General features: G+C 39.9%; 7 protein-coding genes and 2 non-coding genes across 11 annotated transcripts in view; 2 read left to right on the top strand and 7 right to left on the bottom strand.

Annotated features, from left to right (window-relative positions):
- Positions 1-7,176: 7,176 nt before the first annotated feature.
- Positions 7,177-10,457, bottom strand: rpl13a (ribosomal protein L13a; the record flags this gene model as incomplete). Its single annotated transcript, XM_005925700.3, has 7 exons — positions 7,177-7,430; positions 7,614-7,673; positions 7,871-7,956; positions 8,161-8,262; positions 8,481-8,546; positions 9,529-9,601; positions 10,311-10,457. Coding segments are annotated over 7 exons (744 nt in total), but the record flags the coding sequence as incomplete, so codon positions are not given.
- On the bottom strand, positions 8,363-8,438 carry LOC121814813. The gene has a single exon (XR_006054586.1). It is a non-coding gene; the product is annotated as a small nucleolar RNA Z195/SNORD33/SNORD32 family (small nucleolar RNA).
- On the bottom strand, positions 8,621-8,703 carry LOC121814812. Its single transcript, XR_006054585.1, has one exon. It is a non-coding gene; the product is annotated as a small nucleolar RNA Z195/SNORD33/SNORD32 family (small nucleolar RNA).
- Positions 10,458-11,256: 799 nt separating the features above from the next.
- On the bottom strand, positions 11,257-12,591 carry atp5if1b (ATP synthase inhibitory factor subunit 1b). Its single transcript, XM_005925701.3, has 3 exons — positions 12,436-12,591; positions 11,666-11,778; positions 11,257-11,567 (listed from the first exon to the last, which is right to left on the bottom strand). Exons 1-3 carry the CDS (start codon positions 12,577-12,579, stop codon positions 11,426-11,428), a joined length of 399 nt encoding a protein of 132 aa, XP_005925763.1. The 5' UTR covers positions 12,580-12,591; the 3' UTR covers positions 11,257-11,425.
- Positions 12,592-13,948: 1,357 nt separating this feature from the next.
- zmpste24 (zinc metallopeptidase, STE24 homolog) lies at positions 13,949-19,180 on the bottom strand. The gene is made up of 9 exons (XM_005925702.2): positions 18,785-19,180; positions 17,564-17,710; positions 17,264-17,467; positions 16,788-16,940; positions 16,489-16,630; positions 16,074-16,249; positions 15,700-15,804; positions 15,444-15,587; positions 13,949-15,357 (listed from the first exon to the last, which is right to left on the bottom strand). The coding sequence occupies exons 1-9, from the start codon at positions 18,890-18,892 to the stop codon at positions 15,133-15,135; spliced, it is 1,404 nt and encodes a 467-aa protein (XP_005925764.1). The 5' UTR covers positions 18,893-19,180; the 3' UTR covers positions 13,949-15,132.
- Positions 19,181-20,153: 973 nt separating this feature from the next.
- On the bottom strand, positions 20,154-36,103 carry rlf (RLF zinc finger). The gene is made up of 8 exons (XM_005925703.2): positions 35,875-36,103; positions 33,840-33,994; positions 29,467-29,548; positions 28,261-28,396; positions 27,948-28,150; positions 26,156-26,292; positions 25,830-25,971; positions 20,154-25,298 (listed from the first exon to the last, which is right to left on the bottom strand). Exons 1-8 carry the CDS (start codon positions 36,052-36,054, stop codon positions 20,682-20,684), a joined length of 5,652 nt encoding a protein of 1,883 aa, XP_005925765.2. The 5' UTR covers positions 36,055-36,103; the 3' UTR covers positions 20,154-20,681.
- A 657-nt stretch (positions 36,104-36,760) lies between these two features.
- On the top strand, positions 36,761-39,263 carry znf593 (zinc finger protein 593). Its single transcript, XM_005925704.3, has 4 exons — positions 36,761-36,875; positions 37,105-37,319; positions 37,754-37,816; positions 37,912-39,263. Exons 2-4 carry the CDS (start codon positions 37,120-37,122, stop codon positions 38,036-38,038), a joined length of 390 nt encoding a protein of 129 aa, XP_005925766.1. The 5' UTR covers positions 36,761-36,875; positions 37,105-37,119; the 3' UTR covers positions 38,039-39,263.
- Positions 39,264-42,554: 3,291 nt separating this feature from the next.
- On the top strand, positions 42,555-49,628 carry selenon (selenoprotein N). Its single transcript, XM_005925709.3, has 12 exons — positions 42,555-42,980; positions 43,678-43,795; positions 45,237-45,367; positions 45,690-45,902; positions 46,001-46,125; positions 46,604-46,741; positions 46,825-46,906; positions 47,206-47,394; positions 47,472-47,577; positions 47,899-48,011; positions 48,135-48,236; positions 48,653-49,628. The coding sequence occupies exons 1-12, from the start codon at positions 42,792-42,794 to the stop codon at positions 48,818-48,820; spliced, it is 1,674 nt and encodes a 557-aa protein (XP_005925771.2). The 5' UTR covers positions 42,555-42,791; the 3' UTR covers positions 48,821-49,628.
- Positions 49,629-49,928: 300 nt separating this feature from the next.
- si:ch211-15d5.11 (oxidation resistance protein 1) overlaps positions 49,929-60,078 on the bottom strand; it is a 16,272-nt gene continuing 6,122 nt past the window's right edge. For 2 of the 3 annotated variants that reach the window (XM_005925705.3, XM_042222448.1), the window contains 12 exons: positions 59,505-59,648; positions 58,852-59,025; positions 56,624-56,755; positions 56,344-56,528; positions 55,894-56,261; positions 55,643-55,802; positions 53,813-53,999; positions 53,479-53,595; positions 52,394-52,546; positions 51,335-51,430; positions 51,058-51,131; positions 49,929-50,912 (listed from right to left, as the gene is read on the bottom strand). In XM_005925705.3, coding sequence (XP_005925767.1) covers positions 50,777-50,912; positions 51,058-51,131; positions 51,335-51,430; positions 52,394-52,546; positions 53,479-53,595; positions 53,813-53,999; positions 55,643-55,802; positions 55,894-56,261; positions 56,344-56,528; positions 56,624-56,755; positions 58,852-59,025; positions 59,505-59,648 — 1,926 coding nt within the window. In that variant the 3' untranslated portion in view covers positions 49,929-50,776. The remainder of the gene's footprint in view (positions 50,913-51,057; positions 51,132-51,334; positions 51,431-52,393; positions 52,547-53,478; positions 53,596-53,812; positions 54,000-55,642; positions 55,803-55,893; positions 56,262-56,343; positions 56,529-56,623; positions 56,756-58,851; positions 59,026-59,504; positions 59,649-60,078) is intronic. The other variant, XM_005925706.3, reaches the window with a different exon arrangement.

Below are 60,078 nucleotides of genomic sequence, written 5' to 3'. Positions count from 1 at the left end.
GATAGATAGATAGATAGATAGATAGATAGATAGATAGATAGATAGATAGATAGATAGATAGATAGATAGATAGATAGATAGATAGATAGATAGATGGACTTAATTGATAATTTTCACTTTTTTATGAGAATTCTGACATCATGCTTTTGATATTTGGCTCCAATCTTAGAACTGATCAGGGGTTTTTTGTATTTGTTTTTTTCATAGTTTTTTCTGTCATAACTTCTTTTGCTTTTAGTCCCGTAGATTAATATATGATTAAAACATTTACTGATGCTGCCTGCAGCGTCCAAAGCCACCCAACCCCAGCGGTGGATACTTTTTACTCTAGTCCATCTACCATTTCCCTTGCAGCCAGAACAGCATAGTTAATTCACATGTAGCATTCGATTTAGCATGTTATTGATCAGTTTTTCCAACACAAATTCAATACTGTAGAATCTGGGTTTAGCAATAAAAGAGGAACTGATTTAGTTTGTTGCACCGCCTCACACACTATGTAATTAGGGATTTGTTTTCTTTCTGCTTTCCCATGAGACACTGGTGCATGTGCATTTACAAAAAAAAGAACAAGTACTGGGTCGACCATCTGCAACCACTGAAGGGTTTTATTTTGCTTAAGAACACTGAGCAAAGTGTGCATACGTGTTTGCTGCCACAGTGGATGAAACAAGTCTTCCAAAATACAGCCTTATCACGTCGTGAAACAAGGTAAGCAAGTGCTTCCCATTTTTTAAACAGTCCACATCAGAAGACAGGGAGCACTTGACTTTTGTTCAGGATACTGAAGTCCAAACTTGGGATCATAGTTTAGGTGAAGTTACACACTAGATGTTAAAAAGGTTCACTCTCATTACCATGACAACTCTCTGTTGTCATGGTAATGCCATCAACCTTTAAAGCATAACTTTAGGCCCTAATGACCTATGGGGGAGGACAGTCTCATCAGTCAGGAGTGCTTCATACAGTGAAATAAAGGTTTCTGTGATTAGTCCTTTTCTCATCATGGATTTCAATTTCTGAATCCAACTTGTGACTGCAAACCCAGTAGCAATCTCTGATCACTGCCGTCTCTGAATTTTACAGCTGCTCTTGTCTGCCAATGGATATAATGACTAACTGAATGAACAGAGTTGCCCCTCTGTCACTATAAATCCATTCAATTACACTCAGAGGTCAGTGAATAAAAATAAGGCACTGACATGGCCTACTGCACCTCATGTTTATATCAACGTATTGCTGCTGCACACCTTGAGCATGCATCATCTTGCAAGGGATTTTTTTGAAAGGTGTTTATGACCTTTATGTGGGTTCAGAGCATGTGGTTATGTATATTGCAGTCATAAACACGCTCTATCATTATATGCACTTTTTCTGTAAAATGTATATGCATGCATATATACTGTATGCATACTGACTAAAAACACAGGCTAAAAGCAGAAGCTGTTGAGATAGGATAAAATAATAAAAACATTTTATGAAATGGGAAATACGTTTTTGTAACAATAAGAAGAAGAAGAAGAAGTACCAGATAATCATTTTTTTCAGTGTATTGCTGGACAAATAGAAGGATCTCAGCTTCCTTATAGAAATATTTCTATATACAGTCTCTGTGCTGGTCTTCCAGTTCAGCCTGTTGTCAGTGTGGATGCACAAGTACTTGTACTCATCCACCACATCAACATCCTGTCCCAGGATAGGCCATGTAGCTGTCCTTTTCTCTCTGAAGTCTCTCTGTGATGTTATTCACATTCAGAAGCAGATCACTGTCGATCGAGGACGCTGAAGATATCTACCTATTCGGAACCATGATAACAGGGTTCTCGCTGATCTCTGATTTCATTGCAATGTTGACCCTGTGCTAACTTGCATATGACAAATAAAACTGAAAACTGAAACTGAAGCTGATCAGAGCTGGCTTGACCCTGGCTTATCGGAGAATTAAGAAAGCGGAACCGGCTGTTCAAACACCCCCAAGGCTGCCCGCTGGGATTCCCATTCCCATTCCATGCAAGGCCACCTGGGTTGGCTGGAAGACTGTTTACTTAGCCTGGCAGGGCGAAGGACACTGTCTCAGCTGAACTATGGACACGCACACACATACATATACTGATACTGATAAGCACTCACCGACGCACCTCCAACGCTTACCTCCCCTCTGATGTGGACATCGAGTCAGCTGGAGGCGCAGTCGAAGATTGCAGCGGTCCCAGATCAGATGTACACACTGGAACACTTTCCCATGCTGCTTGTCTGTGTTTATTGTGCTACGGTGTGTTGATATCTGTGCATTCCTGTATTATCCTTTTGTGTAACACATTTCAATGTTTTTTTCCTCACTACCTAGCCTGACCTGTCTCCCCAATGTGATGTTTGTGTATTGTATGTACGGCCGGCAAGGTCTGTCATCTCGGTTTTGGCAAAAGACCTGCAACTGACAAATAAAGGCTATCTCATCTCATCTCAGACCACTCCACAAAATCATCCCCTAGTGCTCTGTACTCCTCCTGCCCATCACTAAGCTGTTCAGCCACTGCAAAATCATCAGAGTATTTCTGTAGGTGGTATGACCCGCAGTTGTACTGAAAGTCTGAGGTGTACAACATGAACAGGAAGAAAGACAGTACAGGCCCCTGTGGACCGCCTGCACTTCACCAAATCAGACAAACCACCACCCAGTCTCACATACTGCATGCAGCCTGTCTGTCAGGTAATCAGTAATCCATGAAATGATGGACGTGTTTGCTGACATTTCTGGTAGCTTCTCTCTCAGTATCAGCAGCTGAAACATGTTAAATACAGTAAAAAATCAGAGAATCTGATCCTCACCATGCAGCTGTTACAGTTTAAATGGGTGTAAGCTATCTGCATAAGAGATAATTGTCCTCTCTTGAATATATTGGTAAATGGCAATTCTTTTATGATCAAATCCCAATTAGTAATTAATGAACATAAATAACTTTTAAAAACTCAGCCATCATCTCTCATTCCAGAAATCCAGTAAATTTCAAGTAAATGAGACAAAGCAGAGGGAGACATTAAATACAGAACCAACCCATCCTAACCACTGCAGGTTATTTTAATGGGGAAATTATTTTTTTATTATTATATCATCATTCATATAATCAGAAGTAAAGGTGTATATAATTTTTTTTTAAAAAGCCTGAAGGCACGAAAGGAAGGCTGATGATTTATCTGTATTATTTGTGAAGAGTTGTGTTTTAATGTGTTGCTAATCAAGAGTAAATGCAAAAATAATACATGTGAGTGTCGTATTTTCCCCACGGCGCAGTGAACTGTGGAGAAAATCCTTGGACTTTTTTTCTGTGGGGAACAGTAGAAGTAGTTATTGAATGCATTTATGCTGTAAATATGGTTTATAGATTTTGAAGAGAACAGTTCTAGTAAAATAGCATGTGTGAAATGTGTGAAAGCTTTTGATTTTTGAATGCTTGCACTCTCAGCGAGGCCCGTGTTTTTCACCATCTCACCAAACAACATCTCCATCTTTTCCTTTTGCTCTTTATCTTTTTCTTAAAGTAACTACTAAGAAGTTGTCCAAGGGTGACCTCAACAGAGACGGCAAAACCTTTCACCGGATGGTTCAAAGAGGACATCTTCCCTCTGGAGCACTTCTGTGTGGATCCACATACAAAAAAAATGGGAAGTTTTCATCAGGAATAAATTAGATATGTTATTCAAACTGTGACCCAGACGTGCTCCTCTTAGCTAATCTGATTTAAAGCTATTTTGGTTGAAAAAGGATTCAGCAGTATAAGCTTGAGACTGACTCTGTAGAAATAAGACATTACTAAAACATCAAATAGAAGCTTAAACTAATCATCTCACGCTGGCATGTGGGAAAAGGTCTTTTATCGCTCTCATTACTCACACACTGTGTGAGTTTAATGCACACCGTAGGCAAACGTTACCAATATACGGTGACCGTGTTGTGATTTCTCAGGTGTATTGCTCCAATAAGACCAGTCAAATAAGTTAGTGCTCACATTCTTTATGAAGTCAAACTAAAGCTTAAATAAGGTTTTGTTTCAAAACCAGAAACATGTTATTCTGAAAACGTGAGGAGAGTTTAAATTTAAGCTGAACTTTGTATGTTTTCCTTATAGTAGCTTCACAGTTGAAGCACCTTCTTTTGGGATGAGGGTAGGGCATTGTCTATAAATGTTGGAACCCATAATAGGCTTGGCTTGCAGGAGCAGTTTCAGACAATCATGGTCTCTTCAATCTGTTTCAGATGGTGTGATTAGAGAGTGATCTGTTGCTGGCAGCATCACAAAATATCTCATTTTTGGAGCCGTCACAGTAATTTCTCCATCTGTTGGTGGAGACATAACGTCCCTCCTTAACGCAGGTAGACAGGCAGCAGATTGGCCTCCTGCCTGATCCTCAGTGGGCGAGCTTTTATAGAAGGCATGTGTGCTTTTAGTATGTGGATATCTATAAGTAGACAGGATAGGCCAACATAGAAAGGATGGTGTTATCAGCTTTTCCTTCATGGACTATATACTTTAATCAGGGGGTTAAGCAGTATTTTCAGCACAGTCACAATCATGTAAAATCAGGAAATACTATAAGACTCGAATGCATTGCCAAAACATGCACAACTAATCATTTTAACATACTACGAAGTACTTGAATAAAAACCCAAGGCAGGTGCATGCAGCGGTTTTTTGCTAAAGGATATTCTTGGGAATCTAACCAGAGGAAGTAAGACGGGAGCTACATGGTACTGTCCTGCTTTAGTATAACAGATTTGTCACCACACATGTTCCGTTGTGCTATAATAAGATAAAAGTGCAAAGAGCACAGACAGAAAAAGAGAAGAGGTGACCTGAGAATCTGGGTTATTAACTTAAAAAGAAGTCAAAGAAAACTCCCACAATGCACTGTGAGTTTAAAGCAGCTAGGGCGACGTAGAAAAACAGGCAACCATACACCATCAAAAAAGCAACTTAAGTTCACCAACATATACCAAGTCACCACAACAGAATGTCACAACACCATATTTTATTAAAAATAACAATATTATTGATATTTTTATGATATCGAGAGAAAACCAGAGAAAGAATCAAATTGGTGAAATTGCCATTGAACTTTTTTATGTGTTTTCTCTATTTTTAGGCAAATGAATTGAATTCTAGATGTGTGTTATCATAGCTGTACAAAGCTGTACAAAAAATTGAGTCTTTGTACAATCTTTGAATTGAGTCAGATCACTTCACGGATAAACACAGCAACGTTAGAAAAGGGCTTACAAGATCTAACATCTACCGTCACTGTAAGGGTGTAAAACCACTAGCTAATACAGCAATCTAATAGTTAAGCAGCAAAAGACCCACAGGGCATGATGCTACCACCATGCTTGACAGTTGGTACAGTGTTAGGTTTGAAAGTCTTACCTTTACACATCTAAAGATACCCTTTCTTAGTTGGCATCGTCTCAGTCTGTGGTAATGTAAAACTTGCTTCACTTTGGATACTGACGCTGCTCTTCCAGCAGTTTCATTTATGGAGCCTTGAGCCTTGTTCCTGGGTTATTCCTGAACATCCTAACCAGTTTTCCCTCATGTGAATGTGACATATATCTATCTGTCTCGCTACATTACTGACTGACTGACTGACTGACAGGCAGGCAGGCAGGCAGGCAGAGAGAGAGAGAGAGAGAGAGAATTAGTACACAATATCATAAAAACTGGGCAAATTCAAACACAGAGCAGATGATAGCCACACTCAGACAGCAGTTGAACATAAAATTATCATTAATAAATGATGATTGAGCTCCTGTAATGAGCCCAATATAAATCTGATGACTGAGCTACCCTGGAAGATGATTAATTGCCTTTATTTCTTATGAAAGATTGGTTCTCTTTTGTGTCTTATTGGGTTTAAAACTCCTTCAGATGAAACCATGTAAGGAAAAAAAAATCTCTAAATTTTCTCTTATTTCAAGCCTCAATAGTGGGAAAATGGGGGTTAATTTATAAATGTGGGTGAACCTGCAGCCAAATCCTTTGCTGATTTAAGTTATTATCAACAGTCAGCACAGAATGCTTAAATAATCTGAACATATGATTGCAGAATCCCACCATGCAAAAGATGGGGTTATTAAGTAATTCACTTAATCAGATGACTGAGAAAACAGGTCGACAGTGTCTGTCAACCATCTCTGAACAGGTGCTTTCATTTCACTGGATTGCTTTTATATATTAAATCTTTAGAGGACAAGGGATTTTTAATGCTTTAAAACACTCACCTGGTTATTTTTAACCTCAGAGCTGGTCCTGTCTTAAGTAGAGCAGACAGCAGAAGCCAGCTATTCAAGGAGATTCAGTTGTTTCAGTTCAAATCTTCAGTGTAATTTTAAGCTGCACACAATAACCTGTAGCCTACTTTAAAAAAATAACAATAATTAAAACCAGTCTCAGTATGATTATGCCCTAAATAAAATGATCCAGCGGTTTCTAGAGAATAATACTTTAATACTTTAACAATATTACATTTATATAAACACTACTTTAACTAAAACGCTAAATGTTTTAGTTAACTGTAACGCTTGGAAGTGTCGCAGTACAACACTGCCCTCTGCTGGTAGTTAAGCTTGGTTCCAATGAGAAGTTCCCACATATATAAATTGTTTTTTTTCTCAGTTTTAAATTTTATTTCTCTACAGCTGCAGCAAATTGTTATACAATTCAAAAACTGGTGGGTCAGATGGCAAATTTTGTGAAAATAAAATGTAATACTCACTCCAAATATCAAATTCATTATCTTTACTAACCCTATTATGTTTTGATTTTACCCATTATGCAAAATCATGTAAGAAAAATAAGCAACTCCAATGTGCTTTTCCTGGCTTAGATTACACGTAGCTCTGCACCATAAACTTTTTTTTGGAGAACATATCTACATTTGTGATGCTTCTTGACAAATTTATTTTTTAAAACCCTTTCAAAAGTCTGAGTGATACTTTTCATATTCCAAGTAAATATAACCATGAATACACAAATGCTACCTTCTTGTGATAGCTACTAATACAACTGCCTACACACAATTTTTAAAGAGAAGCTGCACTCACAGCAGTGTCTTCGTCTTAAACATATTCATGTTGTAGTAAATGCAGTTTACTTTAATGAGAAATAAAATAGTCATGACACATTTTATAAACATGTATTCATCTTTATTGGCCAGATGAGTTTAGCTCAGACAATAACTCCATATTGTTTCAGAACATCTGTGTATTTTGCAATCTTGGACTCGACGTTCTTTTCTGCCTGCTTGGTCAGATTGATCAGTGTCTTTTTCTTGGTGTAGCGGAGCTTAGACTTCTCCTTTCTCTTCTCCTCCAGAGTGGCTGTGATAGCCTGGTACTTCCAGCCAACCTCATGTGCCAGACGCCCAAGGAGGGCGAACTGAGGGAGAAATGAAAAACCATATGAAATCAACAGTTCACAAACTGAAGAGAACAATGTTACACAAACTAAATGGTTGTGCCTGCCAAACTCAAAATTTACAGCCGAATAATCGTAAATGGAGTAACCTTATTGTCACCCTTCATTTTCTTTCCTTAACAAAAAACAACCTTGCAGGCTCACCTTGCGAGAGGGCTTCAGACGCACAACTTTAAGAGCAGCTGGGACAACCATGCGCTTCCTCTGTAAATCAAATAAAGCAAAATCAGATAACGAAGACAACAGCACATCTGAACTGCTATAGGCAGCGTGTCTCAGACATCATTTCTTTTCATGGTTACTATTCAGACAAGGCAGTTAAGATGTATGGCATCACAGACAGCACAGTCAAAGCCACTTGTGGGGGCCGTAAAGATTAAGGAAAGACATTACCAGCATACCTTGTCATAGGGTGGGGGGATACCATCAAACACCTTCAGCCTCTCCAGAGCAGCCTGACCTCTCTTGGTTTTGTGAGGCAGCATACCTGTTTAAAGAAAGATTGTGCTATAAAAAAATAAAACCTCAGTATCCATTTCAAAATATGCTAAACTTAAAAAAAGTCAGATGTCTGAAGTCTGCTTCATCAATAGATAATTAGCTTTGCTATAAACAGCTTTACTGTGCTAAGCAAGTATCATGGATGAATGCAAATAGACCCCTTCATGTGCCAGTGGTGTCACTTCCTCACCTCTAACGGTCCTCCAGAAGATCTTGCTGGGAGCCCTGAAGTGGTATGGACCACGAGAGGGGTTGGTGTTCATCCTCTTGCGCAGGAAAGCCAGGTACTTCACTGCAAACAGGCACATGATCCAGAAGAGATATACATTAGCCACATTACACATAAATCAAGATACATGCAAGGGGCACCCATTGCTTTATTAAGTAATGCTGATGCCTCAGATGGTAGTGCATGTAAAGTTTTGTCATGGTCTGTGAAACTCAAACTAGTAAAACATCACCGACAACGAGCATTTTAAAGGACTGAAAATAAGACATAACCCTACTTACGCTTGTTACGGTAGAAGTTGCCAGAGATGTTGATGCCTTCACATCTCACCACCACCACTTTGTGGCCTAAAAGACAAAATGCCAACAGTTAATCCCAACAGTTAAAGAGAGTAGCAAACAGGTGCAGATACTGTTTGTTTCCCGTCTCAGATGGTAGTGCATGTGAGTTTTCTCATTGTCGTTAAACTCAACCAAGGCAGTTAATACAGTCATCATCGACAGAATGACACAACAGCAGCCAACTATGAACACATTGTTGTTCATCAGTCTTACATGCTGCAAAACACACTGTGCGACATGGATCTGACACAAGTCTGGAAGTTAAAGGTAAAGTTTCATCGTAGCATTGGTCGGTCTTTGTAGCAATCTGTGTGTCTGCATGTTTTGTGTGATTGCATCTGGACCATGTGTAGAAAGAGCATACAATGCTCTCTGCAGGACTTTTGCACAGTCATTTTTCACATACAAGTGTTTTTTTTTAAAGACATTACCCAGCTGGACTACACATGAGGACACAAATATCAAATTTCTTGGAATGGAAATCAAATACTCATCCTTCTAGTGCTCGAATAACCGTATAATTCCTAACTGATGCTATGTAACAAGAGCCAGTAATTGTAGAGAATTCCCAGAGCAAGTGGACATCATGTCATGAGTATTTCCAGAAACAATACTACTGACACTGTCCACAGTTCAGGTGTGTAAAGCTAGACTAGATTATGTGTTACAATCCAAACCACCTTATTTTGCACAGTTTACCTCCAACAGCACCCCACAAGCTATTTCAGGTTAGTTTGCATTGCATTCCTACTGAATGGTCAGCAGGTACAGCAGCAGTCTCATTATGAGATACTGCTACAAAATTTCTGACACTGTCAGGATATTGCTCCAAGGAGTCCATGCATGTAGCGTGATACAACAGCTAAATTTGAACCTCTTGACTAGGACAGTCCAAAAATCGCACAGTGTATACTTAACTTAAGTTGTTTATTATCAAACATTTATATTGTTTATTACCAAAAATTCCTATTAATCTCTGAAAACTTACCCAGAAGAACCTGCTTAGCCACAATGGCAGCAAGTCGGCCGAGCAGATGGCCCCTGCCATCAAGCAGCAGAACCTAAAATAAAAGGTGGGGGAAAAGGATATCAACGCTTTATCCTCACCGTGAAAAAACATCCTAGTAATTCCCCTATAATCTTGTATAGTAATGTTAATCAACTTGCATTTACTATCTACTTGACAATCGTCACATTATCAGCCTTGCACTAACATACAAGTTAAACGGTAATAAAACGCATTTAACCCCATCACTGTTTAATAAAGGGGTTTACTGTGAACTGAACTGTATTTCTGCCTCCACGTCACTGTGATAAATGGCACATGGGACACTATTGACTTGCCGGTTGAGACATAACGTTTGCTTAGCATCTAAACGAAACCGCGCTGACGATTAACCTTGTATTTTTTGAGTTGAAATGTCATGAAAGGTTCCCTACACAGAAGCAACGAAATACCACCCATTAAATTTAGTTAAGTTTGCCGGTACGTTTCCCATACGACCATATATCCAGTACACACGTTAAACCTAGCCTCGCAAGCTAACAGCGTTGACTCAGGGAAGCTGCCATGATGAAGGCACGCTCACTCGGCTATAGCGAGCTGCCTCAGACATTCCCTAAAAATAGGTCTCAGAAAAAACACTGAGCAAAACAACGACTACACAAAGCTGTCCCAAGTTATCGCCAGTCGCTTAACTGCAAAACACAAGGTTTTATTTTGCCTATAGAGCTGAAAAATGATATAATATCTCCAGAGCAGCTTCCCACCTTATTGAACCGGTCCGCCATGATGTGCGAAAAGAAAGACAAACGGGGTTGCTCGTGGTAAAAGGCAGGGGTGGGCGGAAGTGACGACAGCTTCCTTCGTTCTCGTGGCTCACAGGCTATGAAAAAATAGCGCCACTGTTGGGCGAATTAAGTTCAGTATTATAAATTATGTATACTATTATGTATTATATAATTATATATTAATTATATAGCAATCGCAGTTTTGCTTTGCTGCTCCAGGACCTGGACAACTTGTTGTAATTCTGCTCTCTACCAGAAAATGCTGAATGAGAATGTTCCATCATCAGTTTGTGCCCTGAAGCTCAAGCACACTTAGGTTAGGCAACAGGACAATGATCCAAAATGCACCAGTGTCCACTTCTAAAGGGGAAGGGAGAAAAAAATAAGTGGTAAAGTGGCCTAGTTAAAGTCCTTTCAAGCTTGAAAACTCAGTAGATGTACCTATGATATCAATTTGAATATCCTAGGTAGGCTAGGTAGGCAAAAAGCAAACAAACAAAAAAGAAATCATAAAGGTGTTAAATACTTTTAAAGATCTTAATAGTATTAAATTTATATTACCCTACTTCAGATCAAGATGGCTTTAAGGAGCAGTTTGAAACACATATTGACCAGGTCACATATTTGTGGTGCCAGATAACTTTAATTATCTTTTTTTTTTTTACCATTTTTATATCTCACATTAAAGGTGTGCTGGTTGCAGCTTAGTCAATTTTATCACTTGATTTGCTGCCTATTGTTGCTCATTGAAAACAATGTTTCTCACAAGTTCACAAACTGTTCACTGAAATAAAACAGTAGCATGAAGCACAGATTATATTTAGTCTTTTTCACTTTGGCATTGTACCTGTGACATACGGCACACCAATGAACAACATCACACAGGAAAATGTTCTTGGAGAGCATGCCATGGAACCCGTACTCATTTCTTTTAATCAATTTTAATACCTTTCAAGAATTTACATAAGTACCATCACTCAAGCATTCATGACTGGCATAACACAGTGCACGCAGAAACTAGCGTGGTTACTAAATGAGTCTTGGACAGTGAGGAGAAAAAAAACAAAACTTTTGTTTTATTTTAAAGGCTTCACTCAGTCGTCATGCTTCAGCTTTCTGATCTTTCCCTTGTGGCGGTCAATCTCGCGCTGGAGACGTTCAATCTCCTTTTTGTGGTGATCAATTTCGTCCTCATGGTGCTGCTTTAGTGCTGCCAGCTGCTCCTTCTCCTTGCGCCTTATATGAAGAAAGACAGATATCACGCAAGCTTATTTTCATGTAGAAGAGGTGGAAAAAGTGGACAAAAAACTGTCTCTTTAAGTTGAATTTCATACTTGAAGTACATCTCCTCCTCTGCAGCCTGCTTCTTCCCCATGGATCCACCTGCCTCTCTAATAGAGCCTCCACCACCACCACCTTTCCCGGCACCTTTACCCAGCTCACCCAGCTGAGTGGGTGGGGAAGTATTTAAGAGAAAAACAAGTTTAGTGAATTAACTCAGCAACAAGCAAAAAATAAACAAACCCCAAAACCCAATAATAAATGCATAAATAAAAAATAGAGCTCTGAGTATTTTCTATAAAGACATTTCTTTAACAGATGGCAGCTTAAAATTAAACATTTCATAAAGTTACTTTCTTTCTCAACTTTAGTGATCAGGGCTTTCTGTGTGATATTAAGGTGAATCTGCTGGACACTGTGAAAACAAGCCCACGTTGAAGGTCAAGGTTTTATATTTTTTTGAGTGGGTTAAAAGGCTTCTTTGTTTCCAAGGTGATAATGGAGATATCTCGAACAGACCAGAAACGCTTTTTGAGCAAAACCTAAACGTCTGAGAGGACAAAGCAGCTCACAAAACCAAATTCTTTTTCTGAATAGTCTGACAGGTGGCAGTGCATACAAAATTAACCCCCTTGGCATATATAACCTATAATTATTAGGTAATAATGTTCAATTAGAAAGCTAATACCACAGTGCTACAGCAGGTGAACCTGTCATTAAGGTTTTCAGCTAGCAAAAATGATGAGGCTAAACATGTCACACCGCTGTATAACGGTTACACGGTATTTGCAATGAAGTGAGGCGGTTGCAGGACGTTTATTACCTGGTCGGATGACATTCTCAGCTGTGAGGTGACAAAAGTCCTGATATTAGGCCTCAAAAACCTCGCCATGATTATGAAAACACCACTGACAAGTAGTGTCGAGCTTGTCCTTGTCCACAAAAATACACCACAGGACGGCGCCATTATGTCCAAGGCGGGGGTGCCAACAGAAGATACGTTAGTTCAATTAAATGATACATTTAAAAAATCTATTCATACGATGATGTATTATTTCAATTTATCTGCTAAATATATTTCATATACATAACATGGAATAATAACATAGTGCAGAAAAAACACAGTGTTTAATTCCCGCAGTGGTATGGTCTTAAAAATGGACACCGCATTGCCGCTCTTTACGTAGCAGCTGACCTTATAATTTTTGTTATGCTACATACCAATAACGCAACACGATGTGTGATTTTTTAATTCATTTTTTAATTAATTTAAATACTATATACATTCACAGTTAGTGAACAAAAAGGGGTTTAAAATGTTTTTTAAACAAAAAAACAAAATCAACAATAACAATGGTTATTTCTACTTTTTTTACATAGCTTAATTAAATAACTTGTGAATTGGAATTTTTTTAAATTGATATTTTAGTACACAGTAATTTTTTATCTAAAGAAATAAGTTTATAAAACATCAATTTATTTTTAAGCTGAGCATCAGGATGGGGAAGAAAGGGTATTTAATTAACTTTGACCATAGCATGGTTTTTATAAGTACTTCAAAATCTGCTGATCCATTGGGAATTTCCCACACAACCATCTCTAGAGTTTACAGAGATTGTAGGAAGGCAACAGTAATTCTAATACATGAATGTACATGCCAAACCGTGAACCAGATGGGCTACAGCAGCAGAAAACCACATGAGGTGCCACTCCTGTTAGCTAAGGAAACTGAAGCTACAAATCCCAGAAGCTCACCAAAATTGGGGGGAAAAAAAGAAAAAAAATGGAAAAACATTTCCCCAGATCTGATAAGACTTACCTTTTGCTGTCATATTCATATGTTAGGGTCAGAATTTGTAAAACAGCATGAAAGCATGGATCCGTCTTGCCTTGCATTAATGGTTCTGGTGTTGGTGGTGCAGGGGATATTTTCTTGGCATCCTTCTAGCCAAAGATCAGAACATCTCTGTACTCACATGACCTCCAGTCTCCAGGTCTCAATCCAATAAAGCATATTTAGGATGTGGTGGAACAAGCGATTTGCTTCATGGATGTCCAGGAACTGTGTGATGCCATTATATAATTATCAAAATCTCAGGAATGTTTCCAGCATTTTGTTGAATCTATGCATTACAGATATGGTGTAAAATGCCTCAATTCATACAGAGAATATATCTATATGAATTAAGGCAGTTTTGAAGGCATAAAATATATATATATATATATATATATATAAAATTAAAAATATATTCCAAAGTCATCACTGGATGTAAATCTTATCTTTTGTGTGATTTTCGCAACATTTTTTCTAAGTAAAACAAGCACCCCAAATAAGATAAATGCTTAGAAGATTTTATTCAACACTGCAAAGAAAGCATAAACCCCCTCTCTGAGCAAACCAAACTCTGGCTCACGTGGTGAAATCTTGCCATCTCCCTCCCATAAGTCCCCTATAAATACTTTGCTTACCAGGTATCGCTGGCATGAAACAAAGAGGAAAAACCAAACAAAAACTATGAAACTCTACACGAACTTAAAAATTCAAATCACATTCAACATTTTTTTTTCAACAATTCACTCCATATATCATTACTCTAATCACCAAAGTTACATATGTACAGGTATGGTTGGACCCTACATGACAAGCAGGTGCTTAAGAAAATTAAAACAGCAGCCCCTCATTGCATGTAAAAAACAAAACAAAAATAACACGTCTAATGTAATGTTCAAACGAAACATTTCGCACCGCTCTGTTCACTAGGTGTTCATTATGGGTACAAAGAGGAGAATTAGAGGCACTCGTATTTTGTCACTGTGACAAAGAATCTACAGAGTTTCTCTTTAAATTAAAAAAAAAAAAAAAAAAAAGCACTGAATTGATGAGTAGACTCATGAATATTCACTTGAACTTGACAATAAATGTTGCACTTGCTGTACAAATCAATCTGGCCCGTGCATCTGTAAAAAGCATTGTAATGACTAAATATACTGTATGACTAATCATCTTAAATTAATATAAAAAATAAAAAAAAACAACTTAACATTTAACAGCCAAATAACTTGTCAATTTCATTTGAGCTTCATACTTAGAAGGGAAAAAGAATGATGTACTGAATAAATTGTACAAAAATAAAAGGATTTCTAAAAACAAATCTATGAGTGCAATCTGAGAAATCTGATATGTGCTCTGACAATTGCTTTTTTCTTTACACGTTGTCCAGATCTATCACACACAGCAAGTGTGTAAATGGTTTTTCTGAATAAAAGAAAAAGAACAGTACAGGCTTAGATTTTTTTTATGGTTGCCTTGTGCTGATATGTTTTGGTTTTGTTTAAAACTAACTTTCAAAGAAAAAAAACAAACAAAGTATGGCAAGTGAAGAAAAGGATAAAATAAGATAAAATTTGCTAATGGGGGGCAGAAGGGAAGGAAAAAGACCAGGGTGCATCACAGGGCCAGGAGCGGTCTGCGGAGGCCCTTCGGAGGAGGCAGCGGTCGCCGCTCCCCCTTCCTGCCCCGTCAGTCTTGCTTGGTGTTGCCCAGTGCTCTGAGGCGCTCAAGGAGAGGAGGGTGGGAATAGTGCCACATGGAAAACAACCAATCAGCCACAGGGAAGCCCAGGTTGTCTTTGTTCAGCTTGATGAGAGCCGAGTAAAGCTCTGAGGCTTTGCCCATGCCGCGAGCAAAAGCATCTGCCTGGAACTCAAACCTGCGACTCAGGACCGTCAGACAGAAAGACAGAACCTACAAAAGCGAGGAAGAAGAGAAATATTTAAAAATCTCAAAACAACAGGATTTAATTATTCAAACTTTCATGATCTCACACATACCTCGTTGTAAGGAGAAAAGATGAACTGGAAGATAATCATCAAGCCTATTAATGTGGGCTGGCTGTCATCGAAGCCAAAAGCTACAAACAGCTCCTTACGTCCAATCAGAACAGCAAATAAGGAGAAGCACAGGAAGGAATTCATCTGAAGAGATAAAAATAGATTCAGTTCAATCTCTGAATGTCTGTAGTATGATCTAATCAGGCTTTTATATGTTTTGGGATAAAACAAAAGACATCCATCTGGGAGAAATCACCTGACTAATGACGATATTCTTGACGGTATGACCAAGCTTCCAATGGCCAAGCTCATGACCCAAAACAGCAAGGATCTCTGGGTTGTTGCATCCTTGTTTTTTGTTCTGTGACAGAAGATTCAAAATCAGTCACCTAAAATTTCCAACAACATCAAGCCTAAACATTAATACATTTAATACTTTGGGCTTTTCCCAATCCTTTATTAAAGGATTTTAAAAGCAAAACAGAGCTTAATGACAAAAAAAAAGATATATCTTTCAAGCTCTCAGACCAGTTGTTATCAAGCAAAAATCAACCAAAGTGTGTTTCAAGACAAGTAAGAATACTCTGTCTTTAAAAGTGTTTTTATGAATCAAGTGAAATTCTTCGCAACCTTGGGCTTGGCTTTAGACTCGCTGGATGTCTCATCACTCTCTGGCTGCTCAGGCTGTGACTCTCCAGCCTTGTTGAGAGGTGAGTAATCCTCCAGCAGTGTGTCAAACAGCACAATGCGTTTGTTCTTGAAGAACCCGTAGAAGTATGCATTGCTGTGTGAAGAACGTTTAGAACCTGGAAACAAGACAAAAATTCATGGATCTCGAACCAACCATCGCTCCACAATGTAAAAAACAAAACAAAACAAAAAATAAAAAAAACATACTAATGATTGCAATGTAATAATAAGGGGCTTGATAATGTAAGGAAAAGACTCTAGAACAACAGAGAGAAATCCCCAACAAACGACCCACAATGAGCAAGCACTCTGTGACAGTGGGAATGATAACTAAAAAGACACATTCAAGACATACCTTCAACTACGTAAATTTTGGTGAGGGGGAAGCTTATGCTCTTGGCCATGGCTTCGATATCTGTCTTTAACTCTCCATCTGGCAATGGTGTGAATTTGTCAAACAGGGGAGCAATGTAATCAGCATAGATGGTTACAAGTACCTTAGAAGACAGAGATGACAGGATGTATTACAGGTGTAGTATCAACTATGTACTTCTTTTGAGTTTCTCACTAGTTATCTGACAAGAAACCCGTTTTCTTATTACACAGTGATGCATTTTTAACGTTTTCACAGAGCGAGGCGAATGCGCCACTAACCAGAGAAACGACCAGGGTAAAGAGCCAAGCATAAATGAAGAAGTAGTCTCCGCCGATCTTTATGATGTACAGCAGTAGGGAGGTCACAGGAAGCAGGATGCACTGAGTGACAGCAAACTTCTTCACGGCATCTTTGAGGAAAAACCCCAACGTCTGAGAGGAAGAGCAGACATTAAAAGAGAACAGAGTAAACAGGAGATTAATACAGTGTGTTAGAGTTCTGATTTCTTTTTACTTCTTCACAGATTCTCCGGTCTTTGAATTCATTTTGGGTTTCAAATGACAAAATTTCACAGTCAAAAACTTCAGTCCATCAAAGTTCTTATTACATTTTAAATCGTTTGTGTTTTTGACATTAAACAACAAAGACACAGCTTCAATATGAGCTCTGGAGCCCATCAACTGTGGTAACTTCAATCCAATCAAACTCAAGTTAGTCTCGGCAACAAACAGTGAGTGCATTCCAGCCAGTGTACCTGCTGATTAAAGCCGTGCTTCTCCTCAATGACGAAAGTGTTGTACAAACTCCAGGGGAGTCCAGTTATAGCACTGAACAGGGTAGCAAGCGTCAGAAACACGAGGGACTGGGTGATCTCGTATTCTGGACCAAATCCAAAGCGAGCAGTCACAGAACCAGCGACAGCCCACAGAAATGGTATTCCACCCAGTAGCAGAATCAGCTGAAACCAGTTTGAACACAATATTTTAAATGTGTGGCATACAGAATGAGTTAGACTAGGCTAAAACAACGGTGTCTTTTAGTTAAATGATCTTACCGTCCCCTCGGTCTCAGAATAGAGTCCAGACCAAAAGCTGAAGTTGCTTTTATCCAGCTGGTAAAGACGTGACTTCTCAAATGTTTCAGAATCCATGATCTTGCCCAGCTCCTGCGGTACATGGGTTGTTGTTCTATATATCCTCCTCTGCAGTGTAGGAAGACGTGCGCATAAAGTTACATTAACAGTGAAAATCATCAAGGTACTGATGTAGGGATCCAATGCGGTCAGTGTAACTGTCCAAGTTACGTATTTCAGATGTGTATTTTTCAAGTGTTAAACTCAAAACTTGACAAGTATCACATAATATAATCAATACTAATCCAATTTGATGTTTTCCTTTAAATATGTGTTTCAAAGAGCATCTTTTTAACTTGTTGAGTCAATACTATACAATCGTGTGAACGATATTGCAACAATTCGACCTTTGAGCTGGTAGGTGAGGCCAATAATTTGTGTGGGGGTTTTTTATACCAAGGATACCAAAATCTGCTTTGAAGTCTTTTAGCTCTTAATCACTAAATTTGAACTAAAGAAATTTCACAGAACAAGTAAACATTGCCTACTGCCATGAATCTAATGATTTACAGGAAGGCCAATTGTGTTTGATAATCGTGTGAATCCCTGTCCATATTCTCATAAAACTTGCTCTCTGCACTCTTTCCATGTGTGTACTAGCATATCAAGACTACGTGATAATGTTCTCGGTTAAAGACGTTCTCTGTATTATTTGCTACATCAGTTCCTGTTCCTAGAGGAACTACACCCATCCCAACACTGTCGTGAGATACTTTTCAATGTGACTTAACTGAAGTGAATAAAAAAATGTTTTAATAGGATTCAAATAGCTTCATATTTCACATCCACGTGTCTGGGCGTGAAATAGACCAGTAAACATTTCCAGCAAGCTGATTATGGACTCATAGCTTTGTGGTTTCGTATTAAGAAATCTTACACTGTTGTGTTTTGAAACCAAATACCTAGAATACTGAATAGCAATAAAAATCTAACCCTGCTAAACGGACCCCTTGGTCGCATCACATATTCAACTGTCAGATTATCCTATATTAAATGCAGACTTTATGAAAGACACAGCTCATAGTGAGTCCACGGGAGATTAAAATCAAACGTTTTAACCACTGTCAGCGGTTCGTTGATTTACGCTCTGCTTTTATTACGGTATAAAGCAAAGGGATTTAATCTGGTAAACAATTGACTCACCTGTCTGTAAGAAAGATATGCCTCCCAAAGGTATACTGTCCATGAAAACCCTAGGACAGCGTAAAATATCTGCCTTTCCACCGGCAGGTCAAACATAGTTTCAACCATCTTTGCTCTGTGTTACTCTAGCAGTTAGCTAAGCAGGCTAGCAGCTAATTAGCTTCCGCTCTACACACACACTCACAGACAGACAGCTCTTTAACCGTGAATTATGGGAACTATGCCCCTCCGTCAAATAGACAGATACAGACTAAAGTTTAGATCTTTGCATCGAGTTTTCATTCCTAAGAAAAGTCTAAGCTTTTACAACTAACATCATTCCATTCATCTCAACTACCGAGCCCGTTGGTTATGCGTATCAACGAATTCGGCACCCAAAGGAACGTCTTCTATAACTTGGTTCCGCAGTGGATTTTCTTAATTTGACTGACTCACTAAAGAGTTCAAATTTTTGTATTTCGAGAAAACACCTTTATTTCAACCCCCATTAATAAATATTCTACACAAATATTTGTAAAATGCAACTACGAATGCAAATGTATATTCACACTATTTAAACTCCTAATAAAGCATAATTTAAGGTTTTAGAGTATTACTATTTTTTTTTTAAAGCACTAGAACTACACGTTTATTGCTGGCGGTAGCGGCCCCATTTATCCCATGAGCATGATAGCTAAACAGACGTGGCAGCGCAGGAAATGTTGACTTTTGCTACTTAATTCCTCTTCTCGGTTCATTTTGATTATTTACATGCAATCACCACCGATAAAATAACGGTTTTTACTTCAACACAACAGGAAACGTGTCGGATCCTGTACCACACCCATTTTATTCAGTACAAAGTACGCACACATTTAAAGCGTATATATTAATGTGGCTTTTCATATCTATATAAATATGGATTTAAATAACTAATAATTTACCTTTAATTAAAAACACTTTAGACATGTAAAATTTTAAATACTAAAACCACACAGCTGCACTCATCCCTTCCCGTGCACAGAATCTGTTTATTTGCAGTGTCGCATCTGCAAATTTTAACCACACATGTGCCAGGCAAACTGGATTCTGACAGACCTTCCGGCAGGGCCTCCTGAATACTTCTCATGAGCGAATACTGTAATTCACTGAAAATTAAGCCCAAAGAAGTGTTGCACAGCTAACACTGGACTGTTTGGAGTTTAGCAGTCTGGGACTATAAACGATGTCAGTCTTTGCCTGATCCATAAAATAATGTAAAGCGCTAAGCTTACTTTTTCAGTTAACAGTTTTAATCTGAGGGAAGACAATAACATTTACCAAGAAATAAGAAAATTAGTAATTCACTTGGAAATTTAACAAATTAATAAACAATCCAGAGAGTCAAGACTGTAAATTCATTTCCACATTTATTTTATTAGAAAGTGTTACATACATGTTGGCCAACACCTGTCCACTGCAACCCAACACTGACTTATTATAAACTGAGGTGAAAAATAACCAAACGTATTCCTTCATGGACTTTGTAGTAAGGAAATATTTTCAGTCACATTTTCACAAAAGTGAAAAGGCCTTGCAATTCGCTACTGACCATTTCTAACAATCTGAAAAGCTGTACATTTATCTCAGAGAACTACAGTATATACACTTGTGACCAGGATTTAACATAATAGGTGTTATCTGAATGCTTCATTACAGATGTCTAAAAAACCCAAACAATCAGCTGGATCTAGTGTGCAGTGTTTAAGCTTGTTTTTTAATTTTATACTAATTACTACAACTGTTCAGTTTGGCAACTTAAAAATAGCAAAAACATAACAGCATCTTTTCATGGTTGGTAGAAATAAAAATACTGATACACAGCTGTGAAACTAAAAAGTCATTTACCATAGCCATGTTAAAAAGGTGCTCGGTTAAACTAACTTCCAAGAAGCAGTTTGCTGTTGTTGGTGTCTGTTGGGAAGAGGTCAGGCAGGGCGGTGGTGCACACGGGTCTGCCCAGGACCACCACGGGTCTGAGGTACTGAAGCTGTTTAATTGCCAGGTCCCCACACCCAGCCAGGGCTTTGTCCAGGATGGACTTCAAGTTTTGGACTGACGTGAAGTCCCCAGTCATAGAGTGGGGCTTCAGCAGTGGGGAATGAGTGCGTCTGCTGCGGGTGTGAGAGATTCCTAGCTGGTTGTTCTCTTTGACAGAACAACTACGTCTGAAAGTGTCCCGCCGTTTTGCTAATCCTGTATTTTTGTCTTTTGGAGCAGTTTCTTGTATGAACTTAAGAAATGAAGACTCAAACCCCATAGGCTTATAGCCAGCAATGTCAAAAGCCCGTGGAGAAGCACTACGAGACTGAGAGTCTTTTACGTTTGAAGGCTGTTCAGACAGCTCGTTCATCCTTTTCAGGGGCTGGCGAACGGGAGGACTGGACAACGTTACGGATCCATTTAATGTTTTACTACCATCTTTGTTGCCCGATCCATCTTGGAAGCCCTCTTCAGTAGTAAAACGAAGTGAACATGGTGGTGAGAGATCAACAGTGACCGGGCGGAGCAGAGGCTTGATTTTATCCAAGCTCAGTCTCTCCTCTGGTTTCTGATTGCTTGGTGTTCCTGCAGAAGCGTCTTCAGCATGCCCGCCTGTGCTCGGCTCACCATATAGCACCTCGTCTGCACCAACGAGGACACCATTTCTCTCAACAGGTGGCAGCTCCTGCTCTTCTTCTCCAGGGAAGCTCAGTGCATCATGATTGTCCTCATCCTGCGTGTCCCCTTTGATGGAATGAAGACTCACGGGTGCAGGCTGTGCCCCTGCGCTTTCCGACTCTGCTTGGTACTCCATTTTAAGAACCCCATTAGGGACGCACGTGCCTGCAACAGTCGGTCTGGCGGACTTCCTTTGAATGAGTTCTTCGAGCTGCTCGGCAGTAAAAACAAGCTTATCTTCATTCTTAAAGACATCTTCTCGGCGCATGTGGTGGACCTTCAGGTAGTGACGGTTCAAGCTGTGCATGTATGTGACGACAGAATCGCAGTCCTGAACCATGCATGGGTAGGCCACTCGCAAGCAGCGATCCTGGCACATCTGTAGTGCTTCTTCGTGAGATCTAAACACGTAACTGCTGAAACAATTTCTTTTCGCTCGCTTTTTCTCTCCTGAGACCTTTTTCTCCGCAGCACCCTCATCACCCAGTTGTTCTGACGTAGCTGTCACTTCAGGCTTTGGACTCTCAGCCTGTGCGGTGGGTGAACCAGGTTCCTCTTTCTGAGGACTCTCTGGTGTGACTATAAGCTTCTTTTGACACCCGGTAATAGACTTCTTGTGAGTGCTCTGCAGACGTACCACCAGCGAGTCGTACAACTCGCAGTGACTATAAAGAGTGTGCTTTTTAAGCGCACCGTCATGGCTGAACACTCTTGTGCAGCCGTCATACTTGCACCTTAATAGCTCAGGTGGTTGCGAGTGGTAATCACGAGTGTGACGCACTAAGCTGCTTTTAAGGTGGTAGGAAGCATTGCAGTTTGCAAAGTGACATTTGAACTGGGGTTGAGGTTCATCGGAGTTTGGGAGAGGCCTTTTTTTGGCAGGCTCTTTTCTCACTTCTGGACTGTGGTGCACATCAATATCTTTTTCCAACAAAAGCTGAGAGCGATTGTAATGATGTACTAACTGGAGGTGGCGCACAAGACCTCCCTGGGTGGAAAAAGCTGCATCGCAATTTTTTGCCACACAATGAAAAGGTTTACTGAACTTATCAAGTATATAGCACAGATTACTTTTGGCTACCAAGCGTCTTGTCGTTCTGACTTGCTGTGTGGTCTTATCTTCACTTTCCTGTCTCTGCTCATCTTCCCCTCTACCCTTTGCCTCATCTTCCCCTTCCTCTTCAGATGGGGAGTGATTATCAAAGTCTTTTCCATTTTCACTTATCGCTGTTGAGTTTTTGGTCTCTTGTTGGTGTTGCAACTTGGGGAGCTCTTTCTTTTTTACCTTTAGGCCGTGGTTTGTCAAAGGCGCTGTTAGTTTTTTTTTAGATTTGGACACTTTGTTTCCCTCATGCTGTACAGATGTTACATTAATCTGATCTACGCAAGTCTCACTCATGTTATGGAACTGAATATAATGGGCCCTCAACACGTGTTTTTCCCTGTGGCTCTTGGAACAAAGGTGGCACACGTAAGGCTTAAAACAGGTGGTTTTCAAAGAAGTCAACCTTTTGGCCTGTTCAATGGTACGGCCATGTCTGGTGTTATAGTGGCGCAGTAAGCTGTAACTTTGAGCCGTTCTGAAGCCACAACTTTTCATCTCACAAACATAGGGCTTAGCACTGGCTAGTGATTCACTACCACCTTCCTCAGTGGTTGCTTGTTGAGTGAGGACTTTAACCTTTTCCTCTGAAAGATGTGGTCTCTTCTGAAGCAAGACAACAGGGGGCTTTGCCATAATTGCCTGATGAAGAGATATTTGAGACGTGTTTGAGTCCACGCTGGACTGAGTGGGTTCGTTTGGCAAACTGTCGGAATTCAGGTCCAGTCTACTGAGCCCGATGAGAATCTCTTTGAGAGCATCGTTTTTTGTTTGAAGGCTTAAAGAGTTTGTTTCACTGCTTTTGGGATGAGTGGAAGCTTTTTTTTCTTGGCAAGTGTCCACAGGTTGAAATGGAGTTGGGTCGTTTTGTCCCTTTTCTTCATTCTCCGGTTGATTTTCAGACTTTATCCATTTGGACTTGGATCCCTGCTCATTGTCATGTTTGTGTTCTTTGTTCTCCAGTTTGAGATGTTCTGGGTGAGCACATTTAAGATGTCTCTGGACATCTCTGGCTCTGGAAAACGTCATGCCACACTTCTCAAAGCCACAAGTGAATTTACTTCCATCAAAACACACAGCCACCAAGGTCATTGTTGCTTTGGGCTCTTTAACGTCAGATTCCTGCAAGGAGGAGGAGCAACTCACTGACGAAGCATTCAGGACGTCTCCATTTACAGTGTCAGATTCAACTGACTTAGTAAGGCGAATGGCTGCATCAGTAACAGTCTTAAAAAGTTTCCGCTTTGCCTTCCTTTGAGCCTCAAAGTCCTCTTCAGAGAAAGTGATGTTGTGTGTTGACAGATGCTTTATAAATTCCTTTTTGGACAAGTAATACTTTCTACAGTCAGTACTAGAGCAGGTAAATGCCGCATCTCTGAAATGCTGTGCTTCATGGTGATAGATCTGTCCCAAGTCAGAGTATGTGACATAACAGCCTTTGAGCTGACACTGGTAGTTGAGCTGATAGCCATGGGTTTGCTTGTGTGTGACAAGTTCATTGGAAGTATTAAACTGCGCACCACAGCCTATAACCACACACGCGTAAGGCTGATCACCATAGTGAACTCTTATATGTTTGCGATGATGGTAAGCTGAGACAAAATGACGTCTACAGAAGACGCACTTTTCCCGCTTGTCTCTCATCTGGTGAAAATATTTCACGTTTTCATCACCTTTGTGCTCCGACTTTAAGTGGACATACAAGTACTTGGAATGTTTAAAAGTTCGTGTACATCCAGTTCCTGGACAGGGATACTCATCCCTGTTCTGCAGTTTGAAATGTTGGTCGATGTAATCGAAAGTTACATGCTCGTCGCTGTCCACATGTTTCTCTGTCCCTGTTTTGGCTTGCTGCACAATATGCTGCAAGACATCTGGATCATGGGTGGATTTGTAATACAGCATTAGAGAAGGATCGATGGTGATCTCACCCGGTTCAACGTCGTCATCTTCTTCTATCGTTTTCTGTACTTCCTCAGTCTTGGCATGATTTTTGACAAGATGTGCTTCACTCTCAATATGTTTTTTAATGTGAGGAACGAGTTCCTTCCGACTCTCGAACTTTTCCAAGCAAATAGGGCAGGGATGGTTGTTATCCTCTGCATGTCTTTTTGAGTGGTGAATGACTTGGGTGTCTGAGATAGACCTTTTACAAATGTGACAGCAGAACTTCTGTTTTTTTGCCTCAGAATCACCTTTGATGTCTGTTTGGTTAATAAACTGTTTTTGATCTAGCTGATCATGACTGTCAAGACCTCCATTTATCCCATTTTGGTGCACCGATTCTACTTTAACAGTGACTCCCTGCAGCTCATGCAGTTTATCCTTCTCAACGGCCTCTTCCTCTTCCCCTTCTGACTCGGGCCTCAGCCCCAGAAGGGAGATGCAGTGATATTTTAGAGTTTTCCAGTCCCAGAATTCGGGGTCAAAAGGCCAGTAAGCTTTCAGTGCTAGTAGCAACTCACAGCGTAGTGAGTTGGGAATAACCTCACTGTCCTGGTCATACTTTTGGTCTGGGCGCAAGTAGAGCTCCTCAAGACAGCTGAAGGCTTCCTGAGCAGGGCCAAGCAGGAACTCTGTGAGTTGGCAGGCACGCAGAACCTCAAGGTCGTCTGGAAGAAGGCAGGACACCGTCTTACAGACAGAGATCTTCGATTCCGAGTCATCCTGCTTTGGAAGTTGAAGGGCTTTCACGCAAAGCTCTACCGACGCAGGTATCCCTGGTTCCTCCGCCTAAAAAGTGATATGAAGAGTTATATTCCCATTATAGAGTGCTGGGAAATACAAAAAAATACCCTGTTACACTGGCTACATAAGCCCCTAAATACACTGCTAAAAAAATAAAAAAATTAAATTTAATTAAAGGAACACTTTGAAAATACATCAACTTCAATGAAGGCAGCAGGGGGCTCATATCCATACTGATCTACACTGATAAGGACTGGTTACTGTGTCAGGAACAAAAGGATTCCACATCATTTGATGAAACTGAAAATGATAAACCTACAAAGTGCTGAATTCAAAGACACCCTGAAAGTCAAAGTGAAAAATAACAGGCACGCTAGTCCATTAGGCTAAAATTTGTCCTCCCAGATCTGGGCCAGGGCATCAATGAGCAGAGCATCCAATCTGTCTCATACATCTTTGTTTTCACTCTCCAGTCAAGTAAGAAGTAATGCAAATAAAGTCTGCCTGCCCCCATAATGCCAAACAACCTGTTCCATTTTAGTATCACAAGTGTAAAGCACGGGTTTTCACACTCACCTCTGTCTGAATCACACGGACCAAGTAAAGCAAATGGTCGACTGTTTTGGCAATGGCACCTAGCTGAAGGCATCGTTCCAGAAGAGACACTGGTGAGGGGTCAAGCCTCCTCTGAAGCTTACTCCACAATAAAATCAACTCCCTTTAATTTAAAAAAAAAAAAAAAAAAAAAAAAAAAGAAAAAAAGGAGAAAAAGTTTACACATATAGTTGTTTGTGCATGCAAAAATTACCAAAGAATCACTTTCTTTTAAATAAATTCCTACATCAAGTCTAAAAAAAATAAAATAAAAAGAGAAAACTTGTCTTTAAAGAGAGCCCACTCACCAGGAGCAGTAAAGACTCTGCTGCTGTAGCTGCTGTGTCAAGAAAGTTGTGCACAGGATGAACGCTGTATTCTCCTCCCCCTCTGTCTCCAAATTACACGTGATCTCAAGTACGTCCTTGCAGTCCAGTCTCGATATCTACAGGAAACATAATGTTGGCTGCTCAGCAAACAACGAAAGAGGCAACACATCTCCAGTCACTCAACAAAAAGTTACAAATGCCAGAAAAATCAACATCCACGGATAAACGTGTGTCTTTTTGTATATTTAGTTTTATGTCAGTCATATACTACCACCAGAATATGGTGATAAAATGTTCTCCCAGTATGATTTAATACAAAATTTGCTGTTTTCTAAGATGCAGACCTTTGAAGAAGTAGTGCTGTTGTAGCTGCAGTACAACATTTTAAAATGTTTAAATGTTTCTGGAGGAATTTCATGACCCCATGAGGACAGAAAATAGTCTTAAACTCTAATGGGGTGAGCATGCCCTTGGAGGCATATAGAAAAAGCGGGGTAACTGAACCACAGAGGCAGGAGCAAAAGAAAAAAAAAAAAAAAAAAAAGGAAAGAAGATAAAGCACATGCAAGATCTGGATAATATTCTCATACTAGTCTGATTTATAAAATGTATAAGAGAGCAAACTAAAAACTTCCTCCTGACAAAACAACACAACTTTTTTTCCTTCACTGTATTATAATAATGAATGTTCTCTCTTCATGGCAGAGAAATTATGTTATATTTTATTTAAAAGGCCATTTTTCCATTTCACTCTCTCACACACACACACAGAAAATGCAATAGGACACTCGATCTAAATATCACTGCACCGCTGACTCAAGTTTTCTTCACAGCTTTATATTTATAAAGTATAATAGCCTCTTTCTTCGCTCACTTAGACATTATGTGTGGAAATGTGAGCCGTTTGAATAAACAAAACTATTTTTGTATCATTTTTTTATCCCGAGTTCAAAGCTGTGTGGCTTTTGTATGAATATAAAAAAAAACTGCCCCAACATACTGACAACTCTGTGTGTGTAATAAAATTACACTTCTTTCTTTTCTGATCATGCAAATCCTATACCTAGTCTGCACTTTTATCTGAAACACTGGCGAGACACTGTAATCAAAAGAATAAAAGGAGACAGCATGTAAAACAAATCCAAACACTGCTTAGTACAGGAATTATCAATAGTAACTGACAAAGAATAATTATTATGCTAAGGTTCTTCTGTGTGCACATGGGTTAGATTTATGTACAAAGAAGCAGGCTAAAACACTTTTACAGCATACAATATAATGCCAAACTGAAACTAGGCCACAAAGCACCCAAATGTTCTATCGGCTGAAGGATTTTCTGAGTCCTCCAACTGAAAGCCAGAAAACTGAAAGCTCAATTTGCATGTGGGTTTGAAGCTCTATTTTTGGAGTCAGTGCAGAAAACCCTTATGAATAGGTAAATTTTTTACACTCATTCTAAAAAGATTTGACTTGCAAATATGCCCCATTTTTCTTTATCAGCTAATATCAGTTACAGATTGCTTGTGTATGTGTGACTGAATACTAAGAATGGATGCTTTTGTCTGTCCTCTGAAAGCTTTGGGAGGCCATCACAGTCGTGATCACCTGGCACACATTCTGTGTCACACTGAACGCTTCTTATATTTTTGATACTCTGCACGTTGGTTTGGTGAAAATGATAAATGTAGAAACTCATTAATTAATTTACTGAAACACCCAAAAGTCACCAAAGCAACCAATCCCAGCTCACAAAAAGAAACTGCTGGAATACCTCCATTATGGCCTCTTCGTTGGGCAACAGGTGACAAAGCAGGGAGACATATGTCTGACGAAATGTGGCTTGATTAGAAAAGGTGCTGCATTCAGTGCAAGCTTTGGCCAAAACCACAGCTTTGGCAATCTCGCCCATCTTTTCCAGATGTTTCACCCGCATCTCCATGAAGCCCTCGCCCTCCAAGCTGATATATGCATTAACTAAAGACAGAATTCAAACAAAATCCAAGTCACAAATAAAGAAAAAGCCAACGTAGTTCTAAGTAACTATAGTTTTCAAATAAAAAGAACCTAGTTGATTAGATCCTAACCTTCTTCTGGGTTAGTCAGCTGCCCGGTGAGGAGAGATGTAAGGACAGGGTTGCTCCATGCCCCTCCCTCTCCTGTGATTTGGAGTAATGCTTGAAGGTCTGTGCTTCCATACTGTAGCAGGGTATCATGGGCAATCTGCACACAACACAAAAATGGTAACGCTAAATACAATAAAATTGTTCGGTCAGCATCTTTATAAACATTCATTTTCATGAATACAAAAAATATAATTATTAAGGGCTATGTTCCCTTTATGGAGGCAGCAGTGCTGCTTTCTCTCTGTTGATGTGTGATAAAATGATAAATGAACAACTCAAAAGGCTGTCACAGTTTGTGATTCAGCACAAGCGATATTTCATTATCTGCTCTACACCAAGCGAAACGTTTGTCACTGTTCACATCTAAAAAGGAAAACAGGTGACAGCTCAGCACAGCCTGGTTTAGAATTACTTTTTCTTTGCTGACAAGTCTGTCTGTAGAAATTAAGACTTTTTTTTTCCTTTTTGAAATGTCATCAATCAATCAATGTCATTCAGCATGTGGGTGAACTAAACTTAATATAGTGACTTCGCAGCCCAAAATCTAGTATCAAAGAAAATAAGAGTACTTAAAAACCTATATGAGACTTCAGCTACAGAGCTATTACATTCCCATAAATCTTCTCAGTATGTCACAGTTTTGCTCAGCTTGAACATATTGAATCAATTTAGCAACGTATTCTGCCAACTCTTCAGTGCACATTTGCCACAAGAAATCAAGTCCACAGCCATGCGACCCACCCCATGAGACGGAAGCGCTTCACTTCATCCTTTGGAAACAAAACTGCTGAATGTAAGAAAAATTGAAACACTATTCTTTTTAAGTCTTGTATCTTTAAATCCTTTGAGAAAATAACTAACTATTTCAAGCCTGATACTGAAGATATTCACACCTAGATTGGTTTCATATTGAAGTACAGATTTGACAACCTGTGAAGAGTGAGAGGTTATAAAGACAGATGTTTTAGACTCACCACGGGGTAAATAAAAACAAAATAATGCTGTCCACACCAATTTGAAACAGCTCGTCTTTGGGTTTACTTTTAGGAGGGCTTTTACAGAAAACGCCCAAAGACTCAACTTGACCCCCCCCTTCACAGACACACACAAATTTACTTTTCTCTATGCAGTCACCCATCAGCAAACAATGCTTTGAAGGTCCTGTACCTGAACAGAGTGGTGGAACTGAACCCAGGCTTCATATGGGATTTCATTCTCAGGCACTGACAGCAACAGTTCAAAACAGCTCCTGTAGTAAAAACAAGGAGGTGTTTTATGACACTATAATAAAACAGTGCAAAACAGAACAGCCAACGACAGTATGAAGAGTGTGCAGAGTATGATCCAACCTTCAAGCCACCATGGCCGCCCCCCTACAAGGCAGTGTTCCTAATAATTCAATATTAATATTCACTAATATTCCTGTACACATGGATCTGTGTGCATGCCAATTAATATCCTTATAAGTAAGTAAGTAAGTAAGTAAAAATTTATTTATATAGCGCTTTTCACAGATAAAAATCACAAAGTGCTTTACAACACAGGAAATGGGAATATAAAAACAATATAACAGTAAATAAAACAATGTAAAACAATAAAACTATAAAAACAGCATAAGAAATTAATCAAATGCTTTTCTAAATAAAAATGTCTTCAGCTGTTTCTTAAAAGAATCAATGGAGTCCGTGCAGCGAAGAGACAGTGGGAGAGAATTCCACAACCGTGGTGCCACAGTCTGAAAGGCCCGATCACCACGAGTTTTAAAACGAGTGCGCGGTACCACCAGCAGTCTCTGATCTAATGACCTTAAAGCCCGAGAAGATGCATGTGGTTTCAGCAGGTCAGATAAATATTGAGGAGCCTGACCATGCAGGGCCCTAAAGGTTAGAACTAAAATTTTAAAATGAAACCTAAAATTTACAGGCAACCAGTGAAGGGAGGCCAAGACTGGAGTGATATGCGATCTTCTCTTGGTGCCTGTTAAGAGACGTGCTGCAGCATTCTGCACAGTCTGAAGACGATTTAAGGCTGATTTGTTAAAACAAGTAAAAAGGCCGTTAGAGTAGTCTAAACGAGAGGAAATAAAAGCATGAATAATCATCTCAAGTTCAAGCTTTGAACTTAGGCTTCAGGGGATCCTTGTTGGACAAGGATCCCCTGAAGCCTATTACCGCTGACATTAGAGTGGGGTGCGCCTTCAACAGACAGCCGGTTGCTGGCAAAAAGAGAGAGGCAACCATTTATACCCACATCCACAGACAACTACAATTGTGGTGGGAAGCTGGAGCATCCAGAGAGAACCCACACGGACCTATGGAGAACATGCAAACACACTGAAACACTGCAGCTGACCAGATACAAAATCTTCTCGCTATGACGTCAGTGACAATAACTGCATAGTACACAAATATTGAAAAGTGAAGGTGCTTCAATTATTTTGTTTCGTTGCATCAAAACATTTTCAGCAGTGGCCAACTCGTTTGACCGTACGTCCACAGCTTTTTTTTTTTTTTATTCTTCAAGCACCATTCTGTAGGCTTGTGTAAAGATATTTGCACACAAATTGTCTAATTACCAAATAATGGTTATACAAATGTGTCCATTCACATACGAGTTTCTGTTCAGATAGCATATTGGTTTTAACCACCATAACTGCGCTTTACGTGTCAGTCAAACAGTGATTGGTTAATAAGTGGGCTGATTTCACTTAAGGTCTTTGTATGTTATAACTTGGCTCTTCTCCATGGCTGGCTAACAGACCAACAACAAAATAAGCAAGAGTAGCCCACTCCATCTGACAAAGCACACCCTCTACATGTAGACTGGCAGTCTGTGACTGCCCACAGATTCTTTTAGCTACCTCAAAAAAAAAAAAAAAAAAACTCCCAAAAAACAAAACAACAACAGCATTCCATGTTTACAAGTATGTGCATCCCTCCTAACCAGAAATGTATGCTTTTCTTCATCACTAAACTAGCATTGCAAATTGTTGTGTAGTTTGTGTACAAGCAAGCGGCCACATGTTGCAAACTGCAGCAAAAACAGGTAAACAAAATGTGCATTCAAACAGTGTTTTTAAACCTAAAAACAAATCAGCATGCTGAAGAAGTTTAACATACCGTTCACATGACTAATACAGTTTATTCAGGATAACAGTGGATTTTCAGTGCACATGTAATGAGACAACTCCCTACACCTTTGATCGCATCATGCCTCTAAACCTTTCCTGGCTGAAGACGTATGACTGGTCCTAGCAATGAACACAAAGGCACAAATCTCTGACCTAGTTCAGCTCATGTTGAGAAAGTCACAAAATATCTTAGATAACTCATTTGTAGTACGAGACCTTTAATGCCCCTTCAAGGACGTCTTGAAGCACATCTAATCCCAAACAACAGCCACTCAATCCCAGTCAGTGTGAGCTTTGATTTCTTTTTGTTTTGGTTTGCAAATGACAGTTACTTAAACTAATATTTTTAAATGACAAAACCAATAATGCTATAGCCTTTAAAAAAAATAAATAATAATAATAATAATCATCATCAGTTAGTACCAGGAAGCACAGCATGCATATAACTGTGCACAAAATGAAGAACAAAATTAGCTAAGGTTATTATTACAGTTACCACTGCTTACGTTTTACACTTAGTATCACTGCATACCTCAGATTTAAACCATAGCTGTGACATTTACATCAATTTACAAAACCACTTATTTCCTGTGTTGGCAATTTACCCTCTATATTTCAGCAATGTTTTCCCATTTTCAACGTATAAATGTACTTTTATGCCCTGGGCAGAGGCAGGCTGCAATTGCACCAAATCGGTTGGAGGATTTCCATAATATTTAGTTTCTTGTTTGTACTCGGACTGTTGTGAGAAAGCTAAAAGTCTTTCATATTAGGAAAGCCACCTATTGTACTATGTCTCCTTCTGGACTCCTGTATGCATATAAAAGCTTTGCTCACTCTACAGGACGAGTGCTTTATTGGTGTTTCGTTACCCATTCAAATATGGGGGGGGGGAAAAAAAAAAAAACCGCACACAGTCATTGATATTCATACTGCAAAAACATTTGTTTAATGTTCTTAGACCAATGACGTATCTGGAATATTTCATTTGTACATTCTCCCCAACTCCATGTTCTGCTTTGATTTTATTAAGCAAAGCAAAGAAAGAAAAAAAAGGAAGCGAAACTGAAACAAAAAATAAAACTGAACCCAACAGAAAAAGACATGTTAAGAAGGCTGAACGGAAAAAAGCGCCAGGATCATCAGTGCCTCGGAATAGCGGCAGGCATATGGAGAACACGAATAAAGCATTTAGTCAGATTGCAAAGTGTACTTGTGAGGATTGGCAGATGGAAAAGAGGGAGACTAGACTCACTCCCACTGGTTAATAGTTATTACCACTTAGGAAAGAAACAATCAGCGTTGGTGTCTTTAATTGTCAACGCTTGATCTCATTTTCAGACAGCACAAGCCTGCTGTATAGGTGTAATGACTTGAGTTTACAGAAAATGCTTGAATTTGAGCTACATTAGACAAAGTTGAGTGAGCAGGCTATTAAGGACTTTGTAAATAATTGAAGAAGCTGAGGGGAGTGCAGCTGTAAAGAAAACAATATAAAAAATTAAAAAATAAAGGAAAATGTGTTTTTATAATCTGTGTAAAACAATCCTTTCTTGAATTTTATTAATATAAAATATGTTTTGACCAAATGATTTGCCTGCTGATTGAGGAATTGGTATTATTGCTTCTCTGATCAGGAGTGAGGATATTGTTCGTGTAAAACTGCTCTCTCGGTGGTGCTGCAGGTAAAGCCGTTTGCAAGTGGTAAAAGATGGAGCCCTGCAATAGAACTGTAGTAAACAGGCTTCCTGTCTAACCAGAGAAGATGAAGGCTGAAGACACAAACTCTCAGAAGAGCTATTCACTGGAAACTAGTAGACAGAGAGAGGACAGGCCCACCTGCCCCATCCCTCTCGCTGTGGGGAATGAGGCACAAGGGGGGGATGTTACTGTGAACAGGTCTCAGGTGGCCCACCCCCACAGAACGCATGCAAAATAACCCAATCTGATCCTGCAGGAGGTGTTTGTATCAGACTTAGTCACTTCTCTAGTCTACTGCATTTCTTTTCTGTTTGGTGCTTTCACTTCCTTTTGCAGTGCACACTCAGAGCCTGTATGACACACTACCAAGAATGTTGATTTTTGTAATGTTAAAATTAAAAAAAAAAGGCTGTGTATCCAAAAACATTAAGTTACACTAGTAAAAAAACATGTTGGTATTCCTTTTGTTTCAAAGCATAATAACTGAATTTGATATACCTGACATGACATTTGTTGTGATATGACTATTACACATGCACACAATACGTATAGCCTTTGTCTATACAAGTTATATTGAAATGATTTCAAATTGCTCCCATGCATAAACCAGACATTCAAACTACTTTGACACCTATGACACCTCGCACACATTCTCATGAGATAATCAATTGCTTATCTCTCATAATTCAGTATATTTTACAGTACTCACAAAGCTAGCCGCTTCAAAACGAGGGCCACTCTGTCGGACTCTGCCGTGAGGTGGGATCGAGCTGAAGCAAAGCAGTTTATGGACAGACAGTAGACCTCCAGAAGAGGCAGCCCATGTTCCATGGAATTCCTGCTTCCAGCATAGTGCATCAGTGCCTGCAAAGACACACAAAGGCATCAGAAACTGAAAAAAATAGTTGATGAAGCAGATTTGAAAGTAGAGTAGAAATATGTAGTAGCAATGTTCAAAAACTACAACCAGAAGAGGAAGCATTTGCCATGGATGATCAAAGGTTTTCACCTTAGGGAGATGCCTGTCTATACCTGATTGATCCCAGCTGACACACTGTCTGGTGTGTGCCTGCTGTGCTCCAGATTGGGCCTGAGGGGACTTAACTGTTGCTTTAAAACAAAAAAAGGAAGGAAGACTTCATACAGTACATGATCATCACACATACATAATGATCTCATACTGTATATGACCATTAAATTTGAGTTCTTGGGATGATTCAACCTGGTATAATTTCACACAATTTAAAACAGAATCAAATTCAATTAATTAAATTAATATTACCTACAAGAAACAAGTGTTTTATATAACTCAACATTTACTGTTAACAGGGAGGAAGGTCTCGTTTCGAGCAAATACTCAGCGATCAGCTGTCCTTCAGGAACAGAGAAGTCAACATCTACACCCATCTGTCACCTGCTTGTAGTTGGTGGGTATACACATTAAATCATCATAGCGCTATCAGCATCCCAGGAGTCTCATTTGCCAGATAGAAGGAACTTTTCTAGGTGGTTCTCGTGCCCACAGAGGCACTAAATTAATTCCCCTCTGTCTAAATATACAGTACCCTCTCAAAGGAAGGTAGGAATAAAGTCTAGGCCCTAAAGACCTACATCAGTGTACTAATTACATCCGTGAGATTTCCGACTGGAATTGGGAGTCACACAGATCTTTTTGCCTTTGTTTTACGAAAACCTGGAAGATTGAAGTTAAAACTGTACTGAAATTGAGTTTTAGTGTTAAATCAAGTGTCATTTTACACAGTTACCAACACCAAACATGGGAACGCATACAATCTTTCAACTTACTTATAAGGGGGAAGTTAGAGCTGTTGAAATCATTGAGAAAAATTCAAAAGCAGCCTAATTAAAGAAGACCTGTCAGGGTGAACTAGCTAATGAATTACTCCTGCTATACCATTCTCAAAGGCTGCTGAACAGGTTTCAAGGGAAGCTCTCTAATGGTTGAAAAACTTGCAGAGTCCCTTAAGCAGCAAAAATGAAAGTGATACCTAGTTTTTAGTTAAATCAGATCCTTTAGAAAGCGGAAGCCACAGTAATTTCCCTACCATGATGACTAGATTTGTGTTTTAACTGGACTCCAATCTAAGATTTCTTTAAGGGAGACTAAAAATCTCCATTGTCGTAACTGACAGATGCGCAGGTTTAGAAACTGTCACATTTCAAGAGCACAGGAAAAGCGTATTTTCTTGAAAGTGGTCAAAATGCAACACTCCTTAGTAGCTAAACGCCCCCCAACAACAAAAATATTATGATAAACATATCTCGACGCTGCCCCGCCCCACAGGCATGCAGTAATACATGATCTGCAAACCGTGTCAATAAATTCATACAAACATCTGTATTACATTTTCTTCGTTGCCACCATAATCACTTCCCAAATAAAGCAAAGCGAAAAGACCTTTGATCTTTGAATGTAAGGCGACTCGAACCTGCAAATTGAGCAACAAATCACTGAGCTGCAAATAAGTCCAACGGCCGTGAGTTGTTTGGGTGTAAAAATAATAATAATAATAATGACAAAAAACACAAAAGCATATGCAAATATGCGCAAAAATAAACGTACTGCAATTGGGTGTAATCCTAACCTAAACTTGGCCAGTTAGCTAACAGGCCAGCAATCGTTGCTGGTAATTCTGCTTGCGGGATGCGAGAGGGAAAAAAAACAGTCCTGGGTGAGCTAACGATAGGCTAATTGTAGCTTCGATGCTGCATGTACACATTACCTGACAGAAGTTATCGCAGTACTCCGTGGAAGACGCTACGGAGATTTCTTGTTGCCTGAGGACGTCCTCGAAAGCTCTCAGTGTGGCCAGCAGGTTTTCCATTGCAACTAGGGTATCTTCGGCCGTGTCCAGGGCCCAGTCGCTCCATTCGTGCTCTGGTTCGACATTATTCTCCGCCATCTTCACTCTCCACCACAGCGCGTATGCAGTGCAGTCTGACGACCCCTTCAATGCTGTCGGAATATTTAAATACATCAGCTGAACTGACACCAAGATCACCTGAAAAGTAAGTAGAGGGGGTGGTAAGAGCAGAAATACAAAGTGGGCTTGTACTGTTATATTCAGGCCGTTGTTGCTATTCCTTTTTAACCGCAATATCGATATACTTTATTTTCTATCCAATATAAACTTTGCTCTCTAAATTTATGCGAACAGTAATTCAGTTATTCTGCTTGATTTTAGCTCTGTGTGCTTTTTCTTACATCCATCTCTTTCTGTTCTATTTTTTTCAGTCTGAAAATAATAACCTTTATTACAGTTTTTCTCGGGTGGTACACTGACACTGATAGTTACGCAAAGCACCAAAAGGTAGCGTGACATAGAGCATAACACACCTGACAGTTTATCAGACCAGAAAGAAATCAACTGCACTGTACCCCCCCCCCCAAAAAAAAAAAAATCGTAATAATTGGTTGATCAAATATTATTCAACTTTATTCAACTTCGGTGCCAATTTTTCGCTAAAACTGCATGCCAAATAAGTGCTCAGCTAGCGCTATTAGTAAAAATCCGATATTCTAGGAAAATAAATGTTAATCTGAAGTGAATTACGATTAAATATAATTTTGTTAGCGTTTAAATTAAAATAGTTAAGGTGTTTTTATTATCGCCCCACTGTTAGAGACCGGGAGTTTCGCGCCCTCTGGAGGTGACTGCGTAGTATCGTTCTACTCCATTGACCCGGAAATAGATTTCACTTCTCTCGGTCACACGTGTGGAAGGTAAGCAAAGTCTGAAAATAACATCTGCGACGGCTTATTAGATGTAGATCGGCTGCAGTAACGATTGATTAGACGTTAAACGCATATTTTTGATCGGTATTTGTAAATAGATTCTAAGAATATTAACTGGGAAGTATCAGTGAAACAATCGAAAGATTTTAATGTTGACACAAGTCTGTGACGTGTCTGCGTTCATTTTGGGTGTTTAAAACCCTTTTGTTTCACACAGTACCAACTGGTTATCATGGGGAAGTCCAAACAAACCCGAAACCACAACAATGGCAAGAAGAAGAACATTGCAAAGACCTGGAAGACAAAGCGCAGGACCAAAGACCTGGATCAGATCCACTCAGACATGAAGCCTGACACGGCTGCTAAACTGCTGCATCAGGAGGTTGACTACGATGTAACCGGATGTGCACAACACTACTGCTTACACTGCGCGTAGGTATTTCTCTGTTTACTGTAACAGTCCATCTGTTAACTGACTTTGCTTGATATATATGCTGCTTACTAAACTCTTAGCCTTCATCAGTATTTCCTTTAGTAAGATATTTAATATTTCACCTTAAGTTCTGCCGAACTTTTCCCATTGGGGTTGGAAAAGAAGTAAATCTTCCCATATGAAAAGCTGGAATGGAGAAATATTCTGTATTGTCCAAGTCTGAGGCCACAGGTCTCAGCTGGAAAAGGGTGGCGTACCCAATGATGAATGATTCGAGCAAATTTCAGTCCTAATCCAGGGTTCCAGATCCTCATGGCTTCCTTAAAATGAAATGCCCTCTTCTTATACTCTCTTATGCTGTGAGCTGTTCATCTGTTAAATTTTTAAGAAATATAGATTTTATTTTAATGTGATGGCTCTTCTTGTTTTGCAGGAGATATTTTGTGGATATGAGATCCTTGAAAGAGCACTTCAAAACTAAAGTGCATAAAAAACGGTAAGCGGACCACTCTACAGTCACATATTTGGACTTACAGCTCGTAATCCTATCCATGTAAGTTTCATGGCTTACCTCCTTTTTTCCCCATCCAGACTGAAACAGCTCAGAGAAGAGCCCTACACCCAGGAAGAGGCAGAGAGAGCAGCAGGCATGGGCTCATACATCCCTCCAAAAGTTGTTGAAGTGAAGACCCAACCATTAGAGGAGGACATGGAATGAAAGCCTCTGACATTAATCCACGGACTGATTAACTCATAAAAGAGGCATTAGCAGTTAATGCTTGCAGTTATTGTTGTCACATACTTTAGTAGCAAATCTGAAAATGCCTTTTGTGACAGATAATGTTTGTTTTTCAGCCAGCTGTGAGAAACATGGTTGTTAAACTTCCATCACCAAGTTCAGAAGGCTTCTCCTTACAATCAGATGCATTGTCTGCCTATGTAAATACAAAGGATGGTGGAATGTTTTCTACAATAATAAATTTTGTGGAGTTGATTAAGTCACATTACACATGTGGAGTACAGCAGTGCAGTTAGAGCTGTACCTGAACTTACCAGACAAAGAAATAGAGGAAAACGTGCATTTCTGTACACAAAGTAATATTTATTTTTCACGCTAGTTGTTCATTTAAAATACTGGACAGTTAACTAAGTTTGACTATTGATAGAAAATGTAATTCTGCTGTGTACTGTAGACCTTATTTTGTTACTGCTTCAAATGGAGGGAATTGGAGATGTGCATAGTGATTCAGATGTCTGCGACCAGGCTAACTTATACCTCGTTAAACTTCTAAATGTTCTTAATTAAACAATCTTGAGACAACACTGCACAGAGATCATATCATCATGTCTCATTTTACAGGTCACAAGGATTGGGAATGACACAGTTGGAGTGCTTGTGCTTTAGTTGGAGGCACTGGGTTTCACACGTAGTCCCCTATTTTCAGTGGCGTAGTAACTGAGCAAACTCATAATTTTAAATATCAGGAGTATTTTTAATGCTTCAGTGGAAATTCTTGGCACTCGATGGCTGTGTGAAATCTACAGTCCATGAGCATTACCAGTGCTGTAGCCACCTTCGGCTGTTTGTTTGTGGGTCTCTTCATTCAGTTTTGAATTTAATTACCGAAAAGCTAATCTGTTAGGTTGAAATCAGGTGACGGATTGAAAAATATCCCATATGTTTGTCTTGAGAAACGCTTGGGTTGCTTTTGAAGTATGCGTTGAGCAAGAATCCGTTTACTGTGAATCTGTGAAGCTTTGATCAGTTTTGCAGTATTTGGCTGAATCTGAGCGGATAGTATAGCCTTGTACACTTCACAATTCATTCTGCTACTTCTATCAGCAGACACTTCCACTGTCAGCCATACATGCCCATGCCGAAACATTGTCTCTACCATGTTTGAAAAATAATGTGGTTTAGTGTAGATCTTTCTCCATACTTTTATCTCACTGGTTTCATCTTTCCGACAATTTTTTTTTCCTTTGCAGCCTAATCTGGTCTTCCTGTTCTTGAGTGTAACCAGTGGGTTTCACTTAATTGTAAATCCTGTATTCATGAAGTCATCTTTTGATTGTAGACTTTCATAATGATATTCCTTCCTCCTCAACAGTGCTCTTGACTTAAATAGCTGTCGTGAAGGGGATTCTGAAGCAAGGCAGTAACTGCGATCTTCCGCTGTATTTGTCTCGTGTGGTTTTTCAGGCATTTTGCGTTCCTGAGCTGGTCACTGCATTTTTTTCCCCCCTGCAGAACTGTACCAGGTTGGTCAACCCTAAAGTTTTAGCTCCTACTCTGATAGGTTTGTTCTGGCTTTTCAGCTAATCATAGCCTCCCTGATCATTTTTCTGGGCCTCATATCGAGAAATCCAGTGACCAGCTACCAAATGCAAGTTGAAAAATTGGAATAAACTGCAGGTCTTTTATTCATTTTTAATAAAATAATCAGGTATATCAGGTGTCCAATTATTGTATAAAGTTGGCTATAATTCCTAAGTATTCACTGCAATACTTTTGTTCAATCCCTCACATGAAAGATGGAAGTTTGCATTTTAATCACAGCTTAACTTGATGTAAAATCCATTGTGGCGGTGTACAGAGGAAAAACTACCATAACAACATATTGACCTATCCAATACTTATTGACCTGACTGTATATGAAAACCCACATTCACCTGTTCACATTTATATTTGCACTTCAGTGGTTTTATCTTGTCACACACACCTGTGCATGTATTGAGGTCAGTTTGTGGTTCAGTATTTTTCTCAGGGACACTGTGATACACAGACTGAAGACATTTAATCTGTACCTTTTAAAACAACAGAAAAACCACAAAATAAAGTTCCAGAGAAAGAATACTGGAATATACCGCTGTAAGGTTCTTGGCCATTCAGGAGTAATGGACACACATAGAGAGACAAGTAGCTCTTTAGTCCTCCTTTGGGCTCCAGATGCGAAAGTCGGAGTTTATCATCAGAATAAGAATACTTTAATAAACCCTAAGGAAACTATGTGGTTTACAGTTGCTCCAAGACAATAATAGTAACAGACTACACTAATTGTATAATACAATATATTACAAACTTTTAAAAGTATAAGAATTAGCTCATTTCTACATATCAAAAATGTTACAGAGGTCAAATATATATAATTAACATTTTACTCTAACCTGTACAACTTTGTCTTTGTTATTTTACTGTAGAGGATGTGCAAAAGGGTGTAACTATAGTGTGTACTGTGCATTAGATGGAGGAGTTGTACAAAGAGACAGGTACAGGCAGGAATGATTTCCTGTGTCATTCAGTGGTGCATTTGGGTAATCTCAGTCTCTCACTGAACGTGCTCCTGTGACTGGCCAGCAGGTCATGGAGTGCGTGCAAAGGTATTGTCCAGCATTGTCCTTATCTTGGACAACATCCGCTTCTCCAACACCACCCTAAGGGAGTCCAGCTCCGTCTCCACAACACTGGCCTTGTGGATCAGTTTACTGAGCCTGTTGCCATCTGCAACCTTCAACCTGCTGCCCCAGCATGCAACAGCGTAGCGGAGGGCATTGGCCACAACAGACTTGTAAAACTCCTGAGCATTGCGCGACAGATATTGAAAGACCTCAGCTGCTTCAGAAAATGGAGACAACTCTGGACCTTACTCTAGAGTGCAGTGGTGTTTGGTGTTTTCTATGAGTACACCAAGGTATGGTGTACACATAGATGATGAGCTGGAGATGATTCTGCTCACACCAAGTGACAAAGCAGTCAACCACAGCCCGGTACTCCATCTCATCACCCTCATTGATGCATCCAACCACTGCAGAATCATCAGAAAACTTCTGAAGATGGCAGGTCTCTGTGCAGTGGCTGAAGTCTGTAATATAGATGGTGAAGAGGAAGGGGAGGTGCTCCTGTGTTGCTTATCACCTTGTTAGACACACAATGTTAAAGACGCACATATTGTGGTCTTCCTGTAAGGTAATCAACAATCAAGGACACAAGAGATGCATCCACCTGCATCACTGTCAGCTTATCACCCAGAAGGGTTGACCTGATGGTATTGAATGAACTGGAAAAGTTGAAAAACATGACCCTCACAGGTCTCACCGGCTGGCCCAGATGGGCGTAGACAAGAATGAGCAGTTAGATGATGGCGCCCTCAGCTCCGAGGTGGGGCTGGCAAGCAAACTCAAGGGGATTCTGATGTGGCCTGACTGGGTCGGGGCTGGGCAACGATAAGTCTTTCCAGGGTCTTCACAACGTCCCACAGGCCTGTAATCCTGTGGCACTGAATTCATATTGCACTAAAATGTTGAGGATTCTGTGTGAGATAGGGCTACTTTAGTGCCTTTTGCTTGGGGGAGTAACCTTTTAAATGTGCCTATTGTACATCAATGATAAATACATTTACATTTATAAACCCATGGATTTTCGTAACTCATATGCCACCTTTTGAGGTGAGGAGGTGTCCATAGATCAGCTATAGCTATAGGTTCAAACCCCAGCTCTGCTGAGCTTCCATTGCTTGGCTCTTGAACAGGACCCTTATCCCCGCAATGTATATATTACAAAGCAGCAGATAAATAAATACAAACCGTTAATGCATTTAAGATAACCCAATTAATTAAGTGATACATGAATTGATTTTTCTGTTTAAAAGTAAGAGCGGAGATTTTCACTTTAAGCAAAAAGCTTCTTACATCTTAGCACACGCTTATGACACAGCATCAAAGTAAAGGTTTGATAGTTTTAATGGAGTGTTTAATTCTATTGCAGACAAATCTAACCATTAAAGAGAAGATAAAAAAGAAACAAATGTTAAACCTCTGCTTCTAGATTAACTTACATAAAATAAAGGTAAGTAAAATCTAAATTTTGGACAGAGCCATTTGGCAGATACATTTATAAGTTAGCTCATTATAAAACAGTTGCATTGTTGCGTGAACAATGCAACCGTACGTCTTTAAATACAGCTAGTGCCCCAGTGTACCCAGTAGAAAGATTGTAAAGTTATACTTCCGGTTATTACTTTCAAAATAAATCGTAGCGCTTAGCTTAGTTTAATTGAGTTTTTCTTTTTTGCCAGTAACCAACAACAACTTTGGCATTTTGCTAAAAATATATTTGAATTCAAAACAAGTTGATCATAATATCATCAAAGAATTGCTACATTACGACACTCTCGCGCTTTTATTTTGAACGCCAAAACACTATACATCCGCTTTACCGTGCCAATTACATGCTAGCTTGACACCTTAACTGCATCCATATGGCTCGAGATTGGATGTGGGAAATAAGAAATCTGTGCTGCTAGCTAACGTTGCACAGCTGTTGCCAGCGGGGGTAACGGCCAGAGAAGAAGCGAGATCCTCTCCTGCGGGACAGAAAAAGTCCCGCTAGACTCGTCGCACTTTTTAAAAGAGCAAGTTTACACTGAAAGACGAACATGCCTTCGACTAAATAGCGGTGGTGGAGGTCGAGGATGGCCGCAGACGTAGATAAAAGAATCCCGGAGGAAGAGAAAAAGATTGCGCCGCAGAATGGGAAGCAGAGCCCGGGCTCGAGATCCTGGATCTGCAGGGGGATGTGGACTTGGGTGGTCGTCTGTGCTGTTCCTCTGTTCGCTTTTGGGATAAAGTACTACCAAGATGCCCAGCTCCTCAAACGTCATGTGAGACCCAAATCTGTAATTATGTTATATCACAGTTTAACAGTGATCTCGACTTGGTGGGTCTAGCTGTGTTAATAGAAACTTTGCAGTGACCTTCTCGTCCTTTTGAGGACCCATGATTACATTAAAATCAGCGCAGGGACATTCTGCTGTTATCTTGCAGTAGTTTTCTCTGTAACCGATGTGTTTCGATTATTTATTTAGCGGACACGCAGTCACCATAAAGCTCCACATCTGCAGTTTTTCCACCCCCGTAGTGTTTTATTATAGGGGGGTGGGTCTTTGTCACAGCTGCTAAAACTCACCCCCTTGTCCAAATCCAGACTTGTTTGGTTACTGAGGGTCTCCAAGTTGTTCTTGCACCTCCCTCCCCCTCTTCCCTCCATTGTAAGGTCGCTGGTAGGCACGCGTCTGCTTCAGAAAGGGTGGTTTGACTGAAATGCATGCTAGGAATCTGCCTCCTCAGGGATGATCTTTATCCAGGCAGGATGCTCAGTCATTTGGGATAATGTAGCACATTACTTTAAATGTGTCACACATCTGAGCGAATGTTTTTGTAGTTGTAATAATTTAAAATATTTGCATTTCATGTGATGGGGTCTTAATGTCCTAATATTTTTTATGCTGCATTTAAAAAAAAAAAAAAGCATATGAATTGACCGTGAAGATCAGTCTAATGCATGTGTCCCTCCAATAGGAAGAGAGTGTTCGGACACTGGGTGCCGAGGGGCTTTTTCTCTTCTCCTCTTTAGACACGGACCACGACTTCTATCTCAGTCCGGAGGAGTTTAAACCTATTGCAGAGAAGCTCACAGGTGCATCATGTTACCTTTCTTTGTGCTTGTCACTTTTGTCCAATCATTTTCCTTCAGTCTCCTTTGTTACCTATCCTTGTGGTCACAAGTTTACATATACTCATGAGGCATGAATTTCAAAGTAGGGCTGCCAGAAACGATTATTTTGATAGTAGACTAGTCACCGATTATTTTTGGGATTAGTCGACTAATTAGATCATGCATCCATTGGACGTAAAACGTACAGTTCATTGCACCAGCATGCATCTGCTCTTATATAACTATCATTAGCTTACAGCTTTAAGTGTGTAAGGTATGTGCTAACTAAAAATAAAGACAAGATGATAGTTTATTACATTTTAATGAAATTTGCAGATTGTTTCGGTGAAGTTTAATAAACTCCTTGCTATCTAAAGCATCTCACACTTCTGATAATCAGCTGTCTGCTTGACGTTTATTCAGCTGTGTAAAAACTATAACTTTAATCTCAGCCAAACCGATTTACTCAGGAACAAATAAAATACTAAAAAAAAGCGCCAAATAATAACATTTGTAAGTTATCTAAGTGACTTATATATGTTTAACCCAAGTAGCGAAAGACGGCAGTGGGTTTGAAAACGATTTGCCGGGAGTCCGGTGCTCTCATGGGCTCCAGTGAGCCTTGCCCCCGGCTAGCTATCGAGCTAGTGGGTAACAGACGTCTCCGAAAACGTCGGAGCGCTTTTGAAAATATGTGGTGTCTTGATAAACTGAGCAGATATTTGAGGTTTACACAGCTACATTCTCGCCTGAAAATATGTTAAACGTTTATTTTGTGACCCAGAAAGAATAATAAGAGTAATATTAAAACTAGCTGCCACCACTGTTGGAAACTGAGCTGGGCTGCGCTATGAATTCTGGGACACAGCTTCTTCTTCTTCGGGGTTTAACGGCAGCTGGCATCCTTGTACATGCAGTGCTGCCATCTTCTGTTTCAGTCCGTTATTACACTCTTAAATCCTACTACTTATTCCTGCGGCTTTTGTGATCTTACAAAGCTTCAAACGATGCGTCGACTATTAAATCAGTCGTCGACGGTTTTGATAGTCAACGTAATCGTGACTAGTCGACTAATCGTGGCAGCCCTATTTCAAAGTAATCAGATTTTACTGATTCGTTTGAATAGTTCTTTTTTTCAGGGTGGAATGATTGTGCAGCATACATCTTTAAGAGAAACTACCAGCTGTAGTCAATTATGATCACTAAGGAGAAGTTAATTGGACTTGGCCTTCAAGGTTAAAGACATTACAGAACCTTCGGCACCACTTAGCTATAAAGCATGTCTACTTGTTCCATCCTTGAAAAAGAACAGTTCAAAGAAAAAATTAAATGCCCCAAATCATCATGACATTCACGTACACGAGTGTATGTAAACTTGTGACCACAAATGTATTATCTCACACTGACTCTGGTTTACTTACAGGGATTACAAACCCAGCGGATTTTGAGGAGGAAGCGATCCATGATCCCAACGGGGAGACTTTAACCTTGGAAGCCAAAATGCAGCCTCTCCTGCTTGACTCCATGACAAAAAGCAAAGATGGTTTCCTTGGAGTAAGACAATACCAAACTCTGCGTGCTTCCTTTATGCTGCTGGTTTATTGTTCTCTTTCTCATCGCTGCTCTACAGCGTCTGCAGAGGACTGCTTTAATCAAAATCACAGCACAGAAAATCCCAGAAAGGGCTAAATTATAGCATGTTGATGCAGTTATTGTTGATAAATGTGCTTGTACATTGTCTGACTGTCTTACTCAGCTCTTTGTGAATGCAGCTCATTCAAAAGGTGCAAGCAGCCTTGAATTGAATCCAGAATGAAACTGCTGAGAATTTGTAATGCTTGTGCTTTCCAAAATTACCTTCCTCCATCTCTTTCAGGTTTCTCACAGCTCTCTGAGCGGGCTGCGGTCTTGGAAGAGCCCAGTAGTGCCTTCTTCGTCCTTCTCTGCTAGCCAGTTTAGGGTGTTCTTGCCCCCGAAGAACAAGATAGAAGTCGGTGACACGTGGTGGGTGATCCCCAGCGAGCTCAACATTTTCACTGGATACCTGCCCAATAACCGTTATCACCCTCCCACACCGAGGGGCAGAGAGGTAGCCTAAAAATCCATCTCTGTTTGGCCTATGGTTAGATTGTAACATGCGATTATTGCACTGTATAGTGGCTTATGGTTCTTTGGCTCTTGGTGCAGGTACTCATCCACTCCTTGTTGAGCATGTTCCACCCTCGGCCCTTCATCAAAACCCGCTTTGCTCCGCAGGGCGCAGTCGCCTGCATCCGAGCCAGCAACGACTTCTATTATGACATTATCTTCAGGTGAGGAGGGAGTAAGGAGGATGGCGGTGTTTTTTAATACGTTTGAACTATTAAACTGCAAAATATGTGTATTATGCATTAGTGCTGATTGATGTCTAAAGCACACAGTGAATTTTAAATTTATTACGAGTCACTGTGTTCACTTTATTATTCTGTCAAAGGTTTTACAGGAATTCTGTGTGGATGAATTCCACTTTTAGTTAGTAAGGAAGCAAAAGATTGAATTATTTGTTTTTATGCTCATTCATGACTTTTTAGTTTCCAGCTTTAGTTCCATATGACAGTCACAAACCATAGACAGAGTGAGCCTGGTTCTCCCCCCCCCCTGCTATCGCCAAGTGCTTTGTCACAGGGAGTGGGCTGATTGTTGGGGTTTCGGGGGAGTAACATATTTATATATATTTAATATTTCTTGTAGGGATTTCTGACAGAGACTTACGTGCTCTCAATTTTTACTCCTTCTGTTCACCCCCTGCAGGATTCATGCAGAATTCCAGCTCAATGATATTCCAGATTTTCCCTTCTGGTTCACACCAGGCCAGTTCACTGGCAATATTGTCCTTTCTAAAGACGCCTCTCACGTCCGCCTCTTCCACCTTTATGTCCCCAATAACAGGTAAATCCCTCTCACACGTGTTCATATACTCCCCTATCGATGGATCGTTGTGAAGTTTGGGTGCCACCTGTGCTATGTTACAGGTCTCTGAATGTAGACATGGAGTGGCTCTATGGAGCCAGTGAGAGCAGCAATATGGAGGTGGACATTGGTTACCTGCCACAGGTATGGCTGTTTATCTCAACACTAACTGTTCTCATCACTGTGTAGCTGCATCAGTATTGTTTCTGGCTGACTGTCCTTAGTCTTTAAGTTAAGTCACATCTATTTGATTTCCAGTCAATCAAACAGTATTAATGTCACGGTAACTGCCTGTTTTGACTTTAATTTAAAATACATATGGATTAAATACTTATGAACGTGTGGAATTTCACAGAATGTAAAAGATGATCCTCAGAAAAGACACACAAGAGTGTCTGATGTAAAGCGTGTGCACTATGTCTAACGAGAACTTGCGTTTGCAGTTAGAGCTCCAGTCGGCGGGCCCGTCCACTCCCTCCGTCATCACTGACGAGCAGGGTAATATTATTGATCGGCGTGACAGCAGCAATGAGCCCATCCAGTTTGTCTTTGAGGAAATCCACTGGACCTCTGAGATCAGTCAGGAGGAAGCTGCTCGCCGCATGGAGGTCACCTTCTATCCCTTTAAGAAGGTAATTCTCCACGTTCGAATAAGTTGGTGATTGTGTTATTGCACACAGTGTCGGTGTAACACTGTGCTCCTTCCCAGGTGTCCTACCTGCCTTTTTCAGAGGCTTTCGATCGAGCCCAAGCAGAGAAAAAGCTGGTGCACTCTATTCTGCTGTGGGGAGCTTTAGATGACCAGTCATGCTGAGGTGAGATAATGTCATGCTTCAAAAGTGCATCACAGTCATTAAATTTAAGCTGCTAGCTTTCTAAAGGCATACCATTACCAATTAAATATTACTGTAAAGTGCACTTAAGCCCATTTTCTGAAATGGCAGGTAAATACAGGTGTTACTAATGATGTACTAATTATGTTAATTAAGGATCTGTGACAGTTACTCATGTCATTATTAATACCTGTGCTGGTTAATTATAATTCATTCAGTCTGCCAACCATTACACCTATTTGGAGTTCTACCTTGTTCCTAATATGTTCACCGTATCCTTGTCTCCTCCCCACGCTTTTATAGGTTCGGGGCGAACTCTCCGGGAGACAGTCCTGGAAAGTTCGCCCGTCCTCGCCCTCCTCAACCAGAGCTTTATAAGCAGCTGGTCTCTGGTCAAAGAGCTGGAGAACCTGCAGGTAAGCAGCTATAGTGGTGAAAAATCCAGAACGTTGTTCAATTACTGAAAAATGTGCTTATCTTCTTACTTTAAGTACAGCTGTGTTTCCACTTAATAAATATCCTGCTTCCTGTTTTCCCAGGCTGATGAGCAAAACCCTGCGTTGAGTGAAAAGGCTCGCTTACACCTTGAAAAGTACAGTTTTCCTGTGGAGATGATGGTGGCTCTGCCCAATGGAACCATTGTAAATATTATTTTTCATAGAATTAAATCATAGGCAAAAGCACACTATTGGGAATATTAGGATAATAAATGTTGGCTATCTGCATTCTCCATGTTGCATTAGCAGTGAAACGACACAGTCAACTGTGAGGCTGATGGCAATGAAATAATAAAAATGAAATACGGTAACATTAGCTTATGTGGATGCATCATATCCCTGTAAGTGCCCACACACACTAGCCGAGCATAATAAAACTGGCAGAGATATGGAAGACTCTGCCAAAAATGTACTACATAGAAAGTTATTTACAGTTTTATTAGCAGCTATTGCAGAAAGTCTTATTTTGAAAATGCCATATTAACCCTGACTTGACCAAGTATAGATGCGAAGAAGAAAGAAGCCGCTAAAGCCTTTTATCCTCTTTTATGTGGTTTCAGGTTCATCACATCAATGCCAACTTCTTCTTAGATCAAACTGCCATGAAACCCGAGGAGGAAGAAGCAACTTTCAGCTTCTCTGGCGGCTTCGAAGATCCCTCCACATCCACTTATATCAGCTTTCTGAAAGAGGGCTTGGAGAAAGCCAAGGAGTACCTGGCACAGTAATGTGTTTGAGCTTAACCAGACTGGGCAAATGATCCAAGATTAGGAAAACCTACCAAGCATCTGGTGGCGTTCCTCTTCTGTGTGTGTTGGCAGCTGGAAACATTTTTGCCTTCTGTACTCTTTGCTACTATTTATTTGGACGACTCTCTCGGTTAAAAAAAAAAAAAAAGTTTTATATAGTATTTGTATTGTGACAAGTAGAAATCCAAAGGCCTTCCACGCTGAGCAGGAACAAATGCAGTATGTCACACATTTAGACTTGCTCTTTATCCTTGTAGCTGCTGAATAACTTAGCTATAAGATATAGATGGAGGCCTACCAAGTCCCAGATTAGCGTCAGTACCATTCTTTAGTGCATTACATTCAGTATTGTATTCAGTATTTCTTCTTTCATGTGGTGGTGTTGCATGTGCAGTATTTATTGACTAACTGAGCTTCTCTGCTGAGTGTACCCAGAGACGGAGCTGCTGTTGTTGTTTCCTCCAGCTGTGTTTCTGCAGTTAGTGAAGGCTTTGCCTGAAAGCTCTCCCCGAGCTGGGTAACGCCTGATGTTCTTGTTGAGGCTGCTGGAGGGAAACACCCTTCTCTGACTCGGGACAAAGGCATGAAGAGGAACTTAGAAACTGGACTGGAGAACGTAAAATGAATGAATCAGACGTTTTCCCATATAGCTTGTGTTTAAAACCAAATGTTACAATCTATTCACAGAACGATATGACCACACCAAAGAACTTCTCTTTTACTGTGTAAGCAGATGAATTTGTTAGGCTGCTTTCCTATTATGGCTCATATCTGTGTAAATCAGGGTGAAAAACAGTTGGATTGTTTCTTTAGTGAGGAGCAAATAATTTCTCTGTCTCTCTTCCCATCGTATAAACAGAACAGTTGGCATCTTCAAGTCCTGATTTCAGAACAGAAGAGCCCAATGATCTCACACACACACACACACCCATGTGAAATATCTTGCTGCTTGGAGCCTTTAGAGAGAAAACTCCCCCAATATTCTTCTGTAACTAGCAGTGCCGTTTGATTTTCACTTGTATAACAAAAACATTTTTTTTAAACAAAAAGAATTGAGTTTTCTTTTTCTCACGCACACGCACACACGTTTAAATTCACATTGTGCTGATTTTTATTAACGCATCTACAGTACTGTAGAGTGTAGTTAGAGTAGATTGGTCTATCAGAGTAAAATACAGCCGAATGACATAATTACATGAATCTGAAGTATTGATTTTTGCACGTTCAGAAACTACAGTGGTGAATAGTGACAAATGAGGCTGTTAAAGTCAGAAGTACAGATGATCTTCTATTCAGAAGGCTTTCTAAAAGCGGAGCTCCAAGTGTTCGGCGTTCATTTTAGCCGTCTGCGTCACCGATGAACGAAAAGCCATTAAAGTGATGATTAGTGGTTAAGGAAGGGAAGTGTTTGCGAGAGTTTGGGCTGTACACATGCAGTTCAGAAAGCATTGAAGTGGGGACATGCTTTAACTATGAAGGGAGACGTTTACACAATAAATAATGGGATATTGTGATGTTACCGATTTATATTAACAGCAAAGTGCAGTCTGAGATTTGTAACTCACTCCATTTGTAACGTAGTCCATCCAAAAATTAGGATTCAAAGAATCCAGTTCAGCTCTACAGTTCACTGTAGCACAACTTAGTTTGTCTGCCAAACCCACAGGAATGAGTCAGCCACTAAGCAGTCCACCCTCAGAGCCCACTCTGACAGTAGGCTGTTACGGATCAGCTTTATTTCAGTTCACTTTGTTAAAATCCACAGCACTTAATCACATGGATTAATCCAGAAGTTTAAGGTTGATTGTTTTCGTTTATGGATGTTACCATGAAATGAAGGAGCTGCTGCATGTTTCCGCTCAGTGATAATTCTGTCTCGATTAAAGCCGATCAGCAGCGACGACGTGAAACAAGCTGAAACGTCGTCCAATCTCCTCAGCTGAATTTCCACACTTCTAGCTCCATGACTCGGAAGTCATCGGTTTCTGAAAGGCAGCAGTTATTAAAAGTGTAGCAGGGACTGCTACGGCCCAGGTATAGGTTCTCATCCACCCACAGACCGAAGTGACCACTGTGGAAAAAGAGGGAGACGGTGGTTAGCGAAAGGAAACCGACCCTTCTTGGCTTGGTTTGAAAATTAGAGCAATATTATTTTTTTGTAAGCCGCAGAAGTATAAATTATGGAAAAGTGGAAGTCGAGAAAGCTACTTAATTACCTGCCTCCACCAATAGCAAAGCAATCCAAGTCTCCCTTAATAAAAAAGGAATTCTCTCCAGTCCACTTGAAACACTGCAGAGAGACATCAGAAAATCATGTCACATTTATAACACACGGAGTGTCTCTGTTTTACCTCCATCAATTCATTTTCCCAGGAAGCATCATTCATCACAACTCAGATCCATTCCTTCAGTCATACCATCCTGTTATTTTGCATTTTAAACGGTTTAGAATATATTTTCTACACTTAAGAAAAAAAAATCTGGATTGGTTACCTTGAAGCGAGGATGCAACATGAAGAGAAACGTTTCTCCTGTACCGTAAAACATCTCACTAGGCCTCAAAGGGTGAGAGAGGAAGGCCCCAAATATCTGATTAGAAAAAGTCATAAGAGAAAATTAAAAAACTAAAGACTAAAGATATATATTGTTTATTTGAGATAGAATAGTTCCTTTTTACCAATCGATATGTTGGTAAATCACTAGTATCGGCCAATATTTGCAGATATATTGGTATTTTCAATTCAATTTTATTTAAACAGTGCCAAATCACAACAACACGGAAGACCGTACAATAATACATACATATATATTCATTTATAGCAGCTGATGAATGATAAATTAAAAGACGAGTAAAGACGAGAAGGGAGAAACACCGTTCAACCATATTATACGCGTTAATGTTTCAGAGTTGGGCATCCTGCAACCTTCGTACTGTAAATGTGTGTTTGGAACACCACAAACATGACAACCAGAATAACCAGCTGATCTGAGAGTTCGGCAGAGCGTGAAAAAGTAATTCAATTCAACAGTCACCTCAAGGCCTTTTATATTGTAAGGTAAAGACAGTACAATAATACAGAGCCAAGCCCGACAATCAAATATCCCCCATTAGCAAGCACTTGGTGACAGTAGGAAGGAAAAACTCCCTTTTAACAGGAAGAAACCTTCGGCAGAACTAGGCTCAGGGAGGGGCGGGGCTATCTGCCATGACTGGTTGGGGGTGAAAGAAGGAAGATAGGACTGTGGAAGAGAGCGAGCGATTAATAATAACTAAAGATTAAATACAGAGAGGTGTATAAACACATAGTGAGTGAAAAAGGTGAGTGAAGAAGAAACAGTGCTTCATGGGAAGCTCTCAGCAGTAATCTATGACTTGTGGCAATAAAGCAAGCACAATCATATTATATTAACAAGTACTTATAAATACTACACATAACAAACATTAGGGAAATCTGCTGATAGTCTATTGATTTATCAGATTTTAAAATCACCAAATATCGGTCATGGAAATCCTAGACTGGTCTGGCTCTAGAGCTGACAGTACATTTTTACCTCATCGAGCGCATCCTTGATGACAATAATAACAGGCGAGTCCGTGCCGCTGAGTTTTCTGTAAAGAGACTTGAGGCTGGCGCCGTGACGCGACGTGCTGTAAGCCAGCTGCCATGTGTAGCCAACAGTCCTGGGAGGAAGCTCCTTACACAGCTGGAAACAGATGAAAGGCGGGAAGTAAAATAAATGAAATGAACATTAGAAAGGGTGACATAGCAATTAAATACTGGAGATACCATCTGTGTGTGTTTTCTAGAAAATGTTAGGAAACTGGCATTTATTCATTTCTGACTAATGAACTACCTGTAATAATAATAATAATAACAGGCATTGAAAAAGTAATGGTATCTCTTCCGTGTCAACCCCACAAGTTTTATTCTGCTCATGTGAATGTAGCGTTTTCAGTGTGAGAATCATCCCAGTCACTCCTTCAGCATCTGCTGACTACAGGTCATTATGCACATGAACAGAAACGTCTTTCTGGGAATTCCTTAACTGCATGATTGAGCTTGCATCAAGACATTTCTTGTCAACCTTTAATTAAGCAGAAACACCACAGAATGAGTGCCACTACTCTAAGACATCTATATAAGAGCAGTGTGTGAGCCAACTCAGCTTTCTTTAAATAGTCTCCTGAAGATACTTGGCCATAAAACACTAAGCAGTAAATCTAACTGTATTATACTGTCGCTTATGAGGTCAAACAGTTCTTTTCTTACATCATTTTAAATAAGATTAGCTATTCCTCTTTCAAAGTAAGAAAACAAAAACCCACTTTACATTTATCTTATAATCTGATGAAACCCTTTAAAACTTGGGAGGCTAAAATGATTTTCAAATGCATATTTAGTTTCATCAATACATACTTATATTTACTTAAAAAGTCTCAAAAAGGCAAGAAAGGACAGTAATTTCTGTTGTATAAAGACAAGCTGTTGTTTATCATAAGCCCGGTTTTAATTTCTTTATGTCTTAAAGAACCTTTAACTTCTTGTGTCCCCTTGAATTCTGAAGCTAAACCTAGATGCTCTTACATCATCAGATGATTAAAACTCACATATAAACGCTTGTTTGGTCTCACCAACCTCTCTGACGTGTGAAGCCTCCAAAATCTGGCTGTTCTCAACAATATTACTGAGTCCTTCGGGGTCTCTATCAACGACCAAGAGCGGCTTGTCTCTACTCTCCTCCATCAACACCATCTGCAAAAAGACACTTGTACATTTGAAAAAAGCTGTTTTTCTTCTAGAATATTCTAATAAAAACACGTTTTTCTTCATCAGGAAACAAATGTTTTAACCTGCAGTGCAGGTCACAAACTTACAAACGTTATTCTCCATTATCGGCATAAAAGTCCGACTGACCTCATCTCTCATCGTCTGCTATCCTGTGAGACCCAAACAATAATAATCCACTCACTTCCCAATCGTCCCCTGAGTGTCTCTGAAGCAGCTTGTCCTCATCCTCCTCTTCCTCCTCCTCCTCCTCGTCTTCAATGAGTACGAATTCCTCATCATCACGGTCTCCCTCCCCGTCCTCCTTTCCTCCCTCAAGCATACACAAGTCTGGTCGGCAGTGTTTTAAGTAGGCGTACAGCTCGTCGGAGCTACAGCAGGGAGGAGAAGGCACTCGCTCAGAAATGTTGAATCGACAAACAACACGACAGCTGCACCAACACAGTGAGAGCGTGGCACCCGGGTGTGGTTTTCTGCTCAGCTGCAGGCGGAGAGGTGGGGGAACGCTGGTTCAGCTCGTTTATGTGGCTTTCAATTATCCTTTTACTGCCGCAGATTTTCTGGTTGCATTGTTTTCCTGAGATTCAGCTTTCTCAGAACGGAGTCAGTGCTTCGGTGAGGATCGCTCAGTTAAAGAGTCACTGTTTGGACTGCATGGATGTTACATTTGAATAGCCGTGTGAGAAGTATTCACAATCATTTACTTGAAAGTAGTGATGCCAGAGCATGTAAGAAAATCAGAAAGAAAAACAGCAGTAGGGTCGAATTTAGTGTTGTTACATTGTTTCTATTATTACTGCATCACTATTACTGATGCTGGCTTACGCACAGCTAATTGGAACTACTTCATACTATAGATGAGAAGGATAAATGTAGCTGTGAAACAAAAACACTAGAATTTATGAAATGTTATAGAGTAGAAATCTAGAGTTGACTAAAACCATTACACAGATTCAGGTACTGGCACCGAGTCTGACCAACATCGTTTTATTATTGGATGCCACAGTGGCCCTTATTATGCACACACAAGCTGACAGACTGACTCTATTTTTCTGAAGACAAAGTAATGTTTATGTGTCCATTGTTCGCTGAGTGGCAAAAGATAAGCGTGCCAAGTAAGCATTTAACGAAGTGACCCATGTTAGCACGAGTACAGTGCTGGAAAAAAGCACTTTTGTCACACTTACATGTTTCATTTCATCAAACAAATTTAAATATTAGGGGTTCTTCTGACCTCCTAAATAAGCCTCAAATGCACTCTCTGAGTAAATTTGGTATGCTGGCCCCTCCTGGGAAAGTTCACCGCTGTTCCAAGATTTCTCAGTCTGTCCATAATGATTCTTGCTGGAGTCCCAATGCCTTGAAAAAGACCCTTTGCAGAGTAATAAATCTCAATGACTTGGTGTTTTTAGATTGCCCCATAATATGATGCTTTTGAGGTCTATTAGCCCACTTCAACTTTGCCACACAGGTTCTATTTAAGTGATTTCTTTATTCAACAGGTCTAGTAGCAATGAACAAGTGGAGGGCTTTACTTTTCACACAGGGTGTTCACAGCACTGTAGATGGATGACAACATAGCCAGTTAAAATAGTTGGCATGTCCTCTCTAGCTCAGAAGATTTTATATTATGTTAATAAAAGTTGATCAGTGCTTTATCGGTATCTGGAAATATGACGTTGATACCTGAAATTGATGGACAAGACTGTGGGAGCCGGAGAATTTGCTAAAGCAGAAAGACGAGGACTTGTGTAACAGAATGACGACAGGGTGGAATATTTAAATACTTTAGTTCTCTGGCTGAATGTGCTCCTCTGAGTAACCTGGATTATAGAGCACAGCGGCGTGGGCTCGAGATTTAACCAAGAGCTTTCATTATAAAGTGCAGTTGTAAAGGTTAGGAGTCTTTAAAAAACTCTCCTGATTTGCATGACAAGAAATGCAGTGATTATTTTAAGTCTGATGGAGTTTTTATTTAAATCTTTGATACTTTTCTTAGAAGTGCTTTGGTTACCTTTCCTGTGACAGTGCAAGCCAGGTATCCCTTTTAGGTAAGGCTTTGGCTGGTCCGAGGTGAAGACCTCCGACACCCTTTTTCTTTCCTGCCGATGGCTGAACCCGCAGCCTCACAAACATCAGACCCCCAGGACTGCTCGCTGATGACCTCTTAGGTGCTGTGAAGGAAACAAAGAGCAAAGATGGCCTCACGTCAAAGGAATAACACATCTAACACATCCGCCTGACAGACATAATTCACATTCAGACCTGCAGTTTGATTTTTTACAGAGGTCTTCTCCATTTCTTCAGATTGCAGTTGGTCCATGTTCACTTTGCTCGCCACCTCTTGACTTCCACAGCAGAAGGTGGCAGCACTGCTCAGGACACCCAGGCTGCCGACCGATGCTTCAGTCAGCACCTCCAGAGGGCTGCTATCCAGCTCCTGTTCAACTTCAGCCATGTCCTTGCTCTCTGCCTCCTCATCTTCAGAAACCTCCTTGGTCGGGCTCAGAGCCAGTCTGGATAAATCAGCTGGAGCAGCAGACACCAGAGGTGGGCACGACTCCCCCTTGTGATTCAACTGACCTTGTTTTTTGGCCATTTTCAGCTTCTGGAAAAGTTTTTTCCCTCTTCTCCTGAAAAAAGTGAAAAAAAGTGGTTATACTGGCATTTCATGTAATCCGATATCCACGTGCTTAACTATGCATCCCTGCTGACCTCTGCTGAGAGGTGTTGAAGTGAACATGTGAGATATCAGAGAAGAAGGAGACAGATGCCAGATTGTCAACAGAGTATGACAGAAGGTACTCCTCGCAGCCATGCTCCTTCACCAGAGGATGTGTCTTACACGGATCAAAGAAGATTTTATTAGAAGTCACCAGCAGGATGCCTGAAACACAACCCTGACAAAGAGAGACAGAAAATGCTAACGTTAACTTACAAACGTCCAAAAAAACCCAAAAAAAGCCAACCTTCTCAACCTGTTCTTCAGACTCACCTTACGATCAGTGATGTAGCGGCAGATCAGTTTGAGATATGGCATGGGCTCTGGTCCCTCCCCCTCACAGCACTCTGGTGGCAGAGCCAATAAGCAGAGCTGCCCATCAGGCATCGGTACTGCCTCCACATCCTGTCGGGATCGCAGGTAACAACAAAATACAGCGTTTAATAGAGAGTAAAAGGACTTTTAGTCAACAAGCTTTTTGGCTTTAGTCAATGTAAATGTTTGACCTGTTTCTGTTTTTAAGGTCTTAAACTGAAGATAACATCAAAAGCATTTTATATCTGTATCAGTGCATCATTTGTCAGATGTTGCTGTTTGTTCACTGCCCACATCACTTTTCCAGCCTGTTCTCAGAGCTGTGATGTTTTTGCTGCTCGTTTCCACAGTAACAGTCATTTGATTCATTTTACAGCCTTCTGGCCTTATGTTTTTCTCACCACGGCTAATAACCGTTTATTAGCCCCATAATGAAATCTTCTTGTTTTTTTCATTACAATCATAATCTTCTTCAGCTTCTTTATTATTAATCCATCGTTTTTCACGTTGACTTGGCTGTGGATCACCTTGTCATATTCAGCTTTAGTCAGGTCTTAAGCAAAAGCACCAATATCTGAGTTTATAAATATTTTTATTAATAACAGATCTGCAATAAAAATCTGACTCTCAAAAAAAAAGCTCAAAAGGTTAGCACGAAAATGCACCCTGGGTATCAAAATGTCACTTGGAAATGTCAAAATATTAAATATGAGTGAATATTTTCATGCATATAAATATAAAAAGGATGGGCATCACATTAATTAATTAATGCCATGAACAAACATATCTAACACATACTTTGGGTGCTGAGGATATTTACAATGTTTATTTTTTGGTGATTCGGTTTTTATTTAGATTTTTTTCACGTGTTTTTTATATATTGAAGTACAATTTTAAGCATTTCACAAGTTTTAAATTCTTATATTGCCAAATAAAACTAATTTATGAGAGACTCAGTATTTAAAATGTTGAACCTTCTTCTTATTAACTTCTGTAATTCTCTGTGGCACGCAGAATATCAGCTTCTGGGTGAAAACCTGATTGATGGGGATCTATTTAAGCATTATCAGCTCCAAAATGCTAGAAAATGAACAGATTTAAACAGAATTGTCCCTGAATTGTTGGAAGAGAATGTTTTTTTTTCCCAGAATGGTGCCACAGAAAAAAAACATTTGGGTGTTTTGTTAAAATAAAACTCCGCAGGGAACGTTTCGACTTGGAGTTCAAGGGGTAATGTGATGTTATGACCAGACAATGATTAACCCTGAGATGATCCTGAGGACATTTTGTGCCATTCCATTTCGTTATTTTCATGCTATTTTGGCTGTTCTGAATGAATATAGCTCATATCTGTCATTACTTTACAATATTATTTTCTGTAAATTTAAGAATTGTTGTCTCAGTTTCTTAAAATGGCTGAGCTATGCAAAAAAAACGCCACATTTTATCCAAAGGACAACTATATTTTTAAAAGACTGAGTCATTTAAAGTGGAAAACAATATTACTATATAATATTTTTACAGCAGTTTTGGGGAAGATGGCGTTTTCTGTCCTTAGAGTAGAGAGAGTCAGGATTTTTAAGGATCCTCTAAGGGTTAAATACAAATTACATCAAGAGAAGCTGTTATGGTTCAAAACAGCCACTTATTTTTTTGTAAGCATTTACTGCATTTCCCTCTGCAGCTACCCTGGCCAAATGTTTACACAATACAACATGTTCTGCTGCAGGGGACAGTTAAATGCCTCACAAACCAACCAAATAAATTATACGTCATACAGAGTCCCATATTATGGTGCCATGATACTATCCCTGATTCAAACACTGATGCATCAGTTTTAAATAGAAAATGTTTATGAGCCCACTCATTTATTATGGCTTTGTAACCTGATAACAGGCAGAACTGGAAACTGAAGTGGATTCCAAAGTCTAGACCCAGACACATGTTACTGAACGATGCTACAAAGTCTTTATTATAATCTTATATACAAAGTAACTATGATCTCCAGCTATGAAAATATCAAATAGCAAAGTATATCTGTATAAACCATAAAGAAGCATAAAAGTGGGCTTTTTTTTACCACTTACTTTCACTTCAGTCACATTTTTTAAAAACAACAAAACTGCAAAATCAGTACTCTCGGGATTGCACCACATGCTATTATTATCAGTTGTATTTCTGCTTACCAGTAGTTTGTCGTATTCTGCTTCTGGTGATGGGGACTGAGGCTGAGCAGCGAGTGGATTCAAAGGGTCTTGATCTACTTCCGCTTCTGGTCTCTCCTTAGTATCGGAATCCAGTTCTGGATGCGACGATCCTTCTCCAGGAGAAGTGTTTTTTCCTTTTGGGACGACCAGCTGCTTAAGAGAAAATGCCATTGTAAGAATAGCTGTGACACTCACGTGGGCACACCGTGTAACACTGGAAGAGAACAGAGCAGTTCCTCATTCTACAGCCCCGCATTTTCCTACTTCTTTGTTTGTAGTGACATCTAGGCTCCATATAGGGCTCTGGATGCGAGGTTGAGCACTTTGTTTTACAGCCACAATATACCAATTTAAAGCATTAATGTGACAACACTTAAAGAAATTATGACTTTGAGCCTGTTCTTTCTCATAAACATAAGTTCTGGTTGGGTAGTGATGCATACATTGGTTTAAGGTGGAGCAAAAAAAACAAAACAAAACACTTTCACAGGCAGGCAAGAGGGAGGCACTGCTTTGCATTTCAAATCAGCTGCAGCAGATGTGTCATTCTGATGTGTGTACACGCTTAACAGGCGCACTAAATATGTGAGTCAAATGTCAGCAACTATCGTGTGCTTACAGTTGACACTTACCTCTCTGGCGATGAGGGTAGCAGACGAAGAGGACGGTTTAGTTCCTGTAAGGGTGGACTGGTGACCCATGTCGCTCTCCTCCGTTGAGGATGCATTACTGTTAAACTTAGATGAGACGCTGAACACACCATCCCGAGGGAGACCCTGTGTGGGGAGAAACACAAACACAAGAAAGTCTCCGTCAGTAAATTGAAATGTGATTACACAACACAAAGAGAGGTCATATTTTAATAATGAAAGATATAAATGGGCCTGTTTTGGATTTGCCTAGTACACTACCGGGACCAAATAAAATATATAATCGTTCTGCATGTTTTTTATTTGATTGTTTGTGTGCAGCAAAAGCCATTCGGTTCCTTATCAGAGAATTGGTTTAATATAAATACAGCCTCCTCAAATGCGCATGGGGACATCATTTGTTATGGAGCCCTCTGTGCGCTTCCAGTTTAAACAAGTTCAAACATCAGTGAATCGGATTGAATTTCCAATAAACCTGTGGACTCTCTCTCTCTCACACACACACACACACACACACACACACACACACACACACACACACACACACACACACACA

The sequence above is a fragment of the Haplochromis burtoni genome, unplaced genomic scaffold (genome assembly GCF_018398535.1).
Source record: "Haplochromis burtoni strain Fernald_Lab_line unplaced genomic scaffold, NCSU_Asbu1 Contig_86, whole genome shotgun sequence".
NCBI classification, from domain to species: Eukaryota; Metazoa; Chordata; class Actinopteri; order Cichliformes; family Cichlidae; genus Haplochromis; species Haplochromis burtoni.
Note: the sequence above shows the minus strand (reverse complement) of the source record. Positions and strands in the feature narration are given on the sequence as shown.

Coding starts and splice junctions, on each gene's coding strand:
- zmpste24 (XM_005925702.2), bottom strand. CDS start 18,892: ATGGTTGAAACTATGTTTGACCTGCCGGTGGAAAGGCAGATATTTTAC. Junction 15,805..16,073: donor AGTCTAAAGCCAAGCCCAAG/GTTGCGAAGAAT, acceptor CTTCTGTCACAG/AACAAAAAACAAGGATGCAA. Junction 15,588..15,699: donor AGAATATCGTCATTAGTCAG/GTGATTTCTCCC, acceptor TTATCTCTTCAG/ATGAATTCCTTCCTGTGCTT.
- atp5if1b (XM_005925701.3), bottom strand. CDS start 12,579: ATGGCGCCGTCCTGTGGTGTATTTTTGTGGACAAGGACAAGCTCGACA. Junction 11,779..12,435: donor TGAGAATGTCATCCGACCAG/GTAATAAACGTC, acceptor CCACCCACTCAG/CTGGGTGAGCTGGGTAAAGG. Junction 11,568..11,665: donor GAGGAGGAGATGTACTTCAA/GTATGAAATTCA, acceptor TCTTCATATAAG/GCGCAAGGAGAAGGAGCAGC.
- znf593 (XM_005925704.3), top strand. CDS start 37,120: ATGGGGAAGTCCAAACAAACCCGAAACCACAACAATGGCAAGAAGAAG. Junction 37,320..37,753: donor CACTACTGCTTACACTGCGC/GTAGGTATTTCT, acceptor CTTGTTTTGCAG/GAGATATTTTGTGGATATGA. Junction 37,817..37,911: donor ACTAAAGTGCATAAAAAACG/GTAAGCGGACCA, acceptor TTCCCCATCCAG/ACTGAAACAGCTCAGAGAAG.
- rlf (XM_005925703.2), bottom strand. CDS start 36,054: ATGGCGGAGAATAATGTCGAACCAGAGCACGAATGGAGCGACTGGGCC. Junction 29,549..33,839: donor GTTTTGAAGCGGCTAGCTTT/GTGAGTACTGTA, acceptor TTTTTACTACAG/GAGCTGTTTTGAACTGTTGC. Junction 28,151..28,260: donor GCTGACTAACCCAGAAGAAG/GTTAGGATCTAA, acceptor TTCTGTCTTTAG/TTAATGCATATATCAGCTTG.